This window comes from Protopterus annectens, chromosome 2.part0 (genome assembly GCF_019279795.1).
Source record: "Protopterus annectens isolate FY-2018-M chromosome 2.part0, PAN1.0, whole genome shotgun sequence".
In the NCBI taxonomy this organism is placed as follows: Eukaryota; Metazoa; Chordata; order Ceratodontiformes; family Protopteridae; genus Protopterus; species Protopterus annectens.
The window spans coordinates 1,882,298,302-1,882,370,390 of NC_056728.1; positions in this window are offsets into that span (position 1 = coordinate 1,882,298,302).

Sequence of the window (72,089 nt, forward strand, 5' to 3'; positions counted from 1 at the left end):
CACACTGTGCCCATGGCGACCCCTGTGCATTGTAGAAAAAACTTATCAGTGAACACAAAGGCATTATGTTCTAGAATGATTTCTTGAAGAGTACAGATTAAATAGATCTTGTCATTAATATAATCAGAATTGTGACTCAAAGGGAGTCTAACATAATCAACACCTATTTTGTTAGGGATACATGTAAAAAGTGAAGTCACATCCATCGTCACTAATATAGCATGTTCCACAAACTGCGTGCTGGACCATTCACATAACTTACAAAGAAAATGCTTAGTATCTGTCAATATAGTATCGACCTTACCAAGGACAGGGTGGAGCTATTTCTCATTGTATATGGATAGAGGGTCTGTAGCCCATCCCTTGCCTAATACTATAGGCCACATTGGTGGATCAGTGGAATTTTTATGGATTTTAGGTAATCCATAAATTTGAGGTATAACTGCATTTTCTACCAAAACATAATCATGTAATGATTTGTTCAATACACTTTCCATTAATAAATCTCAATGTATGCATGTATTTTATCAGTCATCTTCAATGTTTCAAACCTGGTCATTTCAGAATATGTATCTTTATCGCTAAGCATGGTATTCATAGCATTAACATAATGCATTGAGTCCATAACAATTATTCCACCCCCTTTGTCAGCTGGACGAAAGCAAATATCTTCATGTTTTACCAATTTTAACAGAGCAGAAAATTCACCACGACTCATATTCTTAAAACTTTTGCCATGCTTATTACTAAAATAATCATAAATATCTTCCTCACACAATTTGAGAAAAGCCTCAACTAGAAGAGAGTTAGCAAAAGTATACGTTAGGTTTCTTCAAAAAGGAACTGACATAATTATCATTCCCATAGAATTATAATTTCCTTGATGTGGATAGCCTGTTTGTACTTACAAGTTGAACTACATTCAAGGGATTTGTCACCACTGTGGACACATGCTGGAGGAAGTTCCAATTACTATCTACCTGAATACCCAGATCCTGCACCACTGGGTCTGCTCATAGGGCTGTGCTGATTACATTGTAATTAGATTGTGTATTTGCTATCAAAAAGGGAATAATTATTATTTTATTTCATTTAGTGTGTCTCCATGGCCCTGGCAACAATTGTTTTTGTGTGTTAATGCTTTCTGTAGTACATCAATAGCATTCTTGAATTCAACGGTTATCCACAATTTGCAGTCAACCACAATGTTGGGCATATAAAGGCTGTCTAAGTTTGTCTTGACTTTTGATAATTAAATACTGAACATAAAAGGGCCTAGTAAAGAACCCTGAGATTCTACCCTGGTCATTGGCCTCTTGCTAGAGGTGAATTCACACACCTCAGTAGTATGTGTCCTGTCTGTGATTCATTTGTCTACCCACATGGTGGCATATGTGTTTCTGCTCACTTGAGACAGTTTCTCTGTAATACCTGAGTGTGGCTTTTTGTCACATGACTTGACCAGGTCAAGATAGGTGGGATGCAGAGCCTTTTCTTCATCCATTCCCTTGGTGACCTTTTTGTAGATGTCAACCAGACTTAGCAGACATGATGTAGCCTTAACAAATCAAATATGGGTTGGCTGCACATAAGGATATTACTTGTCCTTTCTGAGAAGGTCCATGGTGATTCTTAGATCTGTCTCAGAGAAGCAGTGAGTCAGGCTTATGGTTTTACAATTCTTTGCATTAGGGGATGATCCTCCTCAGATGGATAACTGTTGCTGTGCACCCTTCTGCCAGAGTATAGCCTGTCTGTAGGCTGTGTTTAAGTAGGGGTCCAACTGTGTCTGCTAGGTCAGGTTTTCAGTTATTGAAAAGGCAGTCTGGGATGTTGTCAGGGCCCACTGATGCCATGTTTTCAGCCTTAGAGAGACCACATATGAGCTGATCTCCTGAGAAAATAAGCTGAGCAAAGTTTTCATGTATACTTTGGCTGATGGCCACTGGGGATAAAGGGCTATAGTTTGATGCAGACTGTCAGCTAGCAGATTGTTCATTTCCTCCAGCTTTGTACTTGGCTCATGAAAAACAGTTAATAACACAAATGCTGCTAGTCACAAAATACTGCTGGGGACCACCTCAGTAATCCTTGGGAATAACAGCACAAGTGTGCATACACTGAATTCCCAAAGATTGCAATTGAATCACAATGTTTTATATGTTTATATGTTACAGAATTACATGTAGATGAAACAAGACATATGTGCCCATGCAATCAGTGTGATGTTATACCGATGCATGTCACAGAGCAATTAATATTGGTATGTATAAACAAGCACACCCATGCCATACTGCAAGTGTCACAGTGATGGTTGAATGAGAACTGCTTAGAATGGTGTAATACTCCACTAGAAAAGTACATGTCTTATTAAGCCAACAAGCTACATCATATCATCCCATGTCAACAGGTCTCAGGAGGCATATTACTACAGCTGCTATGGAAGGAACATGTAATTCAATGGTAGAAATGTCCATCTCTAGAGTACCTTACATCATAGTTTGTAATATCCTCTTGTAGGACTGCCATACATCTACACCTCAATATAACACATGTGGATGATAGCAACACTGACATATGAACTGTTCATAGGTTCATAGGACATTACTAGGCTAATGGCCAACACCATATAAAATCCTAGCTATTATTATACCATGTAAAACAAAATGTCTATCTATATGCTGTAAGATAGTAAGGGTGTGTGCTTATGTGTGTATGTGTTTGTATTACATACTGCTACTGTCCATATGTGACATGTGCACCACCTCATGACACAATTAGCAGTCACACATCCAGTACATCCAGTTGTCTTGAGATGGCTTGCAAAGGCTCATGGAAGGATTCTGCTTCATGATGTGTGTATGCATCTTTGAGATGATGACATCTTCCAGTCCTCTGCAGGAAGGGTGTTACAGAGTACACAGGGAAAAGGGGGATGTTGGAATCATGAGGCAATGTTAAAGGTTCTCTGGAGTGGTAGTTAAATGAAAAGCAATTCAACATCTCATACAATTATGGTAATGTACCAGCAGCAACATACACATAGCAGTTGACTGACGTCAGATTTGAACATTAAACCTGTGTAGGTGTAGAAGCTTAATTTCATACAATGTAAGACTAGCACCACTACATATGTCTCACTTTAACATTGCCACTGTGCACTTTTTAGAGGATGATAGCATCACTGTATGCTGAAAAGAGGATTTTGGGAAGAGTGTCTGAAATAAGTGTTAAGTTACATCTCTGTGTAAAATTGTCTCAGAAATGTTATTTGAATGAACTTCCACTCAAGTTTACTGCTGTGAGATTAGAAGCCCTAACTATGTAGTTATAGAAGTGGGACAACATAGTACTTGGTATTAGTGTCCCAGCACAAATTTGAATTAAAGAGCATCAGAGTGCTCTTTATAGAGGATGACACCATCGGTGTATGTTAACAAGAAAATGTTTGGAGAACTGTTTGACATAGCTGTGAACTCACATGCCATTCAGAAATTGTCATCAGACTAATTATTAAATGAACACACACAAACACCAGCTGATTGTAGGGAGATTAGAACTCCTACCACCTAATCTATTTTCAAAATACAGCATTTAACACAAGCACCATGGCACAAGTCTGATTGTCATTGTATCAAACAACACTTTAAAGCAGGTTACATCAGCAGTGTGTGTTGAGAAGAAGAAGATGGTAGTAGGAGTGTCTCACATGCTCGTCTAAAATGGTCACCAGAATGTAAACTAACTGAACACAATCTCACACACGCAACAGTTGACCACAGTGAGACTAGAACCCCAACATAGCTATTTACAGAACACAGTACATACTGCAAGTACCGCAACACAAGTCTTGCTTGCACACTGTCAGACAACACTTTATAGCAGATTATATCATCTGTGTATTATTTATTATTTATTTATTTATTTCCAGTTTGATGACCAGGGATGTCCACTGGGCTCAAAGAGATGTTTTCAGTGAAGGCCCGGGAAGAAAAGCTCCAATAATACATAGTACAAGCTCCATAATATGAAGTACAATACATAGTGGAAACAGAAACAAACTAAGCAAATTTTACATACAAAATAGCAAAAACTAAACAAAAGTTAAACAGCAGCTTGGAGAAGGATGTAAAGCATATTTACATGTTTAGTGGTTGAGAACAGTAGTACAAGGTCAAATTAATACAGAGGTTTAAATCATCTGAGAATGATAGAGAAGTAACATTAGCATGGATGAGTTTTTTATGCATGAATATTAGCATGAGTTAAATTAATACAGAGGTTTAAATCCTCTGAGAGTGGTATAGAGGTAGCATTAGCATGAAGGCAGTACATAGGATTAATCAATAGTGTGTAAGGAAGAACAAGCTTTGTGTGTTAGAAAGTATTTATGTATTAAGCAGGTTAGGTAGATGGAGTGCAATTGCATTTCCGTTTTTGGGAGAGGTAAGAATGCAGCTGGGTTTTGAAGTGTTCAGAGTTTTCAGAAATTCTTAGAGATGGAGAGAGAGAATTCCATTTTTTGGTGACAGAAAAGGATAGGATAAGCTGGTTTATAAACAAAGATTAGATTTTGGTGGGTAGATCTTAGAGTTCTGTTTGGGGTGTATAATGTTAAGATGGTTGTTAGTGCTGGGCATATAGCTGGTTTGAAAATAAGCTTGTGAGTGGTGATGAGTTGGAGGTAGTCAAGGTAGTTTTGGAGTTCTAGACATTGCAGCTGATGGAGAGGTTTACAGTGGTGAGTGGAGTATTTGGAAGTGGTGGCGAACTTTGAGATTTTATTGTAACAGGATTCTAGTTTAGAAGAGATGGAGGAAGATAGGTTTGTTAGTAGGGGAGCACCATACATTAGTGAAGGTAGTAAGAAGGTAGTGATGAGGGTCTGTCTTGTTGAGGGGGAGATGAAGTGGGAGTTTCTGTACAGCATGCCAAGTTTCTGATGGGTTTTCTTTATATTTAGCTGAATATGGGTATCGAATTTTAAATGCCCATCAATAGTAACTCCAAGATGTTTAGCAAAAGGAACAACTTCTATAGTGGAGTTGGCAAGGCTTGTAATCTTGAAAGATGTTTTGTCTAGGCAGATAGATTTTGAGGGAGAGAATAGAAGGATCTTTGATTTGTTGGCATTCAAAGAGAGGTGATTTTGGAGCATCTAGTTCTCAGTAGTTGAGAAGGCAGTTTGAGTTTTTGTTTGGAGATCAGGGAGGTTTGATGCAGAGCAAACTAAAGTTGAGTCATCTGCATATTGTACTATCTTAGTGTTAGGAATGACTGCATGGAAATCATTAATGAAGATATTAAAGAGCATAGGGCCAAGAATGGATCCCTGGGGTACCCTGATTGGGGTGGGAAGGAAGGCTGAGGTGCCAGTCTTCCATTTTACTGCCTGAGATCTGTAAGAGAGGTAGCTGCTGAACCAGGTAATGGTGTTTTGTGAGAGGTTAAGATTGGAAAGGTGGTAAAGAAGGTGGGTATAGAAGACTGTGTCGAAAGCCTTGGAGAGGTCAAGGAGGACTGTAGATACAAGATATCCGGAGTCATAGGCATGGTTTACGATGTCTAGAAAAGGGAGAAGAGCTGTTATTGTGCTATGGCTAGGATGGAACCCATGTTGTGCTGAGGTGAGGAGTTGGTTATGTGAAATGAATGGCATGAGCTGGAGTTGGATGCATTTCTCAGGAATTTTTAAAATAGGGGAGAGAATCCCTATGAGTCAGAAGTTGGAGATGTTATTATTTTTGCCTCCTTTATGGAGAGGTAGGACAAAGGCTGCACACCACAGCTTGGGGGTGTATTATTCTTGTATGGATCTGTTGATGAGTATGCTAATGGGGATGGCGATGCTGTCTGCTGCAATTCTTAAAAAGAGTGAGAGGATATTGTCAGGGGCATTGGAGCAAGGCTTAAGCTTAGAGAGAAGTTTTTTATATTTGAGGTGGGGATAGGTTTGAGGTTGAATATGGGAGGTAAGTTTGGGGTGGAAGGTTGGGCAGAGGGTTTGATTTGGGGGGAGGTGTTGTTTTGGAATGTTTTAGTGAGTTCTGCTATAGAGTTAGTAAAGAAGGAGTTGAACAGAGTAGCTATTTCTGGGTCAGATTTACTTTTGTCAGGGCAAGGGTTGTTTTTGGTGCCTGGGTTGAGAAGTGAGTTGATGGATTTCCAGAACTGTTTGGGGTTAGAGGAATGGTTAGACTGGAGTTTGATACAGTATGCTTTTTTTGTCTTGCATGATACGTTTTTTGGCTAAGTTGTGGAGTTGTTTATATTTAAGAAGGGTGTCAGGGTGCATATTACGATGGTAGAGTTTCCAGGTCTTGTCCATTTGTTGCATGAGTGTTTTGGTATCTTTTCTAAGCCAAGGGGTGTAATTGTTTTTTATACGTTTTATTTTTGGAGGGGCTTGGGAGTTAAGAGTGTCTAAGAAGGTTGAGTTGAAGAATTCGACAGCACTGTCCAGAGGTAGAGTTTTTAGAGTGTCCCAATTTATCAGTTTGAGAGAATTGGAAAAAGTTGTAGGGTTAAAGTTGCTGAGATTCCGAGTATGGATATATTGGTGTAGATGAGGAGTGGAGGGGGTTGCTCTGTGGATGAAAGCTGGTAAGTGATCACTGATAGAGTCTGGTAAGGTGCCAGTGTGGGAGATTTTGTTTTGGTGGGAGACAAGGATCCAGTCCAGTATGGAGCCTACGGGGTTATTTTTATTAGGTTTGGTTATAGCATTTGTGAGTTGAGTGAAATTACATAGATTGATTGAAATGGTGTGGTTATTGACAGTAATTTTGTTCGAGTCAATGTTCACATCTCCTAGGATGCATGTCTCAAGTTTGATATTATATGAGGCCCATAGAAGAATTTCCTCAAGTGTGTTAATGTTGTATGTTTAGAAGAAGATGTTTAAAGGCCTATTGAAATGGCTGTGTAGGCATGTACAACTGTAAAGTTTTTTATCTTGATTGGTGGTAGTATTAAACAGATTCATGCCCTTCTGACTATACAAACACACAAATTGGCAGCAGTGAGATTAGAACACCTATCTGACCAGTTATACAAGCTTAACAGCACAGTATTTGACCCAAATGCCACAGCATAAGTTTAACTTTTAAATTGTTGCAGAAAGCTTAATAGCTGATGACATCATCAGTGTAGTTTGAGGAGATGATGTTGAGAGGCTTGAATTAAATGTCTGTGTAGGCATGTATGTCTGCAAAAAATGTATTCTTCATGAGACTTGATTGCTGACAGTTGTATTAAGACACATGCTCTTCTGATTATGCACACACACACACACACACACACACACACACACACACACACACACACACACACACACACACACACACACACACTCACTTACACATGCAGACACACACATACAATGTGGCAGTTGTGGTAATTTAACCCCGATCTAACTATTTTGTTCTCATCTGCAGAACACAATAATTAATATTTGCTCCATCACTGAAGTCCGATTGTTCATTGTCATAGTGGTCTTTATAGATGATGACATCATCATTATATGATTGAAATTACATATTCTGTTATGAGAGCTGTGTGCAAAGTGTGGACTTTATATTTCCTGTTTTGTTTCCAATGTGCAGATGTACTTCAAAAAGCTTCTTAATCTATATGCAATAAGCTGTCAAGAATGCATGTTACAGAAATGAGACATACATGTATCTGTTTCTGAAAATGTGTACATTACACACTTACAGTGTTTTACACAAACAGTCTCACACACACACACACACACACACACACACACACACACACACACACACACACACACACACACACACACACACACACATTTTGTGATCAGCATGGATGCAAGTGTTGATGTATGTGTGTTCAATTGTGACAAACTGATGTCCAGATTAAGACATGTATAAGACACTCTCAATGTCTATTGTCAGTATAAAGCTTTAAATGATGTACCAATGCAGTTGCACTATTTATTTTTGTAGTGTAGTTGACATTTGAACTATTACTTATATATCCATTTTCAAGTGCATGGGTGCAGAGCGTACAGGAGTCTGAGTAAATATGTGTTCAGTCATTAACAAGTCTCTAACCCTTGGTTGTGTTTTTAAATGGATTTTGATGGGATGAAGAATAACTGGGCAAAAAAACATAATAATGCATGCCAATCAGCTCTTTATATTACACCATTGAGCAACTGGTTTGTGCTTATGATAGCAAAGTGTTTCCACATGTGACAGTCAAATTTAGTGAATGCAGCATGAACTTGAGAAGTACTTATGCATATATGCTATGGTAGAAATAGCTGACAGATACTGTGGTGTTCTTATTGTAGTTTATATTGGAAATGCGGTGTCATAACTTTTATGACATGAAGAGCTGTTGTTATTGCTTTCCTTATTTATGCAGAGCTAAGTGATGAGCACATGCAGGTCTCTGCTTAAATGGGAAAATATCAATATTTCTATTTGTTCACCTTTCTTCGTGCAAACACGCTAAGCGATGATACTCAGCCATCAGCACATTGGACAGAACTGAGTATAAGAAACACCTCTGCTGTCTAGTTTCCATTTGGCAGTAGGTGTAAGAGTAATGAGCTCATGTTTAGAGTACAGATGACAGAGAGTTTGAATCCATCCCAAACTACTTTTTTTTCCAGATGGTGTCAGGGTGTCATTACATAAGTAAATGTGACAATTCCTGCAAATGTGAGAAGCAATGACTACAGTAATGTACTGTACAATAATAAACATCCATCAAGTGATTTGTCTACACATATGGATTTGCATTTTTATGCATTCATCAGTTTAAGTAACTGTTAGAGTAAATGTTTCAAAGTACTGCCTTTACTCTGCTTTAACTCTGTGTTCCTTTGGCACAGTGAGTTTAAGCAGCATTGTGCGGAGGTAACCGGACTAATGCAGATGATGCCATAGGATATGAAGAGCCATTCACCATCACTCAGCACTGATGAGCAGTGCCAAAATCTATGTAAATGCAGACGACAAAAAGTGAAGGGCTTTATTGGGGGCATTTCTGCCATGTGTGTGATGTGTGATTCTATTTTTTTAACCAGTTTAAAGGTATGTAAATGGGGTAGATAGGAAAATGGTGAAATGGAGGGAAAACAGGGGGAAGAACACTGGGGAAGAATTGTAGGAATGTGCAGGAAGAATTATGAAAGAACCATAGCTATCCACTTCTTCGAAAGTGTAATATGAACATGGATAGAAAATTGGATGAATTTGGAGTGTTGCCACAAGAAAGATGGGTGACAACAAGGCAATCATGTTGTATAGCCAATTGGACCAAAACAAATATGCCAAGAAGACATGTGAAAAATGGAGAGCGATGTATGGGATAAATATTTTTTGTCAGCAGGTGTCCAGTTTTCTTTATTTTATTTCAAAAAGAGAGGAATATTGGGGAAGAGATGTAGTTGTGTCAGGGTCAGGTAAGTAGTGTAGGTGGGGAAGCAGATGCAGACAAGCAAGAGATAAGGATGGTGAGGGACACTAAAGGTAGGTGGACAGTGGATAGGGAGGTGACATCGAAGGCACATGCCTGTTAAGCATGGGGGAAATGAGAATCTAGTCCTCACCCTTAGAACTGTCATCACTGACCCCATACAAAGCTTCCTGCTGCAATGCTTGACCTTTGGGGTTTATGTGCATTCCTGCAAGCAACTTCCCTAGATGGCTGAGACATACACCAGTGCTACATTCTAAGACCTCATGCATCATGCCCAGCAGTTCCTGGCAGGTGGCAAAATCCCCATCTCCATCAATACTCCAAGAGTGTACTACTGCACCAGCTGCTGGAGTATTGCTACCTCATGCTGAGAACCCAGGTAGTGCTTGGGCCGCAGAGGCAGTACTGTCAAGTTGCATCCCAGATGTGATAAACATTTATGCGGCACCCATTGGAGGAGTTACAGACTGATCCACAGTGGTTGGCCTACCTCCCTGTGCTGGAAATCATTTTGTTCATTGTCAGAAACTTATGGCATCAGAATGGCATGATCACTCATACAAAAATTTAAAAACTAGATAAGAGGTGGGGTAAAAGAAAAAAAAAAGAAAAAAGATCATTACAACCATTATTATGTCACATACAATAAAAATATATTTTTACTTTTATGTTAACTATACTTTGTAAAAATCCAAAATAGGATTGATAATTGTTCTAAATATTTATTGTTATATGCACTCAAACTGTTTAAACCAAAAACAAAACTGGAAAGCAGAACCAAGCTGGATAAAAACGTCACGGACTCTTTTATTCAAGTTAAGCACTTTCAGCTAAGCAAATGCCCAGCCTTCATCAGACAAAAGTCACTCCACACAGCTCTGTTTTTTTATAAAAAAGTAATTCACATTAATTAATCATTAAAAAACCAATCACTATCATGAATCAATTTAAAATGGTTACACCTATAATCATCATATTATAAAAACTTCCTTTCTTAATCTTGTTAGTCAGTGTAAAACAAATGTTTACTCAAGAAACACCTATTCATACAAAAAAAACAAATATAAAGTGTATATAATACAACAAAGTTACAAACTACATTAAAAAACCACACAGTAACATAAAAAACTGAATGCTTAAGGATAGTAAAATAAATAAATACATTATTCAAAGAAAAGCTGTCTCACATTAAAGTTGCTATAAAATGCTATACAAATTGCCAAATAGCATTTACCTAAGAAGAGCTTTAAGGTTAAGCACACACTTTATGGATGCAAAATCATTTAACCCTGGGGGGAGATGAGCACATGTTCTAATTTGCCAAAATAACTCTTGCTCTTCCAGATACAACTGCCATGGTCCTCCTCTTATATCATTTCTAACCTGGTGCAGCACACAAAATGCAAAACAATGATCAGGGAAATCTAAAATGTGCCTAGCAAGTGCATTTGTGAGGTCCTTCCTACCTATGGCATACAGGTGTTCATAAATTCTTTTCTTTATTTTTCTCTCTGTTTTGCCTATTTTCAAAAGGTTTGTCGTTCATTCCAGATAAAAGGAGTGATCTTGTAAAAACACTTATAGATCTTAAACTGTATGTCCGTAAGCTGAATTTGGCTGTATCTTTGGGAAATACACCTGCATTTCTTAATTCTTTTAGAGTGTCAAGTGTATTCAACCCACCTCTGCATTCTGGGTTGAATATTTTTGAAAAATTATGTGACATTGATTTTAGGGCTGGACTTAATAACAACATACAGGATTTGAGAATAAGAAGTAACATATCCAAACATGAATTAGATTTCTTCTCACTTCTTAATGAATGCATTCCTCCTTTTATGTGGGTAAGACCAACTGCCCGCTTAGAGATAGGATGAGAGAACACAATTATTATATTAGGAAAGGCACACTACATAATGCTCTAGCTAAACATGTTGCTACGAATGGTCAGGAATATGAATTTCTCTTTAGAGTTCTAGAAGTCATCACCCCAACTTCCAGGGGAGGTGACGTTAGGACGTTCACTGAGGGCAAAGAGAGTGACTGGATAATAAGATTGAGAGCAGATAGGGGTTCTGGATTAAATGAAAGGGCGTCTATAAAACCGAGGCTGAGGCAGCGTAGGCATGTTAAATGATAGTAGGTTTTAATACTCCCCCATTATATATTTTATATTTTATATATTCCATATGTATGATGGGTTCTAGTTATTATATATTATATATACACCCTTCATGCATTAATGCGTCATTATTTTTTATATTTTTATGTATTAATATATTATATACACTTTTTTATGTATTAATATATTATATACATTTTACGCTGCTATGTGTTTTTGTGTTTTTATCTTTTTAAAGGTTAGGATGTTTACTGATAGGAAAGGCTATGATTTGACAATATTCTTGGTTAAGTATGAATAAGTCATTCATTATATATCGCAGCACTTATAATAAATTTGAATTTTTTCTTTTATTATTTTTCATAAGAGATTTTACCTATTATATGTGGATAGGTTTTTATATGAGATATGTTGTATTTTGCAATTGTTTTGAATATGCTGTGACTTTAAGCAGAAGCTTGAGCTATATTAATTACCATGATTGGTTGATTCTTTATATATATATACTATCTGTTAAGAGGTTTGAACATGGATCTGATGAAGCTGATATAGTGAAAGCGCTTATCCTTTTTATTTTCATTAAACTACATCGAATTATAACTGGATTGTGATTTCTGACAAACTTTTATCTTCACTATCACTTCTGCTCAGTGCCTGGTTGAAAAGAATATATATTCCTCTATGTGATGTTTTTTTCCTCCTTGCCATAGAAGAAGTGTTTGTCAGATATGCTCATGAACTATATACATATATTAAAGAGTGAGCGGTGCTACACTTCAATTAACCATATATGTGTGTGAACTGACAAGGTCCTGGTTTATGCATTCTCAGGTGTGACGCGAGAGTGGCATGTGGCAATATACTGTAAATGCATATACTTGTATTACATTCAGGAAAGATTTCTGAGTTCTAGATCAGATAACACAATGTGTTCTGTTTTTCAGCTACATTTGTATTATGTGAGTTGTGTTGATAACTGTAACATATGAAGTCCATCTCAGGGCAGAAAAAAAAACTTTTAATTACAGAAACATAATTGTCAGGATATCCCCAGTGGCACATATAATTCATATGATATCGACTGCTATACAAAGGTATTATGTCTAATTATCTTTATATTGTTAATTTTTATATGGAATTAAGTGAAACAGCATTAATAAAATTTGGAGTGTGTTGAATTAGAACCCTGGCTTACCTGTATTATGGCCATAAATGTATACATGTTGCCACAGGGAAAAATGGGCAGTGGGTGTATTTTTTATACTCATTACTGTCCAGAGTGCTGCCCACTGAGCGACACTGCTTAGCATGTTTGCAGGTGTTCTGGATCTGCAGGTGATGTGCATAAATGCTGACTGCCGAAAAAAGCTGCTTACCATGTTTGAGCGAAAGAAGTCAAAACAAATAATAATTTATCTTTTTTGCAAGTAACAATGTATTGTTTTTGTTGGCAGCAGTAAGCCATGTTTGTTCACAGGTAAGCAATATGCAAACAAGACAGGCAAAAACTAAAATATGTTATTATTTAAAAATGGCTATTAACTTTTATCACAAAAAAAGTAATGGACTTGAATCATGGTTTACCAGTTCTAAAAGCTATATATGTCTCAATGTGTTTACCATGTGTGCTACACACACTGTTGATTCACAGGTCCAATTTATAATGTCCTTATCATACAAACTGCTGACTTATGATGAGAGATTAATTTTTGTCATCACTGGTTTTAAAGACCTTTTTTCGGTCATACCCCATGGCACAGGCATTAACTAGTTTTACTTGTTTGAGAAGGCTGTTACCTCCCATATGGAAATGGTTTTAAAAATCAACCTTATATGGTTTTAGGGGCTATATATAAGCAGGCCAATGGTATAGCAATGGAGGCTGCATTTGCCCCCATTTTTGCAAACATAATTCTAGATTAGTGGGAACATAACTATGTGTTCAATTCATTATTTGGCAACTGCTGGAGCCTTTATGGGAGTTTTCTCATTGACATAGTCCTTTTTTGGAAAGGCAATAAGGTTAAACTAAACAAATTCTTCATGTTTATCAACAACACTTCTCATATTTTGAGTTTTACTATAACTAAATCATTTAAAGTCATAAACTACTTAGATGTGGAAATTAGAATTGACCACCCCAAACACTTGTTTTACTGCAACATTATACAGAAAACCACATATTCAAACTCCTTGCTTCATTTTGAGAGCTGGTGTCCTTTGCACCAAAAGAAAGCACTCATCAAAAGCCAGCTGGTTCATTTAGCAAGGATGATTTCTGAGACTGACACCTTTTTGAAGGAAGGGGAAATTTTAATTGATGTGTTAACAAATTGTGGGTACCCAGCCCAATTTTTGGATGACTTTTTTCAGTAGGTTAAACAAAAAAGACTAGAGAATAGACCAGTTTTATGTACCCCTATTAGATGTTGGTAGTGTCAAGGTGAATATTAAACCTATGGAGAAAATGTAACCACAGGTGCATCCTTACATACAACAATGAAGCCAGAGATGTTCAGCATATTTTGGGGAACTACTGAAAATTCCTGCAGATTGGTAGCTTGAACATGCAAAAGATAGGGGTTAAACTAATAGTTACTTTTAGAAGGGACTGGAACATGAAAAATTACATAGAAAGGAAACTCTTACACACTATTGGAAGCATGCATACCCATCTAATGTCCAAATGTGGTTGTTGTTCCTATTGTTAATATATTAAGGAAGGAGAAAAAGTAAAGGTGCAAGGATTTGAGACACTTTTATGCCCTAAAAAATGTAACTGCAAAACTGAAAAAGTGGTTTACATAAAACATTGTTCCCAGTGTCTCAGTTTCTATACTGGCAAAACCGAAAGAGTTTTAAAAGACAGAATTTACAAACATTTAAGGGACATTAACAAGCAAAATAACAAGAGCAGTTTGTGGAAACATTTAAATGCACAATGACCAGGATTTCAGTTTTTTTTTTTTTGTGATAGATGCTCTTGATAGAGAAAATAGGGGGGGCCATGGAAAATTAAGTTAAAATGTAAGGATTTTGACTGATGGATTAGAATAAAAATGCCACCAGACCCTACAGTTTAAATGAAGGTATATTTCACTTGCTTGCTTCCTTAAACTCCAAGCCTTCAGTTAGTGACATCTTTGTATTTTAATCAATGTGGTATGAGTGTTCTTCTTTCCCCTCCTACTTTTCTTCTTTTTTCTTTGTGATGGGGAACATGTCCCAGGAAAATTATCACAATTGTTTTGTTATGTTAAAATTGTGCAAGAAAAGTTATGTGGGTGGAATTTTATGCCAAGGCTTTTGAATTTCAATGATTTTTATAGTTTGAACATTTAACTTGCTTTTATTGCTACTGTACCTTTAAGCTTACTTGACCGTTGGTGACCTTGCATTTTTCCTGGGCTTTTACAATTAAATATGACAACTTTATTTAAATCATTACTATGACAAAGTCTCTTTCTTTTTTGGGATGAATGCACTAAAGTTTTATTGTTTTTCACAATAAAGAAAGTTTTTATTATTACTTTGGATTCTGAATTGATTTTGCACTGCCTTTGAGCCTATTGAAGTGAACTGTGGTGCCATTCATCCACTATTTCTCATCACTGGAATGTGGGTTTGTGCAGCCATTTAACTTATTGGTTCATCTGTTACTGTGCATAACATATTTTGAGACAGATGCATGCATGTGGGCAGGCCAATGTAACAGCAGTGTTCTTATCCCATGTAATAACATACTTATCTGCTTTTATATACTGTCATTCATGCACATTGCATTACTATGAGGGACATATACTTGTTTTACAGTATGGGATGTCAATGACAATCACAACTGTAAATCAATGGATTATCAGTCAAGCATTTCTGCCAGTTCATTCCCGGATAATTGCATGGAAATAGTAAACATTTATAGTGTCACTGTCACTTGTCTTGTCTCATGCTTGCTCAATGTGCAATACGAACAGACACTTCCTAAATATGACAGTGCACTTTAGAGTAACAGTGATAGATTGTATTTGAAAAGGTCACCCACCCATGTAAGACTGATGCAAGTGTAGCTGCTGGAGTACAGGCATACATTAACAGACTAACATACTGAGTCATCACTCTGAAATCTAGATACCATATTTTCAAAATTCAGTAAGGACATATAAAATTTGTAGAACTTAAACAAATAATTATGTGCTGTAAATATGTTTTACTCTGTGCCTGAACCACAGCAGTGGCAAACTAACTTGAGTTGCAGATGACAAATTATTAGTGCATGCATAATCATATTTTGATGTGTTGAAGTTTAGAATGGGAATTAACAGTAATGCATGGTGATCTGTGCTGATTTTCATGCTAATAAGCACTATACACATACACCCATGTCTGAATCTAATCATCTGGCAGAAACAAGATAATGCTGGTTCATAATATGTAGGCAACAACTACATATAAAATGGTGTACTAAAGACAGTCACTGACACTTAGCTAATGCTTGGATTCAAACCTTTGAAAGCACGTAAAGTTCTGTCTATAGATCTGTGCATTATCTCACCATGACACAAAGGAAAACCTACTTCACACACTTTAAATCACATAATTGAGGGACAGTGACAATTTAGTGACACAGAAGGGGTGAACAGAGAGAGAGAGAGAGAGAGAAATAGCAGTGGAACTTTTTTTCTGGGACAAGTAGGACCATCTGTATGGCATGTTACTCTTACTTATTTCCTCATTATTAATATGTCATGCTCTGAAAAATAAAGTGTTTACTCTTGCTGAAGGTGTAGGAGATTACAACCAGCATTAAGACATAAGCAGGTTAAGTATGGCTTACTAAGTCTCCCTGTTGGGGTGGAATGCTTTTTTGTGAATGCTTTCTTGCTGCACCATTCAAATGGTATGTTAATGAAATGTTGTAAATGGAGATAAGACAGACATTTGCAGTAACCATATGATGAGAGGGATATAAAATGTCATGAAATAATAATTTGACCTACACCTGTAATGGAACCCATGACACTATGCAAAAACATCAGTCTGCAGACAGGGAATTATCTGAACATGATACATAGGAACTTCTAGCTCATTTCATCCAGCAGCCTAACAGATGTTACTGTTTTATAGTATTGCCATTTCAATGCCTTTATTCTATATTCCTATAACACAGCAGTTTTAAGCACATTTGTTTGAAACAACCAGACTACTGAAAATTAAAATCTTCAGCTTTTACGATAAGAAGTTAAATGGCATTCGCCATCACTCAGCATTGGTGTGGAATGCCAACCACTCTGCAAATGGTGTGGACAAAAAATGAAGTCTTTTTGATTGGCAGTTCCTGGGCATATGTGTTGTGCATGATTCTATTTTTTGTCCACATGAAACATGGCAGAAAGGGGGGTGATTGGACAGTAGTGAAAATTGGGGTAGCAAGCAGACAGTAGGCCAGAAGGGAAAAAAATAGAGGAAATTGAAGGAGGATGGTTGGACAGCACCATAGCTATCCACTTCAGCAGAACATTAATGCAGTATTTTATAAATAATGTCATGACGTTGGAGAGTCAACACACCAGGGGTGGATGACAACAACAGAATAATGCTGTATATCTAAATGTACCAAATCAAGTGTGCCAAGATGGCACATAGGTTAAGTGGAGAGCTATGCATGACTATATATATATATATATATATATATATATATATATATATATATATATATATATATATAGTGTGTGTGTGTTCTGTGTGTGTGTGTGTGTGTGTGTGTGTGTGTGTGTGTGCATGCGTAGACAGATGTCCATTTTCTTTTCTTTTCTGGAGAGAGATGAATGTGCTTAGGAATGAGAGGGTTAGTTTGGTAAAGTAGGTTTGATAACAGGTGCAGAACTACAAGACATACAAGACATATAGGAATGGTGATGGGCACAACAGGTTGTGGGACACCATGATTGATGATAGGTAGTGGACCTCAAATGTGCATCCATGTCCAAATGAGAACACTAACTATTCAGTCCTCAGTGTCATAACTGTTATCACTGTTTCCTGTGTCAGCTACCTGGTCAGTGCTGACCGTGGAATCATTTTGTCAATGCAGCACAGGACCTTTCAACCCTACTGATTCAGGCACCAATACCCCTCTCTATAATGCCCTCCACCAACCCTGTCAACTTCTGTTGGGTGACAAAATCACCACCTCCACTACTAGTGCTCCCAGAGTGTACAACTGCACCAGCAGCTAGGGCAGAGCTACCTGACACAGGTGAAACAGGTAGGGCATGAATTGCAAAGGTAATATTGAAAGGTTGTAACCCAGATGTGCCTGGTGTCCGTGCTGCTGTGGTTATGCTGCTGCAGCCGCCAGTGCAGGTATGGCAGACCAATCCCCAGTGGTTAGTCTACCTCCCTGGGCTGATGGTCATTTTGTTTTCAGCAACAATGTATCAATATATATGTATGTATTTATTTATATCTATCTATATAAAGAGAGATAGGGTGGGAGAGACAGAAAAGATAGTATTAGATCAGTGACATGTCATATTACTTCATTATTTCATTACATAAAACAATATGGGAAATACATAAGTACACCTTGGCCACATACAGACATTATGGGAAGGCATTAATGTGTCATAAAATCAACCACAAATGAGATGATATTATTAACAAAACTATGTATTTCAAAGTGCCATATCAGAAATCGGCTTTCTAAGGTAAAATGTCTGCATTTGCAAATATTCAATAGTTAATGTCATGCAATATTGAAGATAAACTAAAATATGTTAGAAATACTAGCCTGTAAAAAAATCAAATATCTGTTTCTGGGTATCGAATCCCCCCACCCCAACACACACACACACACACACACACACACACACACAATTAATCTGTTGTAACCATTGCCTAATGCAACAATGAAGAGCTGTTGAAGCATTCATGCAGTCATGATATTAAAGTTAAGGTATGTCTGTTCAAGAAGATATACAGTGATGGACTGAGAATACTTCTTTGCTTTACATTCAGCCTTGATACATGTTTACCCTGTGCCTCCCTGAGGTGAGTTAGTCTCTCCTGATGCACATTGCAGTTTTCTGCTATCTCTGCTGCAGCTGTATAGTAGAGAAAAATAGAGATATTGGAAAGCATAAGCAATAACTGAGTTAGCTGGCTAATTAAAACCCAATCATAGACCGGTGATGCCTTAGTATACTTACACAACTGATGGGTATTTTCAGTCATACATTCCTCCCATCAGCTCAGGAGATCCCTCTTGCACATTTTCATGTCACTGTAGTGGTGATGACATTGTTTCCCATTGTGTGGGTTGCAAGTTGCACTGGAGAGAGCCTTGGTCATGGTATTCCAAGCCTCAGCCTTATACTGAGACCTGGTATATTCTACCTACAGTAGAATTCTGCTATAGAACTTCATGAGAAGTGCTGCATAAATCCTGGTCTCCTCAGTGCCCCACCTTTGTGCTCTAAATGGAACACCATCACTACCAACTCCAGTCGTGTCTGCGGCCATCTAGCTAGAAATAGGGGTCTGAATTGGCACCTATTTAAGATCTTGTTTGTAACCACATTTGTGCAAAGATCCACAACCTTGCCAGCTTCATTTGTGCAATTGGAAGCACAGTAAGGGCTTGTCAGACAAACTGGAACTGAGTGCATCAAGAAGCACAGAAGGTGTTGAAAATGGCAGTGAGATTTGGCCATGTGCAATGTTCAAACTATTGACACATATGCCAATGTTAAATATTTAAATGTTTTATGGTGTTTGTTATAATAATGGCTGTTTTTGGGGGGGTGGCATGACTTGTGAAGTACTGGGCTGTTTGGACTTGTTCATTAGTAATATTGAGCAGTACTACATGGAAATTGATCCCATGAGAAAAAAAATGACAAACTGCCATTGCCACAGACAAACTATCTTTTTATCATGGCAATTAGAGGTATACAAAGTTAAGAATGACTGGAGATATACTTCAGAGATGCCTGTATATCTGTGACTTTACTTAGTCAGGGAACTGCATTTCTATGTAAAAGACATTTTTTGTGATTGTAATTACTTCTCAGATGCATGCAGTGGTATGGCTTGAGTAATACACAGTGGGTTAGGTTACACGCATACTTCACAAGACATTGTGCACATCACAACTATGCTTGTGCAGCCTAAATTAAATACCATCATTCTCATGTTTAATATAATTTATACACATTATATTGGGCTTCTATAACAAGCAGTAATGATAAATTTCTTGCAATTGGCATAGTTATAAACTCATGTGTATTTACTGTGACATTCTTAATCAACATGTTGTGACAAATGGCATTCTGACACCTTCTGTAAACCTGTCAACTGGATTTAAACAATGCATCAGCTGTCCTCTTTCTTTAAGCTCACCTCACTAATACCTTGCATGAAAGGGATAGTTAGTTGAGAGGTAGAATTTATTCCTTGGGTACTTTCCAGTGTGCTGACAGCTGCACACTGGATCCAGAATTGTTTGTTCTACAAAAGGCATCCAAAGTTACATTTTTTACTTTATTCCTTAGGAATTGAACCATATTTGGGGAGTGCAATTGCAAAAGGCATTATTAAAAAAATATAAAAAAGTACCAAATTAACACATATAATGGGTATATGTATCAAGGAACAAAGATGTTATAGCATAAGCGTGACACAGTCATCCTTTTCACATCTGCTTGCAACATCACAAGTAACATTTAGGTTACACCTGACCAGAATTTCATGTAATGGCAATTGTTCAGAAAAGGGGCACACAGACAATGACAGGAGGTCATACTTGCCACAGTGCATACAATAACTCATGACATCCAGGTTTATACTATATTGTACAAGTGCCATGATGACAAATTGTGACATATGGATAATTTCCCCAACATATATGAAACATAATCCCCGGGATTCAGGAAACTTCTGTGCAAGAATAACTTATTCTTACACGGAAGGGACCGTTCCCATGCAGCATGGCAAAGCACCATGCATATTCATGAAGGCATGCTGCCATGCTGTAAAATGGACACCATTCTGTGCATGAATGCAGGAAGTATGTTTGAGAGCAGTGGTCTCAGTATACACACACCCCCCCTGCACTCCATAATTGCCATACGGCAATCTAAATATAGCGAGAGTGTTCTCGGACATGATTACTTGTCAATCGGACAAGTAATCTGGGCAAAGCCATGGACAGATGTGAGATATTGCTCTCACAACTGTACAAAGTTGATAGAATGACAGGTTTCACATTAGCATGAAGTACACAAAGGGTATGAAGTGTAAAACTCAAATGTCTATCATTATTTCCTAACGCAGTCCCTAATGCGTTGCCACTAATCTGCCAGAAAGCCACAATTCTATTAAAAATGGACCAAAAATATAAGGCAAATATCTGGGCAGTCTGTGACAATCTGTACAGTTGAGAGGTATGGCGGACACTGTTAGTGTCAGTGGAGTATACCTCTCAAATGTAAAGCCTGTCGTCATCACTGTTGTAAAAGCATAGCTCCCCACAGGTAATGTTGCAGAAATCAATGTGCATACCCCTACAGTACAAAAATAAAACACAACAGTTTAAATCTTTTTTTTTCAGTCCACAATAAAGTTTAAGCGTAGCTGAGCGGATGTGCACATCATGCAGCTCTGCTCAGCCTAGCTTACACATCATAAGGAGCTAAATAGGTATATACTCCAAAGCATAATGGTGTAGAAATAGTGAAGTGGTTAGAGCATTTGCTTTGCAAGTAGTTGTGCCTGGTATGATACCCAGTAAAGCCCATTAGCATTTTACATGTGAAAGCAGTACATAATTTATTTTTTTTAATAATTAGCTAGTAAATAACATATATTTGTTAACCAGGGTAGTGTAGTATGTCCAGATGTGAGGTGCCAGTGTAATAAAGTTTTGAAACCCCCATATAAACATAAGTGCCCCATACAGGATAGTCACACAAGAATAAATGTAATGAAACTGCATTGGAGGAGATCAGGGAAGGTAAACAAAATTATAATATGCCAGGAATGATGACTTAATTCCATACAGTTGATAGTCCATAAAATTAAACATAAGCAATGCAATGCATTCCACAGCTATGCTGACTGGGTGTAAGCATTTTGTAAATATGAATGCTAAGTAATGAGTAGCCCAGCTAAGTGGATTTTCCCATTGGTAAGCAGTGCTAAACTTGCCCCTTTAAGCACTGCCAACCTTAGCTAAGCAGATTTGCCTGTAGCTTTTCTTAGCTCAGCATATTCAAAACCATCCAATCATGGCAAAGGGTGGGAAATTGGCTGTATTTAAACCTTGCAGGTGGGAATATAGCTCATAACTGCTTGTAGCTCTCCACTGTAGGCAGTATAGCAGGTGTTGGTGAGGGAATGTACTTTTGGGTGCATTGCTAGGGCATATAGGAGTCCAAGGTCATGGTAGCACTCCTTGTTAAAAACCATGAAGTGAGACTGCTGCAGGACCAGTACCAGCGCTCCCAATATAAAGTGGAGGCCTGAGAAAGTCTCACCCATGACCTCATCAGTGCCACTGGAATCCCTCAGACTGGCGAGCAAGTCCAGCACCACTATGCCAACTTGAAGATTAGGAAGAGGGAACTCTTGGACCAGTGGGTCCAAGATGCATGGCAGAGGGTTGATGTCACTGGCATGTATAATTATTCAAATCAATAACTATTTATCAAAGTCCAGGCTGTGTATGTGATGGATAGGTATGCATAAATGTTTCTCTATCTTCTTTACAGCTCCAGCTGAGCAGGCTGCGAACCAGGAAACCCATGCCAGCAGGTTGCAAAGGCTGCGTCGTGAGGCTGGTGAGTAACAATCTAGCTTGCAGTATTATACCAAATAAATATAAAGGAGTAGAATGTCACCTGCCAGTATTAAAAATGGGTATAGTTTGTGCTGAATAAAGCAGACAATATTACAGTCATAGTCTCATATAAGTTATATATAAATAAAACAGTAACTGCCAGTCAATAAAATTCAAAACCTTGGACTGGTTGTGTTTACTCTGGTATGGTATGAATTGAAATGTGTACAGGTTATGCATAGCAACTATAGCTCTGAAAACATTAAACAATCAAGTCTCATCTGACAAAGTTAGTGCCTCTGTAAGACATGAGATTAACTGATATTAAAAATGTCATGCACCAAGATCTGATATCTGAAGAGTAATGTTATGTTAACCACTGTTTCCACACTGTCCTATGTCAAAAGGTATCTATAGGAATGTATGTATAAGAATAGTGTAATTACAAGGTCAGACTGCACAACAAAGAGAGAATGAGACAGAAATCATTCAAAGAAGAAACAGCAGTCTCACAGTAGTGCCTTCTGAAGAAACACAAACTTGTTGCATTTTTAGCAGAAACAGCTACGGTTCAAATCCTGGGAGTGTTAGTAAGCTGTATGCATAATTTCAACTAGAATTATGTAAATATGTGTAGAAACAGTCAGGTAGTGTTAACAAATATTCCCTTCACATGTGTTCCAGGTAAGAGAAGGTATAAAGTAGTTATAAGAAGGCTGTAGTTATAGTGTGTCCAACACCCATGGTCCAACCCCAAGGCTGGAAATGACAGCAAGATAAGTACATACACCAAGTGTTCTTCCCCAAGAAATGTTCAAAAGTGTCATGCTGTCACAGCTACGGATCCCTGCTACCAACAACCAGGGTGACCAATAGAAATCAAGGCAGAGTATGTCAGTAGCATATATACACACACACACACACACACACACACACACACACACACACACACACACACACACACACACACACACACACACACACACACACACACACACACCCACACACACCCACACACACCCCCACACACACACACGTAGAAACAGTCAGGTAGTATTAACAAACATTCTCTCCACAGGTCTTCCAGAAAAGAGATGGTATAAAGTAGCTATAAAAAGCCTGTAATTATACACTGTGTACAAACATACCACTGCCCAACTCAAGGCCATAGGTTGTTGTAATAATACTTGTAGAGTAATGATTAGAGCAATGATCATTAAAGCTGTGACAACTGCATGAATCTACATTTGTTAACTGACATCTCTCTCTCTCTCTCCCCACCTTATCTTCCCCAATAATCTAAACACATAAATGAATGGGTATGTTTTCCACCAAACCTACTGTTGGGACATGTGTCCTATTGTTCTACAAATTTTGAAATGTATTCCAATTAATGTTCCCTGTTCAAATACTGTCATTGGTGGCCTGTTGCTATCAATGCAAACTGCAAGTCGGTATAATGCCCACTGTCATTACATATATGCATGTGTTCTGTTTGTTATGCAAATTTTCCAAATCTGTTGTTTGGGTTAATGAGAATACTCATGCATGCTGTTATAACTAATCCTGGAATGTGTTTGCCATTACTAACCAACATATGCTGTAAACTGCAACACCACAGCATGGCTGGGAAAGCCAGTCCCAGTGGATCCACCTCTCCCATCTCATCTAGCCATGGCACTGGACCACAGAACATCTGGGACCCACACTGGGATCTCCTTGTCCGCTGGTCCTGTACCACCTTCAGGTGGAACCGCCTCAGGGGATGGGGCTCACCCCCCCAGGTGCAGGCATGGACAGGATCCTGTCACCCAAAGACAGGTCCAGGGTCTGGTACTTAGCAAGCTCCATAAGGAATTGGGCGATCTTCTATGCCAGCTTGAGGGCCACATGGCACTATTAGATGGTCAGCCTGCCCTCCTGCTCAGCCCCAAGCACAGCCACCTTTGGGGCCGTGAAGGTGCAATGGTGACTGCCCATGGGTGGGGACCTCAGTCCCACTGTATCCATTTGGGGACTCGTGGGCTTCCGATTACAAAACACCCCTCCCTGTCAAAGGTGTTTACCCCCTACATGTGTCATATTCTGCCCCTGTATGCTGTCTTTTCTGGCTTCCTACCCAACCTACCTCCCCAAATATACCTACTATCCTTCCCCAACATCCCACTCTCACCTTAAAAAAAAAGGGCAATCTGTTCCAAAAAATTTCACCCAATACATAGCTGTCAATTTCACACATTTCCACTGGATGCAAGTAATCTGGTCTAATTGGCTTCACAACACATTATTGTTGTCATCACCCCTCTCTCATGGGTATGAGTGTCCAAATATACCTCCAAATACAGTATAAATGCACAGCTGTTGCTGTAGAAGAAATGGACAGCTATGGATCTTCCCTACACCCATCTTGCACAACCTGAGCTATCTTTCATATTGTATTTCCCTCTTCATGCACCCTTTTTTACCACTTTCCTATCACCCGTTTTTTCTTTTCTTTTAAAGAATTTGGGATGGGGGTAAGTGGGAGTAAGCAGTAGTAAGCAGGACTAAGCCTGTTTGCATGGTGCTAAGCAATGCCTACTCAAATTAAGCACCTTTAGGCTGTCTGTCAGCATACTTAACCGAAGTTAGCATTACTTACCTCCGTGCAAACCCACACACCTGCTTACAACTGCTTAAAAGTGCCTTAATCACTCTGTATCCAACAGCCCTTGTTCTGCCCAGCAGCAAACTAATCAGGCCTTGCAAGCCTTGAACCCAGGACCCTATATACCATAGCTATAGTAGTGTACCACTAAGCCGTAGATATGCCTGATGTTTTTTTTCAAACATATCATGCAGCAGAGACATTCAACAGTAGGGAAAAGGTTTGTTAACATTAGTCATGTGTTGTACATAGATATAAATGTATATGTGTATGGAGAGGCATACATATTTATGTATATGGAAACATTAATACATAGTATATTTAGAGATATACATATAAAATATACACATATATGATACATGTGTATAGAAAAGTAAATCTATACATACATATATATAAATATCTCAGTATGTACCAAAACATATTTTATCAGTATCACTATATATATATATATATATATATATATATATATATATATATATATATATCGGTTACATTCATTTTGTCGAAAGCTCATTTGACTGACAAACATTTTAGTTGGACCAAAGGACTGAAACTTTATTTCACTGACACTTCATTTGACTGACATTTCATTTGACTGAAAATTGGTACTGGCATTGTCTAGAGCACTGTAAGGCAAGTAAAAGGAATATTTCCTTTTCCCCACTGTAGTGCAACCCTGGAGTTTGTATATATAGCTGGGGGGGTGTGGGGGTGCAGCCCTCACTTACTTTGATTTTACCAAACAATATAAAACCAAAAGCAGAGAATATAGCATGAAAGTAAGTTTCAGTCATTTGGTCTCAGTCAAATGGGTGTCAGTCAAATAAGCTTTCGATGAAATGAAGGTAACCCGTATATACACATATATATGTATATACATATATATATATATATATATATATATATATATATATATATATATATATATATATATACACACACACATATACACTTGAGTCTAAGAATCCACATCCTTAAGAATATTCACCATAATGTCAAATGTATCATTCTACAAACTTCCTATGCTTGTAACAGAAATATGTAAAGTCTGTACCTATTTATCCCCACATCATTTTTGGCTTTGTCCAGATGTGATGCTGTAAGAGGTTCTGAGGTAGGATCACAGCTCAGGAGCCTGACTCACCCTGGGAAAGGACAGCTCATATATGACAACTGCTCAGGTGTCTGTCAAACAGTTGTGGCTGTGCCACTGCTAGGCCAGTTAATGGGATGTTGTCCATATCTATGCTACCTGTGACTATGAGCATGACACATTTGTCTTGTAAAGCAAAGAGACCTATATAGGGCATGTGCATAGTAATTTACTGTTGCAGACATGTGTGTTGAACTGCATGTGATATATTGAATTAATAACATTCAACTGTACAGTGTTCTACTGGACAATAAGCACATATCTGATTGATATTTGTAGTTACATACACATATACCTGTGTTATGTCAGTCAAACCATTGGCAGGTCTGTGAGCAATGACGTTGTAACATAATAGCCTACTTATGATGGTTGGACATCTTCCAGGTTATCACAGTGATGTCAAAGCCTACTGTGTGATCAGCGTACTAATGTATGGTGCAGCCATATTAATACAGTATAAATTTTGATGTCCCTTTTATCGCCCATTTATGTGTACCATTACAGGTTGAGAAGTATGATTAAGCAGCAAGACTGTAAATACAGTGTGCCATACTAACATAGAACAGAAATGTATACCAGGTATCCCCTGAGCACATGTATTTATGCATATGTTTAGCTGGAAAGCACAAAGCTAATCATATAGGTTTCAAGCAGTCTGGTACATAGGTTCTGCATGTTGCACATGTGTGTGATATCAGTGTCAGTGCATACAACAGACACACATGTGTACAGCTACTGGTTGTTCCATTGCCCTGACACTAATGCGGGTACTAGAGCAGGCATGATTATCAGGTATTAATCTGAGAAGTGTCCAACTGTGTTATGACCCTCTGTCCATGCCTACCACTACCAGCTATATCAACACCTATATATAGTGGATATCACAAGTGTACACACCCCTGTTGGAATGCCAGGTTTGTGGGCTATATGACAATCAGACCACAGAATATCATTTCATAATGTTTCTCATCTTGAATGTAACCCCTAACCTGTACAATTCCATTAAAATACAATCAAACAGGTGTCTAGGAATGTGAGCAACTATTGCCAAGTGAAAATGTGCTATGATGCTAGAGTCCATACCAAGACGAATGAATGTTGTAACCATCTCAAGAGGTGCATACACAACATATCAGTTTAAGGGTATGCACGCTCATTCAACAGGCTTATTGTACTGATTATTTCCATGTTTTCACTGACCAGATTTTTATATTTTCAATTGAATTGTACAGGCTATAGGTCACATTACAGGTGGGAATTGTTTTGAAATGAGTTATTGTGATGTCATGTTCCAATTGCACAAATACCAGGCATTGTAACAGGGGTGTGTAGCCTTTCTCTCCAATGTAGCTATAATGACTCAGCAGTACCTGACCTGTATAACCAACTTCCACCAAGGTAGAGTAATCCCCTTTGGTGGACAGCAGCACTACACAAACCACATAATAGGTTGCTACATTGGCTGTGCAAGGACACATAGGTGCAGGCAACAACTTGGAAGCAAGTCCACCTATATCTGAGCAAGTATGTAAGTTCACAGGTGACTTCCTATAAGGCTGACTATGACTACAAATCAAACATATCCACACCACCAAGGACAATTGCGACTGTGTCTCCACATATGTTGTAAGTCTCAGAGGAAACAACACAATTCACCCTGTACCAAGGGTAAAGAACAACTCATACACACATGCCATGGATATAGGCAACCTGGATCACACAGGTTAGGTGGGAAAATTGCCACCCTGTCCACCCCAGTTGTACAGGGAGATATGCACATCATCCACACTCCTCCCCTCAGCAATGGTGAGCATGTACATATTGCCTACTGATGGCAACAACAGCATATCTCCATGGGGCATAATAACATCACTGTCTGCCTCCTAGATGAACTCAGGCATGTGTTCACAGCTCCATCACACACCACAGTCAAACACAGACCTGCCACCATCCACATGGAAGATGGCCACTGTCAACTCTCTACACAGAAATGAATGGAGAATAGAGGATTATCCAATCAAGTGTCCAACACTGGAGGGACTAAGATAACTCGGGACCAGGAGTGTAATGCAAGCTGCTATAGCCATGATAGCTTTGAGGGTTATGGTGCAGTGTGTATTATTTGCAAGTAATATCCACTGTTGATGTGCACTTTGACAACCATATGAGGTCCTGTGACCTTTTTCCTGTTTTTGTCTTCCAGGTAACATGCAGAGAGCACACTTACCAGCATTCTCTGTTAGGGAAACTGACATCATCACCCAATATGTGATTGGACATTGTGCCCTGTTATATGGACGGACAGCAGATGATGTGTGTGAGAGGACCACCCTGTGGAACAGTGTGGTCCACAGGGTAAATGATGCCAGCCTGCACAGCAGAACTTATGAGCATGTGTAGCATTGGGCCACCGACTTCATCTGCCATGCCCATCAATGGGCTGCTGCTGTAGCGAGGGACTGGCTAGCCACAGGTGAGGCTTAGCAATCCAGCCCCCACTGACACCCACCGAGGAACTCCTCACCAAATTTGGGACACCCACACAGCGCACAAGCCATGAAGCTGAGGGAAGCATTGTGGAGGTGGATTGCACATGCACACTGGACAAGGAGAGTGCAGGTAATGGCCCAGTAGGAATTAGTACACTAATGTATCAGACATACATGTATCTGTATTGTATCTACATCCATGTGTCAGGTCTGATTGAAGTTGTGGATTGTGTTTTCTAATGCACAGAGGTACACATCTATGGTGAGGACAGGATATTGTTTATTATTGGGGTTGTACTGTAAATGTGCAGATGTGCTGCATCCATCCTGTACCAAGGCCACATGTGAGTCTGCTGACAATAACTCCCTATCATAATCACCTATGACCCTCAAGTCTGCATATGGAACAGCAGCCTGGAGCTGTTGAGTATGACATTGTTCTGTTGTGGCCTGGCAATACCCCAGGCATGTGAAGGGCATGCAATTTACCATGGACACAACCATCAGTAATAGCTATATATCTTTTCGTGCATGTTCACTTGTGCTGGGGTTAACTGTACTGCATCACAGTGGTCACCACTGGTGCCTATCTGATGTGAATTCAACATTCCTGTAGCATACCTCACAACTTGTCAGTGCCAAGACGTCTGGACAGAGGCCAGCAAAATGGGCTGGACAAACGGCCTATGGTAGGGACATGCATGACACATTAGTGGTATACAGTGGATATAAATTGTGTACACACCCCTGTTAAGATGCAAGTTGTTCCTGTTACATACTAATTAGGACCACAATATGTCAGTCCACACCTCTTCCAGCCTTTAATGTGACCCATAACAGGAATACTTCACTTGTAAAGCCATGCATCTGGAGTTATGTATTGCACCTACAAGGCTGGCCTCCTGTGAGGGTGACAAATGTCGTATCAGAATGATGTTGCATTCAGGTATGATACCTCATGCAGCTATATGTGTCAGTACACTCAATGTGGCTTATTTGGCTATACTATCACTTAGATATGCATTGTTAAGGCACGCAGACCACTTCTGACCATGTATAGGTTGCAAACATATGGATATGCCCGACACATCTGTAAAGAGGGCAGTACAATGGTTTAACCTGCTGCATGTGAGGCATATGCTGTTACCACACTATATAAAGTAATGGCAGCGGGAGGTGGTCACCAGCCATGTATAGTATACACATCAAAATGGTATAAGCCACACAAGATATGATCCTCACACACAAACATTTGCCAGCATTGGGATTAGAGCTCCTGCCTATCTAGGTATTCCTACTAAAGTGCTATGCAGTTATCAGACATGCCACAGAGCTTATACATTTTCACCTCTTCCAAAGGTACTTCTAAGGTGGATGACAACAACATGACTACTAAACTGGAGTGAGGGGAAGTGTAAAGGGTAGTACACAGGTGAAAAATGGTGTAACCCACACACTACATGATTCTCACACAAACACACACACATATCCAAACAGTTGCCAGTAGGTTGATTAGAACTCTTGCCTATCTAGTTATTGTTACTATAGTGCTAAGAAGTTATCAGACACACTACAGAGCTGATGGATTTCCACCTACTCCAAATGTACTTTTAAGGTGGATGACATCAACAGGACTACTAGATGGTGTGAGGGGAAGTCTGAAGGCTAGTACACAAGTCAAAATGGTATAAGCCAGACAGTATGTGACACACACTTGCCAGTATTGGGATTAGAACTCATGCCTATCTAGTTATGTCTACTATAGTGTTAGGCAGTTACCACACATGCTACAGAGCTTACTGAACTTTCACATGGCCAAAGCTGCTGATAATTGCACAGCTGTGGTAAAGTATTACAGGTGGCTGACAGTCCGCCTTCCTTTCCACCCTTATATCATGCTAGTTTTTTTCTGTCTTGCACTTCAATTAGCATTATGGCTTTGCACTTCACCAGGTTATTGTATTGAGAATTGTGGCACACCTGGGAGCCGTCAGCAGTACTTGTTCATCACAGATGTAGCCCCAGTGCATACTAGTTATGTCCACCCCTCTTGCTATGTTTGAAGGGCAGTTTTTCTGTGCTTTCACACGTTAACCTGGTGCACTTGTCCATTCTGAGGCACTGTTGCAACTTCCACATGTAAACAGACAACCCTCCACTCTAAACTCCAAACACTCAGACCTGTGAGAGTTACCCATATATCACCCAATGTGGACATATGCACTCTCCAGCAAAGACTGGACTAGCAGGTCAAGAGGATAAGATCAGCACCTGCACCACACCATGTGGAACACATAGCTCACCATGACACCCACTTTGACAGCCATGACATACAGTGAAAAGCCATACACCCACCTTTCCAGAGGCACTCAATGGACATTTACCAAAACAGCACAGACCAGCAAGACAGACACCCACACAGACACCATGACATGGCACATGCCTAGGGACACATATTTAACCTACACATTGTGCATCTTAACCTAAGCTCCTAAGGCTAACCACCTTGCACAATACAGCAATCATGGGGAACTCAGTACTGAGGCACACACATATCCCACTCACTAAGTTGAATATGGAACAGGTAACAGCCAAATATCTATCACATGCCAGCATCCAACACATGACACAGCCAGTCATGGCACACCACAACAACTCTGAGTATCACTCTGTATCCATCTGGATGTGAATGACTTGGGACACACCTCCCTGGACTACATGACAAGAGACATTGTTGAAATCTCTGATTATGTGGTCCAGGAAGGTGTGACAGTAGCCCTGAGCAGTGTACTGCTGTCATCCAGAATTATGCTGTGGTACTATCAACAGATGATTGACTCCAACATTGGCTTACATGTTTTGTGTCATTCTCAAGGAATCCAGTACCTCTCTGCTTGGGATGACATGATTGACAGAACCCAATGACTTGCCACAGATGTCCTACATCTGTCAGCACTGGGTTTTCAGGTACTGGCTAAGAGTCTTACCATCCCTATGATGCCTTATTAGGCAGTGTTCTGAATGAAAGTAGCACCATAATAGCTAGACATGTATGCAATCTGAGGGTCATGCTGCTCAACAGTAGACATCTAACTGTCAAGATGCAGTCACTTAAAGCACACGCTGGAGTGGAGGACACATGTCTGCTTTAATGGAGAGGTGGTTCACAGCAGCAGACAGCAGACCTGCAGTATCAGGCTATGACACATTCTACATCTGTAACCTCTCAAACATGGACCACACCACACCTCCACATGGGGTGTTGTCTTCATATTCATTATGGCTAGGAACACTTCCAGACAAGTATCCCAGCATAATGCATTGGAGATACTTCTGGTACAACTGCTTTGGGGAAATACTGCAATCCATACCATAGCCTGCTATGGGTTCACATATATGTCCCTAGACTGTCAATGCACATTCCTCATCACCCTGCCATCTATGATGGTCCAACACAACACAAACATAGTTAGTATGAGTCGTCAACTACTGCTCCATCACCTGGAGAAAGTAGCCAAGTGCAAGTACAGTGGCCCAACACTTCTGGGATTCATCATTTCCAGTGCCCTGGACCAGCTCATACTGACCCCCTTTAGAGGATGCAATAACCTTGACCTGTGTTGACTACTTAAATATGGGGACATATGTCATTCCCTGCATGGTGAGATCCACACAGGCTGTAATCAACATGGAACTCAACATGTCAGCCACACCCCCCACAAAGGTAACCAGCTTGCAAAACCTCTTCAAAGCTGACTTTGCAGCCATGGAAACAGGGATGGATGTCTTATCTGCACCAATGGCAATGGGAAATAGCTGCATGACTGTGGAATCATACACATATGCACTGCACAAACAGGTACATGAATGCATGGTACTAGCCAGAGAAAACAGAATCCAGACACTGTCTTCCAAACACTGGGAGATAATGTGATGGTCCTCTGCCATTACTAAAGATGACATCAGAAGGAGGACACTATTGCAGAGAAAGGTGGTCCCATGACTGTTGAACTCCTTTATTAGCCTCAAACACAACTTTGGATCCCTCATGGGATCACCTACAGGCATCTATGATGGCAAACATGCAGCAGACAGTGATGACAATCACAACAGCCTTTAATAGTTCCATCAACAACCTCCACAGCATTAAACACAAGTGCTATGAGTTACTGCACAATGCTAATACCTATCCTGAGACAATAGATATTAGCCACAAACTTGGCAACACATTTAGTGCCAGCTTTACCCCCCTCTCCCCCTCAAAAGTGAAGTGCTGAGTGAATGTGTTCTCACATGCTGTATCCCATTTATGTTCTTGGTGTCTGTGTGTCACCAGGATGTGGCCCTGCAGCAAGACCATGGGGTATGGCAGTGTAGTAACACATCCACCATGTCATAGGCAGGGTACAGTATGTACATGGAAATCCCCAGTCTGTAATACAGTGATTGCATATGCCTCACAGATTATAGGGCTGAGGGTTGTACATAGGTATATGTTGATTTACAACATCTGTTGTAGAATGGAGAATGGTATGTGTAGTGGCTTGGACACACCGCCGATTGCTAATAACCACAGCCACAGGGGATATTCATCAACCAAACAAACTGAGATTACTATTCACACACACACACACACACACACACACACACACACACACACACACACACACACACACACACACACACACACACACACACACACACACACACATTTGCCAGTACTGAGATCCATAGGTTCATTGCTTCATAGGTGTGTAGTAGGTGAATGAGCCGAAAGGGTCTACAACACTAGCCCAAAGAAATACCCTGGCATCAGGCCACATGAAAATATTCCCCAGTGTGGCTCAGGAGTATAGTCACTGGAGTGGTCCTCAGGGGTGGGTATTGTATTCCTCATCCACTCATCCAGATTTCTATTGTGGGTGGCCAGTGATGTGCACTGCTTCACATGTATGTGATTTATATTCCATAACATGGACAGTGTCTGGGTTGTGCAAATGTCCCACATGCATGTTCTTTTAAGTGTAGAAGTGTGCTTGAGGTCTCTGTTGCATGTTGTGTGGACAGATTGGTATCTTCAGAAGTAACATTCCTGACCTCATTTGGTGAAACATGGCTATGTGACTGAGGTAATGATTGCACCTACATAGACAGTATGATACAGGGGATTTACTGGAGTCTGTCAATACAGGGCATGTGCATAAGGCATGGCATTCCCTTTGTGGGGTACATTTGCAGACTATACAGTTGTTGCAGGTGTCTAGTGGGGAACATGGCAAAAGGGCCACTGTACACATTGATCGGGCTACTGAGGGGATGGAACAGGGTGTCATGTACTTTTACTTGCTGGATACACACTCAGGAGATGTAACACATCAAAGTACTTTCTGATGTCAGTGGCACTGTTGTGGTCAACTGGCAGCTGACTGTCAACCTGTGTTCCCTGTTCTGTTGTAACAACATCAGTGTTCAGTGGACTACCACCAGTATATTACTTCACATGAGCCATAGTGTTCCCAAAGGTAATGGCAGCACATCTCTTGCCATTGAAGTAATGTCCAGGGTTTTGACAACAGTCATATGTGTCAAGTGGCCTTTGCACGTGATGTCAACATCAAATAGATTGGGAATGCTACCACCCAACTTACTGTTGTATGCAAACATTATCAGCCAGGGTGCCTTTGTGTTCTCCTGCACCTCAGAAGGGCAATTCCAAACATGAGAGGACATGGGTCCATACCCTGTGTGACACCAGTCATGTCTGGTCATTGGTTTGACATAGAGTCCACTGCAATCACACCATGGGTACTATCTGTGAGGCAATTTGCAGGAGAACTAATTCAGTGGTTGCTGCCTAGTCAAGTGTGTTTGTGTATGATTTGTGGCTGGAGAGTGGTCTCTGAGTATTAAAAGGGTTGCCTATATTGTTAGCTAATCCATACTGTCATGTAGTCATTGCACATGGCACTACACATTTAGGGCTGGCGATTGTCTATATCAACCTCTACAGTGTTTGACAACTGTTGGCCTTGTAATGTGGACATTGGGACACACACACACACACACACACACACACACACACACACACACACACACACACACACACACACACACACACTTGCCAGTACTGAGTTTTGAACCCCTACCTAGTTATGCATTGACACTACAGTGTTACGCATTTATCACATGCTCCACAGAGCTTATAGGATGGGTGTTGTCCCAAGGTACTTCTAAGGTGAGGAACATCACCAGCCCTTGTAAATACTGGCATTTGCTGATGTAGTGGGTGAAAAATTTCACAAAATATTTTACCCTACACACACATTTAACAGGAGTGAGGTTCAAACCTCTATCTGACTATGTTTTCAGACCATTATGTTACACATTTACCACATGCACCACTGACCTTACATGGTTTAGGGTTGCCAACAGGTACTTCTAAGGTGAATGATATCTACAGGACTGCTAAAGTCAGGCACTGAGAAGTGTACTGGGTGTAAATGGGGCCAAAATGTTTAAGGTACGGACACAAAGATGTAGATATATATACGCACACAAACACTTGCAGGAATGAGATTCAAACCCCTACCTATGTAGTTATTGCTACTACATTGTTCTGCATTTTTCACATGTGTGACAGAGCTTATAGGTTGAACAGTGTCCAAATATACCTCTTAGATGAGTGATATCAGCAGTGCAAAAGGAGGGGTAAGGGAAGGGTTGTGAGTGTGAATGGCCACAGAATCAGATCTCTATATAGACACACACACTCTCTCTCACATAAACACACACATTTTCACAGTTGCCAGGACTGGGATTAGAACTCCTAACTAACTAATTTGCTACACTATAGTATTACGCAGTTATCGCAAGTGCCATGGAGCTTATATGTTGGACAGCTGTCCAAAGGTATCTTTGAAGGTGAGTGACATCAGCAGCAGTGGTAGAGGAGGGGTAAGGGAAGTGTAGTGAGTGTGAATGGCCTCAACCACATTTATCTAGAAACACACACACACACACACACACACACACACACACACACACACACACACGCTCACACACAACTTTACTTTTGACAAGACTGGGATTACAACTGCTGCATGGATACTTATTTGTACTGTAGTGCTACACAGTTATCATGAGCACCACTGTGAACCAAAGGAATTTCTGCAGTGAATGACATCAGCACATCATGTGATATAGGCTAATGGGATGTGTACTGGGTGGGAAAGGCCTCATAATGAGATTCTCTCTGTCACTGTCTCTCTCTTTCCCATGTCTGAGTGTGTGTATGTTTGACATATTATATTGTGTTGGCCTTAGATATGTGTATGTATTCCTATCCAATGTGTATGTATGTGTGTGTGTGTGTGTGTGTGTGTGTGTGTGTGTGTGTGTGTGTGTGTGTGTGTGTGTGTGTCTGTGTGAAGTATCAGTGGTATACAATTTGGTGTGTGTGCACAGACATCTGCGAATAACCAATATCTGTAGTCCACTGTGTTGTCAGACATGGGCTTCATTTCTCTAAGTGTAGGAGCATGCCCAGTATGACCTTCTTTATTTAATGTGTGCATCCATTCCAGGGAGGGTTGGACTCCAGTTCAGGGTTCTGTGTGCTACAGCCACACCTAGCAAACTGTTTCTGCAGAATATCTGTAGGTAGGTTGCAAATATGGAGACTCAATGAGCATGACATATGGGGATACTGTAACTATTGCTGTCTGTGCTGCTTGTGTAACAGGGTTGGTTGTGACATAGATTTTCTGACATACGTACTGTTTTACACTGTGATGTATCATGCCATCAACTACCGACAGTTATCATTCTTTGCTCACTGTTATTTACCAGGCAAATACAAGATGGATGAAGCTGAGACCAAAATTCTGAGTCATATAGACTACACATTCTCACACACTTGTGGAGGGGTAGCTACAGACAATAGAGTGCTGGTTCTGTGTAAATGGTCCAGCACCTTGTTAGTATGCTGGCTGGGGATCCCCTTTTTGTGCTATTCTCAACTTAAAGGAATGGCCATATCTTGCTGGGGCCATACCTCTCAGCTGTACAGATACACCCAGGTTATCCAGAGGCCGGGCTTATATATCTGGTCAGTTTATCTTTGCATTGTGGTTTACAAGCAGTTTTGTGGCTATTCATTCATGGGTTTGCAGTCAGGGGGTAGTATGGGTGGACATTAGAGTTTCAGACTTCACAAACTCCGTGACATCCATGCTTCTACATCCCCCTCTGTTATTCTCTCCTCTTCCTAACATTATTTAAGCAATATCTCAGAGATATTCCTATAGTTGGGCCTTTATCCCAGTAGTATTTATGGCCTGGTCCACTGTCCTTGCAGTAGGACATGGAGAGACATGCTACTGGCATTTATCAACATGGCCTTGCATTTGATTTCCGTTTACTGTGTTAGGTTGTTGGTTAGGACCCCTGACATGCCGTACCTTGGCACTATGGGTGAGGCATGGGCCTTTGCCAGAGGACTGTAGGCCATTTGAGAGTGCTGCAGGCCATCTGTAACAGGCCGGTGCATTCTGTCAGTCATACATTCCCAGGCTGCAAGCCAGCGGATTACCCTGGGGTGACAGTGATGAGTGGTTGAGGTGTTCCTGTCAATCCTTCCTGTTCATACTGATTCACTGGTCTGGATGTGGTCGGGATGATGCTTACAGCTAGGGACACACCTGCATTGGACACATATTCAGCATGCTGCATCATGTATGTATTCCCATACAGAGATCAGGTCATGCTGTACTTATTCCCTACAGCAAGGATATGACCTGTGATAAACCTGCAACTGATGGTGGGGTGAGCTGGGTGCATTTGTGATATGGAAGCTACTTGCAACTGACTCACAAATATATTTGAGACATTCCCCTTCTGCTGGCTTGTGTGTGGAGATGGGCAGCCAATCATCACTTTATAACTGTGCCTTTTGTGGTCTGCCAGTGATTGATCAGACTACCAGTATTCCATACTAGAGGGACAACTAATGTGATGCTAACCTCTATGTATAGTTCCAAAGTTGTGTGCAGTTGACAGTTATTTTATATGCACTCTGTGTAGGTTACTTCCACCTGTGTACTGTTTCTATGTATAGGCCCCCATTCATTATGTGTCCAGCTTTCCAATGGTGACAGATATTGACATCTGGACACTGAGTATGTACAACTGCTGACATGGGTGTAGCTGAGAAGCAGTGTGGTTGGCACTGCAGTTGTTGGAACATGGCCCTGTCATCCACTGTACTATACCTAGGCCACTGAGACACAACCATCCAGGCCCACATGCTGACCACTTCTAAAAATACAGCAAACTTACCAGACTGATCCCTGCATATTGTAATAATGTAGATTGGGACAGCTCTGGCAATTTGTACTCTAGTGATATTACTCCTCAAACGTTCATGTTAATGCATTTCTTCATGGGATTTTGTGCGTGTGTGTGGGGGGGGGCTGCATACCTGAAGACTTTAAACATTTGCAATGACTGTACTGGTATTTTGGTTAATCTTTTGGCTTCCATGTCATATTGTATTGTGACCTATCATGCAGAAAGGAGGCATATCAGTAGAGTACGCATGTTAGATCTTACTGGCATAAATTTCAGTTTCAGACTTCTTAACCTTCAGAACTAAAACGCAACTGCCAGACATGTTGTAGTATGTCTGTGTAGGTCTGGTGGGGAGCTATTCACCATTGCCATAATTTGGGGCCTTAGCCCGGCCTTTCTTTATGGTCATCTACACCTGTCCTGCTGGGTGAGGCTGGTGGTGGGTATGTGACCCTCATTAACATCCATGTGTGTGACCTATTGACACCCACAGTTATTTGGGCTATCACATGTACTGTGGTGGGAGTTGTCACCTTGTGTAGTGCTGTCTAGTATGTTGACACCAGTATTTGTTATGAATTTCCTGGCGTCTCATATAGCTGTCAGCTGTTTGATGCTATCCCATTCAGCCACCCAATTCCCTTGCATGCTTACATCCATATCATACATACAAGTATGGGAACATACTACTCCATTCAATAATTGATAGGAAGTGTGACTTGCCTTGTTGCTGTGCCAGTATTGAGGACAGTGCTGGAGGGCTGACTATGTCAGATGCACTTAGTACACTCCCTATATGTGGTAAAGCACAGGTAGTGTCATGTTTGGCATCCCTTTTACTGTATGTGCAAGTTGGAGAGAGGTATCAGTCCCTGGGTCCCTACAGTGTCAGTGTGTGTGCTATGCATTACCTCTTTACCAAGGCATGGGTATACTGGGCATGCCTCCTTCTGCCTACAGGCGCAGGCTCAGGATGTTCCTCCAAGTCCATCTGTGCCTGTGCTGGCCTTAGCAATGGTGGGGGGGATGGCTGTGTGGCCCTGCCCCATGCTGTTCCTGCTCCAGCTGTTTTCACGGGATCATATTGTGTAGCATGGCACATACTATGAACATTTGTGTACATGTAGCTGGAGAGTACTGCAAGGCTCCACCGGATATATCAAGGCAGCTGAACCATGACTTGAGCATCCCAAACACATGCTCTACTATGATCCTGGTTTGTGTGTGTGCCTCATTATGGTGCTCTTGTTCAGGTGTGTGTGCATTTCTGATGGGTGTCATCAGCCATGGCTCAAGTGCATAGCCAGCATCACCCACTAGAAGGCCATATGGGATGGCCCCCCCTGGCAAACACCTGATACAGCTGTGATCAATGCCAGATGTGGGAGTCGTGATAGCTTCCAGTGCTGCCAGCAGACATATTCATGATAATGCACTTTACCAGTTGCCTTTTATTTTGTGATCCATTGAAGGCGGAAGGCCGATTGTTTAAATAAAAGGCAACTGGTAAAGTGCGTGGATTCTGTGTTTGGATTTATTTTTTCTGTGCTGGTGTTTTTGGATATATTCATGATAATGCCCTGGGCATCGCACACAACCTGGCAGTTGATGGAGGGGAAGCCCTTGCGGTTTATGTAGACCCTATCCCGCTCACCAGGTGGTGCTTTGATGTGGATATGCATGCAGTCTATAGCAAAAACTACCTCAGGGTATTCTTTTATACGGTGGAAGAGACGCATACTTCTGGTCAACACCTTACGGGTGGTGGAAAAATATATGTGCTCATTGGCATGTGGTGTTTTGGCATCCAGGAACTGGTGGAGCACCCTGAATGCTGATGCCTGTAAGCCCCCCATGGTATCCCCAGTTGGTCTTTGGAAGGTACCTATGGCTAGTATTCTTAAGCCTACACATACCTTGGTATCCACTGTGATGGGTTCATCTCTATTAGTTCTGTGTGTGAGGCGTGCCATGCACAGCTCAACAATTTGCTGTAGAATGTCCCTGTCCACCCTATAGCGCTCCACTATCTCCAGCTCATGTAGCACCTGGTAGGTTACCCTGGGTCTGTACACTGTTCTCCTCCTCACTGTGGGTCAGTTGTCTGCATTCTCCTCCTCACCACCCTCAGTCTCTGGCACATATTGATGGAGTAAAGCAGCTGCAGCCTCTAACATTTTTAGTTAGTTTTGCCAGTTAAAAAATCCCCATCTGTATACACCAGTGGTGTAGAGTTTGCGGGAAAAAACAGTCTGCAGGGTGTTTGCATAGTTTATAGTAGTGTGCTGGGCTGCTGCATGCCTAATTGGTTGATTCTGATACATTCCACCTGCCAGCTATGTTAGTTCTCCTTGATTGCCTTTCTACTGCTGTTTCCTCTTTCCAGTTCCTCCCTATTTCAGCCCCGAGATGCGCTGTGCATACCCATTGCTCAAATGTAAACAGTGCTACCATTTCCTATTTTTTTTTTTGTTTAAAACCCTCTGTGCAGCGCACACTTGTTTAGGCTATATACACACTGCTCAGACACATCTGACACACCCCCTTCATTAGCTGTTTTTAGCTAAGGGCAAACATGGGCCACTGAGCTCCAATGAGCTTGCAGCAAGCATGACACACCTCCTTATGAAGTCATTCAGCTCTTAGACTTGCAGTGTTGTATTGCTGCACCTACACGGTTTGGTACAAGCTGACACTTTGAAGAAATCTGTGATTCAGTATACCTCCCCACATTTGCATACCCAGTGTGTAGGCCGTTAGTTACTGCACTAACACTGACCCTTTCCCCTTGATAACCAGTGCTCCCTGGTATTGTTTACATTCTGCATGCCATTGACAATAATTGCAAAATGCAGAATTAAATTAAAATTGACTTTTCTCATTTTTTTCTTATTTTCAGCATGATCCCGTTTGAGCGCCACTGCCGTATGCTTAAACGGTCGAGATCGGCCAAAAAAAAAAAGTTTAATTTTCATAATGATTAGTCACTTTTTAATGCCAATGGTCTTATATTTGGCCATTGGCATGTCTAATGTACATAATACATGCTTTTCCATGAGCTGTCATGCCTCTGTTTTGTCAGTTGCAGAAATGTACTCAGTTATTTTCTGAATACATTTCTGCACTGACACTGTTCTAGCACAGAGACCTGGCAGCTTGGTGGATTGCAAAATCACCTCATTTGCATGGTTTTCACCAGAAAATGAGGTGATTTGCATATTTGCTGGTTTTTCATACTAGAACAGTGTAGGGCCGCTCGTGCATGTGAAAACAACACTATCCTGAATCACTCAGAGGCCATTTTCCATGCAGGAGCTCCTACACTGTTCCTCCACAGAAAATATGGCTTGCTGAATCCCAGGGAATGTCTACACTATTCATGTCGCTACTTTTGTGTGAGCACACAGTAAAAAAAAATCATATCTTACAATATTCATAGAACATACTATTATTAGTAATCAAAAGAGGTGAGTTTACAACAAAGATACCTATGTACCATAAATTCACATAGACAACTAGTAAGATTTTTAGCATGTCAAATAAAAGGTGTAGTGTTACAACCCAAACTAAAACCAGTAACACAGTAACAGTAGGAGTCAGGGTCCAAAGAAAACTCCACAAAAATAAAAACAAACCATTTCCACTTGAGCAGTTCCATCCTTACACAAGCAGGACTTCATCAGAATGCCACAAACCACCAATCAATCCTTTATATAGGCTCACTCATCACTTGATTGATTAATTAGACCAATGTGTTTAAAGATATAACACTCATAAAATACACACTACCAGTTATAGTACATAAGATTATGTTCTTAAAAATTATATAAAGTAATGTGATATAATATTTTTAAAGGTGAGATTAATAAAGAATAATAAATAATAAATACAATTCATGGAAAATCAGATGAACAAAAATGGTATAAGTTTGAATAAAGTAACCTACAATTTAAATGATCTCAACATTAATACCGGCTGAACAGAAACCATGCTCATTAATACCCAGAAAACTGGTTGCTTGCAATCTAAGTTGCCACCTCAACCCTTTGTTTTCCAAAGATAGCGTCATAACCCCCCCCGGATTAGGTTAATTTTTTTCAAGAATGGAAAACTTGAATTTATTATAACATTGGAAAGATATAGAATGTTTAAACAAAGCAGTGTTATCATTTATCTTAATATTATCATAATTGTGGGCATATATTAGCTTGTGAAGACTCCGCTCAGTTTTCCCTGCATAAAATGCAGGCCATCCTGAGCTTTTAGTTAAATAAACTATACATTTTGAAAGGCAATTCCCTTTACTAAACATTGCCTTGGTGCTGGCACTGTTTTCTAAAATTAAAGTTTTGTCTTCCAAAATATATGAGCACTTATGACACTTCCCACATTTAACTGTGCCATTTTTGATTTTGTCCTGAAAACTAGTGTGATTATTTCCAATTTCACAAAGGTTTTTCATGTTGTGCCCTGTTTTGTCGATAAAGAATGGTTCAACCCCCAGGAGGTTTATAATAGTGGGACTGGCCCTTAAGATATTCCAATTCTTTTTAATAAGGCTCTTAATTTCCTCTGACTGGGGGTTGTACTGGACCACTAATGCTTTTTCAAATTTAGCTCGTGGTGGGGACTGACACTCAGTTGATAGTCCTGTTCTCAATAGTGATCTATACTTAGCCCCCGACTCAGACTGGATGTATTGTCTAATTTCATTTACTATGAAAGGAGGATAACCTCTAGCAATAAATATGCTGACAACTTTATCCATTTCCTAAACAAAATCCTCTGGGTGCGATGTTCTTCTAGCAAAACGGATACATTGTCCCTTCACTAAGCTTTTCTTTTGAGAAAGGGAGTGATGACTCATGAAATGCAAGTATGAATTATTAAATGTGGACTTCCTGTACACCTTAAACTTAAATCCATTTTCAGTATGCAGAGTTAACATATCCAAATAATTAATCTTGTCATTAGCAAAATTATAATTGAATCATAAATAGAGGTTTGGTTCAAATAATCAAAAAGGTGGGTATACTATGCTCTGGACCACTCTAAAGAATAAAAATGCTGTCCAAAATCTTATATATAACCTCACATTATGACAAAATACAGAATTGAAGACACATCTTCTCTCCCAGTTCAGTAAATCTAGGTTGGGGTAAACAGAGGTGCAAGAAGCACCCATGACAATGTTCTTAGTTCATTTTAATAGCTCTCCTTCAAACAAATATAAATGCTATCCAAAACCATTGCCATCAATTTTACCATTAAATTAATGTTACCATTTGAAAATGAGGTGTACTGGACAATACTGTGGTGAAAGGATTCCAGCGCTTTGTCTTTAGGAATAACAGTGAATAGGTCTACTACATCCATAGTAAGGAAAATTAAATCTTAGCTCCATAAATCACTTTTCAACCTCCCTAAAAAAATTCCAAGACTAAATAATTAAACGTGGGACCACACTGTAAATAGGTTTCAACCATTGGTCAACACAAACTGTCAGAGGATAAGTTTTAGACCCCTGGGCAGCTAGTATGGGTGTAAAGGGACGATCGGATATGTTCTTATGAATTGTAGGGATGCCAAACGTATTTGAAGCAATTGGTTTTCCACTTTTAAGGTATTATAAGTCTCCAGGGTGAATCTTTGATTGAGCAAAAATTCTTCTAGGTAGTAATAAATCCTCTGATAAGTAATATTAATCTCATTCCTTGATACTGACGAATAAGTATCAATATCATTAAGCATAGTAGACATCACATTCGAATATTTTAACAAATCAAAGAGGACAGTGTACCACCCATATCAGGTTTCATTATGTGGATAAACTTACCATGCCGCAATGAGTCAAATAAATTCTTTTTGTTTTTATTTAAATTGGGATGATGTGTGTAATTCTTTCTGCTGGCCTGTAAATTGTAAATATCCTCAGTTACTGCTTCCTCAAGAAATGTTAATTATATGATGCAGTGGTGAATTAAAAGTGTTTTTTTTCTTAATTGTGTCCACCCTTATATTAGTGTAAGGTTACCTACTACTTTTGGCATAAAAAAATCACTAAATTTAATTTTCTAGTAAAAAGTATGACCTCAACCAAGGAGTCCACCACATTAAAGTTCTTTAAGGGTACAAACTTTAGTCCTTTTTAAAACAGGGACTATGACCTTTAGTGATGGGTTTGTCCATATAATTATGTATGTCATAACCATTGTATGAAAATACTGCACCATTGTCCTCTATGATTATCCCATCATCACCCCCCTTTATTTGCAATACCTTGGATAATCCTATCATGGACTCCCAGGTCCAATTGTCTTTTGTAATGTTTGGTAACTGTTCTGACCTGCATGGAACACAAAAAATCTTGGGAACCTTCATTGTCCACCAGTTTATTATGTGTCTCAAGGTCAACTGTGTTTGTCCCCCATATATGCGAACTAACATTAATGTCATCTGCCTTATTAAACCTGTCACTATTATTAAAATAACCTCTATTTCTGTTTTTTTATGGTTCTTAATAGGATAAGTTGTATTATTTATGTATTGTGTGGTATCCTTAACAAGTTTCATTTGCTTATGTTTAAAAAAAAAATGTCATATTTCTTCTCAATATCAGAAAACACTTTAGTATAAAAACCTTTCCATTGATCAAAAATTAAATCATGCTGTATATATAAATTCTATTTCTCAACTTAAGTAAAGAATTAATATTTGATTCATTAAACTTAATTAGTAACTCCATGAGTTTGAAGTTTGACGGTCAAACATTGTAATAAATTCCTGATACATTTCATCAGCAAATTACAACCCAAAAGGAAATTTAAAAACCCTCAGTCTCTGAAATAGAATTTGTAAATACAAGCAACGTCTCAAATATTTATTGTTAATTTGTAAGGTCATGACTTTTAAAAGTATTGTTTTCCATTAGTAGACTCATATAGCCACGGTGGTGCAGCTGTTAGTGTTGTCGCCTCACAGCAAGAGGTTCTCCCATTCGATTCTCGGCTGGAGCACATTCTGTATGTAGTCTGCATGTCCTTCCCGTGGTCGAGTGACATTAAAGACATGCAAGTAGGTGCAAGCATGAATGGGCGTGCTTTCGTTGAAGTTTGAGCTGGCAACTCAGCACCGTCAAACTCCACTGCCAATCATGAGCGGACCAGATTTCCACTGTGGCGACCCCTAACCAGAAAAAGCCGAAAGTATTTTTAGACTCATATCTTTAAGGGAGTGAGCAGTAAAATGGTTTGAGACCCCACATGACTGCTTTCTATGAAGTTCATTGAAAAATGAAAAGTTAAATGTTTTGTCTAAAACATGTTGAAAATTTGATTTCTGTTCTGTCCTTAGAGGAACATCAACCCTTTCTTCAAAATTGCTGTCCGGACTTGAAAAAGGAAGCCGGGACTTCCAACTTTGTAGTGGAGACAAAGAAACTGCCACCTTATAAGTTTTTTTTGTTTGTTTTTACAGTCCCCTAGATTCAGCAAGCCCTGCATGGAGTACAGGAATAGTGCAGGAGCTCCTGGAGGCAATAAGGCTGTTGTGCGATCCAGGAATAAGCTCCAGGGACGTTCACAAGCGCTCCTGCACTATCACTGCAAGGACACAGCTCCTGTATGCAAATTACCCCATTTGCAGGTGAAAACCATGCGAATGAGGTGAATATGCGATCCAGGAAGCTGTCAGCTGGCCATGCAGGACTAGGGTAGTGTGCAGAAATGTACTCAGTTATTAACCGAGCACATGTCTGCAAACTACAAAATGGAGCCATGACAGCTCCAAAGAAAGGGTGTATAGTATGTGTATAGCATGCCAATGGACAAATATATGGCCACTGGCATGGAAAACAGTTGACAAAAATAAAAAAAATAACTTTTATTGTTTTTAGCCGATTTCAGCTGTTTAAGCGTAGGTCAGCTGGAATAAATGGAATCCGGCTGAAAATATGAAAAATAACCTGCAATAAGCATTCTAACCAGAATCACTATTTTGCTGTTATACTCAATGGCAGGCAGAACACAACATGGCCAGTGAATAGTGGTTGCTAAGGGAGAAGGCTCAGTGTGGGACCTGTAACTATGCATTACCAGGCAATCCTATGCAAATGAGGAGAATTATACTGAATCCCAGATTTCCCCTCAATGCTAGCCAGCACCCAACAGTGTAAGTGCAGGAATAGCATGGTTCAAGCCTAAGAGTTAGCTGACATCATAAGGGGGGTGTCAGGCATACTGTAAGCTTATTGGAGCCCTGTGGCTTGGGTTTGCCCTTAGCTCAGCAGAGCTAAGCAAGGGTGTGTGTCTGAGCCTGCCTAGCACTCTTTACATTGCATAAGAGGGTGTGTGTGCTGCGCACCATGTTTTAAAGGGAAAAAAAAGTAAACCAGGAAATAGCAGCTCTGTGCACATTTGAGCGCTGTGCTTGCACAGTGCGCCCCTGGGCTTAAACAGGAAGGCAATGGCAAGGGAAAACAGCAATAGGAAGGTAATCAAGGAGAAGTAGCATAGCTGGCAGGTGAAATATATTAGAATCAGCCAATTACACAGGCAGCAGCCCAGCCCAACCCAGAACACTACTATAAACTATGCAAACACCTTCCCCTCTGGTTTTTCCTACATACTCTACACAACCAGTGTATACAAATGGGGGCATTTTAACAAACAAAAGCAACAAAATGATAGGGGCTGCAGCAACTATCATACATCAACATGTAGAAGAGGCTGAGGGTGGTGAGGATGAGAATGCTGTCGACCAACCCACAGTGAAGAGATGGAGAAGAGTGTACAGACCCAGGGTAACTTAACAGAGGCTACATGAGCTGGAGATAGTGGAGTGCTATAGGGTGGACAGGGACCTTCTACAGCAAATTTTTGAGCTGTGCCAGCCATGCCTGACACACAGAACTAACAGAGGGGAACCCATCCCAGTGGATACCAAGGTATGTGTAGGCCTAAGAATACTAGCCACAGGTACCTTCCAAAGGCCAACTGAGGGTATCATGGGTATCTCACAGGCATCAGCATCCAGGGTACTCCACCAGTTCCTGGATGCCATGTCAGCCCATGTAGGTGAGCACGTATATATTCCCAACACCCATGAGGCATTGGCCAGCAATATGCATCTCTTCCACCAAGTAGCAGAATACCCTGAGGTAGTGGTTGCTAGGCACATGTGCATAAAAGCACCACCTGGTGAGCAGGGTAGGGTCTACATCAACCGCAAGGGCTTCCCCTCCATCAACTGCCAAGTCGTGTGATGACCAGGGCATTATAATGAAAGTGTGTGCTGGCAGCCCTGGAAGCTATCATGGCTCCAACATCTGGCATCTGATGCAGCTGTACCAGAGATTTGCCAATGGGAACATGCCTTATGGTCACCTAGTGTGGGATGCTGGTTACACACTGGAGCCATGGCTGATGACACCCATCAGAAATGCACACACACCCGAACAAGAACTCCATAATGAGGCACAGACCAGAATCATAATAGAGCATGTGTTTGGGATGCTCAAGTCACAGTTCTGGTGCCTCGACACATCTGGTGCCTCGACACATCTTGCAGTACTCATCAGCTACATGTACCCATATTGTCATTGTATGGGCCATGCTACTCAATATGATCCTGTGGAAAAAGCCGCAGCAGGAACAGCACAGGGCAGGGCCACACAGCCCCCCACCATTGCCAAGGCCTGCACAGAGTGACTCAGAGGAGGAACAACCTGAGCTTACCCCAGTAGGAAGAAAGAGGCATGTCCAGTATACCCTGGCATTGGCAAAGAGGCAGTGCATAGCACATACACTGACACAGTAGGGACCCAGAGAATGACATTTCTCTCTGACTTGCACATACAGTAAAAGGGATGCCAAACATAACACTAACTGTGCCTAACCATGGGAGTGTACAATTTGCATCCAAAATAGGCAGCCATCCAGCACCAACCTCAATACTGGCACAGCCACAAGGTAAGTCACTCTTCCTACCAATTGCCGAATAGAGTAGTATGTGTTGTTACCTGCATCTATGGTATGGATGTGAGTATGCAAGGGAATCGGGTGGCTGTATGGGATGCCAGCAAATAGTAGACACCTATTGTGGCAGCATGAGATATGTAACAAATACTGGTGTCACCATAGTAGCCAGTATTAGACAAGGTGACAAAACCCACTGCAGAAAATGTGCTGGGCCACATGTGTGTCCATATGACACACACATGCCAGTTAGGGAGGCTCACATACCCAACAACAGTCTCAGCCATCAGAACAGGTGTAAACAAACACAAGCAAAGGTTGTGCTAAGGCCTGTGATTGATGGCTTTGGGTAACCACCCCCTCAGGCCTACACAGACAGACTACAATAGGTCAGACAGTGGGATGTTAGTTCTGAAGGATAAGACATCAGAAACTGAAATGTAGGTCAATCAAACCTAAGACCTGTAGTACACAGATATGCCTCTAGTCAGCATGATAGGTTAGAATACAGAATGAAATGGAGTACTTGACATACCAGTACAGTCATAACAAATGTGTACAAGTGTCAGGTGTGCCCCCAATCCTATGTAGAAATGTAGTAACAGTCTGGTGTGCCCCCCAATCTGAGGTAGAAATGTAGTAACAGTCAGATATGCCCCCCCAATCCTATGTAGACACATAGTAACAGTCAGTTGTGCTCCCCCCAGTCCTATGTAGAAATATAATAACAGTCAGGTGTGCCCCCCGAATCCTATGTAAACACATACTAACAGCAGGTGTGCCCCCCACTCCTATGTAGAAATGTAGTAACAGTAAGGTGTACTCCCACAATCCTATGTAGAATTGTAGTAACAGTCAGGTGTGCCCCCCCAATCCTATGTAGACACATAGTAACACACAGGTGTGCCCCCCAATCCTATGTATAAATGTAGTAACATGTATGTGTATGTATAATAACAGTGGAGCACAGATTACATGAGCTGGCCAAGGTAGCAAGATAGATTGTACCATGTGTACAATATGCAGGTCTGCGTGTGTTAGGTTGGTGTGTGTTGTATATTGTGTGAGAGTGTTCAGTATGTATGCATGGCGTGGTTTGTCCTGGTGGCCATTCCCCAGTACTGCCGATGACAGGGCCAAGTTCTCACAACTGCAGTACCAAACACAATGGTTCCCATAATGACACATTCCAACAGTAATCCATAGAAAATATTTGGAAGTAATATGTGTCACCATCTGAAAGATGGACATGCCATGACTGTCGGCCCAGATATACAAGCAGTACACAGGGGGAAGTACCTCAGACAGACAGTGTATAATATGTAACTGTCAAATGGACACACCCTTGGAATTGTACATACAGGTTTGCAGCACATTATCTGGGCTTGTAGTAGAGAATACCAGTGTCATCTGGCCAAACACTGGCAGACCACAAAGGTCATAAGAATGATGTATTGCGAAACAGCTGATGTCCCTGCAAAAGCCAGCAAAAGTGGAGTGCCCCATGCATATCTGTGAGTCAGATGCAAGTAGTGGCCATAGCACACATGCACCCAGCTCACCCCACCACCACCCACAGGTACCTCTACAGCCTTAACCCTGCTGTTGGGAATGAGTGCAATATGACCCTCACCTGTGTATGGCAATAGCGAAAGAATGCAGCATGCAGAGCAAGTGTCCCATGCAGGTGTGTCCCTAGCTGTAAGTAGCACCCTGCCAGCATCCACACCACTACCAATACTGACAGAAAATATTGGCATGAACACCTTGCACACCTACCCGTCACCCCAGGGGAATATAGTGTATTGCAGTCTGGGAGTGTAAGACTGACAGAATGCAATGGCCTGCTACAGCTGGCTGGCATCACTACCAGATGGTCTACAGTCCACTGCCAAAGACCTGTGTCTCACCCATACTGCCAATGTATTTTATGTCATGGACTCCCAAATAACAACATAACATAGTCCACAGAACCCAAATGCAAGGCCATGTGGACAAATCACAGTAACATCCACCATGTCCCACTGCATGAACTGTGGACGAACACCAAATTACTGCTGTGATGAGGGGATAACTATAGGGAAAATATCAGAGAATCTCCGCACGATGTATGGAAGAGGATAGAATAATGGGGGGGGGGCATTGGTGGCATGCAGTGTGTGAAGTCTGAAACTCAGCAGTGTGCACATACTATCCCTGGCTGCAAACACAAGAATGGGTGGCTACAAACATGCTCATAAACCACAATGTGTAGGGGTAATGTCCAGAATTATGACCCCTGCCTCTGGGTAACTTGTGTAAATCTGTACAGCTGTGAGGTATTGCCACAGCAAGCTATGGCCATACTGTCAAGTCGATGGATGTACAAGCATGGGATCCTCTGCCACCACTGTACCAAGGTGGTGAACCATTTACACTGACCCAGCAGCAAGTGTCTTCATCTTCCCCTCCAGAAGGGAATGAGTGTGCAAGAATATGTAGGCTGCTGACCACAATAATGGACACAGCTGCAGTCACCCTGTGTTACCCAGGACATCACTGCAAGCAAATATGTCTACCTGACAGTACTTGATGACATAAAACATCACAGTTTATAACAGTACATATGTCTGAATATATCTGCTAACACCAGGACCATGTAACAGAAACAGAACAGACATAATTACCTACAGTAACCCACTATCCTTTGCCCATTTTGACCCCATATTGTCAACTGATCTACAGATTTCCTGCAGAAAAAGTTTGCTACCTGTAAATGTAGAACACAAATGTCTGCACTGGAGTACAATCTACCTGGAATGGATTCACACATTCAATACAGAAGGTCATACTGGGCATGCTCCCACACTTAAAGAAATGAAGGCCATGTCAGACAACAAACTACTGAAAGGTCATACTGGGCATGCTCACACACCTAAAGAAATCAAGCCCATGTCTGGCAACAACAGTGGACCATACATATCTGGCAGTCACAGATGTTAGTGCACACACTCCTCAGTACACACCAGTCATGCTTTGCACACACATTGGATAGGAATACACACATATATCCAAGGACAACACACTATAATAGGCCAAAAGTACACATACAAAGATGTGTGGAAGAGAGTGCCAGTGACAAAGAGCCTTCCATCATGAGGCCTGTCCCACCCAGCACACATCCAATTGACTAAAACCACATGATGTGCAAATGTCAATCACTGTAGACATATGCCTCTGGAATCCCTCAGCATTATAGTGTCTGTGGTGCTAGTGCTAACTTTATAACATGACTGTAGAAGTCAGTAATCATCTAGCAATTGTATACATGTACCTGTGGAATATAAACTTGTGTGTGCCTGAGTGTGGTGTGTCTGCCTCTAGATGAATGTGTTATGGCCCATGCACACACTGCACTCCCCATTGCCTTACTATGCAAGCCTGCTGATGTCTTCATCTTGAAATACACCTTTGGGGATAGAGTAACCCGGTAATCTCTGTGGTGTGTCCTATAACTGTGTAATGCTGCTGTAATATGATACACTAGTTAGGTTGGAGTTCTTTTCCCAGATATGATAAGTGTATATGTCTGTATAGGGAGCAATACGTTTGATGCCATTCACAGTCACTGCAACCTCCAGGGCCCTTCTTTGGCAAGTCTGCTGATGTCAATCACTTTGAAATACACCTTTGGGAAAGGAGTAGTCCAGTAATCTCTGTGGTATGTCTTATAACTGTGTAATGGTGTAGTGTGATATACTAATTAAGTAGGAGTTATATTCCCTGACATGGCAAGTGTGGGTGTGTGTGTTTTTGTATGTCTGTGCAGGGAGCAATGCTTCTGAGGCCATTCACAATCACTACAACCTCCAGTGCCCTTCTTTGGCAAGCCTGCTGATGTCATTCACTTTGAAATACACCTTTGGGGAAGGAGAAACCTAATAATCTCCATGGTGCATCCTATAACTGTGTCATGCTGTAGTATGATAAGCTAGTTAAGTAACAGCTCTAGTCCCAGACATGGTAAGTGTGGATGTATGTCTGTGTAGGGAGCAATGCTTTTGTGCCCATTCACAGTCACTACAACCTCCAGTGCCCTACTTTGGCAAGCCTGCTGATGTCATTCACTTTGAAATACACCTTTGGGGAAAAATTAGCTTAGTAATCTCTGTGGAATATCCTCTAACTGTGTAATGCTGTAGTGTGAAAAACTAGTTAGGCAGGAGTTCTATTCCCAGACATGGCAAGTGTGGATGTTTTTGTGTTTGTTTGTCTGTGTAGGGAGCAATGCTTTTGACGCCATTCACAGTCACTACAACCTTATGTACCTTCTTTGGCAAGTTTACTGATGTCATTCACTTTGAAATACACCTTTGGGGAATGAGTAACCCAGTGATTTCTGTGGTGCATCGTATAACTGTGTAATGCTCTCATGTGATAAATTAGTTAAATAGGAGTTCTGTTCCCAGACATGGCAAGTGTGACACTCTGTGTGTGTATAGGGAGCATTTTGTTTTGGCCATTCACAGTCACTACGCACACCTACAAATGGAGAACATTGATAACTGTGCAGTAACAGAGACCTGATCCAAGCCTCTAGACAGCACCTCTGCAAAACCAGGTACAGCTCTCTCCACACCTGTTGGCCACCAAACCAAGGCCAAAACAATAAAGGGGGAGGAGTGCCAATATTCACCAAGGATATTCACACCACCAGGCTACTTGTCCAATAGAATGTGTCTGACATACCCCTGGTGCAACTAACAGTGGGTTAGACTGCATTCAAAATTCTATAGCTTGCTACAGATCCCCCACCATGCCCCATGATACCCACTACAGCCTTTAAAACATACTATGAAATATCATGATACAAGCAAACACCCTACTACTGGGTGAGTTATACTACCCTGCCATTAACTGGGAAAACTACATGTGTACCAACATGTGTGACCAATGGTTCTTGGAAGTCTAATTCCCAATGCCCTGGATCATGTAACCCATAGTCCCACCAAGGGCTCAAATATCCTAGACCTGGTCATTATCAACATGGGACATTAATGCTCCACACCTATGGTCACCCCATTGGTGGTCATGTATGCCCATGAGCTAATCACCCTTAACATCAACATCGCTCCCCTACACCCCAGTAAGGACACCTCTGTAACACACATCTCCAAAGCCAATGTCATGCTACACATGTTGAATGTGACTAACATCATGAGACCGATGCGGAAGGGAACTGAAAGGACAACTGCTGAATCATACATGAAAGCACTGTATAAGCACATCCACTCATGCATGAATTGTGCCATCCAGTAGTGGACCAAGACACTTCCCATCCAATAAAAGGATGCCAATGTTGTGGCCCCCTGCCATAAACATACTGTACAACAAAAGGAGGAAACTCTTGCAGAAATGGGGGACTTTCCATGATGCAAAATACTCTTTTACCAGCTACAGTAGAAGGCAGAGACCCCTCATAACATCCACCAAGGCTAGTTACGAACATAATATAGCCACAGATGCCAAAGACAATTGCAAGCTGTTCCATAGCTAAGTGAGGAATCTAAATGGCAATTCTCAGAACTGCTGTTGGCTACAATAGGATGGTACTAAATCTACTCCTCCCAGGGATATTGCCAATATCCTGGCAGACTGATTCAGTGCCAACTGCACCCCTCCCTCCCAACCCGTACAGGGTCCATCTCAACACAGATATATTGCCATATGCCAGTAATAATAGCCACATATGTAAAAAAACACACTCTACAGAGCTATGATAACAGTAGCAATGGGCCCAGTCAACATTCTGGGCTGTGTACTACATGAGCTACAAACTGCACTTGCACCTCACCTACGTGCCATTTCTAATCATAGCCATACCTCAGGCTTTGGGCCCACTGTGTGGTGCACAGCTATAGTTATCCCAGTCCACAAGGGGGCTACATCTTGGATTCTGGGAAGTACATCCCCAGCAGTATGATGTGCCTGCTCTGCAAGGCCATGGAATGTACTATCATGGAAAGTAAAACAAAGGCATTGGCAACCTGCAAACACTGTCACTTCAACCTGAATGATAACTGTGAATCCATCTCCAGAGCTGTGGATGAGGGTAAGGTGGTTCACACAGCCTATCTGGACATCACCAAGCTCTTTGAAACCATCCCCCAGTCTGGAATCATAGATAAATGTATCATGCTGGCCATTAATCACAATGTCACCTGATGGGCTGCCAACTGCTGTACTGACACAACCCACACTGTAAATGTAGGTGACACCAACCTGAGACAGAGAAGTGACAATTGGAGTACCTTAGGGTTTAGTCCTGGCACCAGCCTTGTTTGGCATCTAGTGCTCTGAAGTACAATCCAACATTAAGGGACACCAGCAAACAAAAGACACAGATGACTGCACACTGGGAGCAAATATTGAATCCCCACATGATGTGGATATCCTACACAAGGGCCTTACAGAAAGACATGCTTGGTGTCCGAGCCATGGCCTCAAGATCAATGCCAAGAAATATATAGCTATCCCCATTGGGAAGGGACATGTACCTGTGAAGTACCACATAGGTGGCAGTACACTAAACACCTAAAGTGTGATAACAGACTTAGGGACACAGGTAGACAGTGGTCTCACCTTTGATAATCACATTGGTACAAAAGTCAGGAAACCCACCTATGTGGCACACCTCCCACTAAGGGCTTTATATCCAGAAAAAGGAGCCCATTGTCCCACTGTAGGCATCTCTCAGTAAACCCAGTACAGACTACAATGGTTAGTTACGTATGTATCTCACAAGACATCAGCAACAAGTAGAGAGGCTGCAGACATACCTCACAAAATGACCACAGGCCTAAACCAGATGCCCTATGCTGACCATCTGAAAATCAGCCAGCAATACTCTGTCACGTATTGTGTTTTCAGAGGTAATTTCTGCTTAACATAACATGCCATGTCAAACCCACAGTTGTTGGACATGCTACACTTAGAAAATTCCAAACCCTCACAGCCATATGCTCCAGGGATCCAAATCCTGTCATCACAATAAACAATAAATGCAGAAGGGATGTGTTCATGACCCAGAGACTCCCCAGACTCTGGAATAAACTGGCCACACATGTCAAGCAGAGTGCCCCTTTGGCCCTCTTCAAAAGGAACCTGAACGATTGAATGGGAGATAGGGCATTCACCCTGGGGATCATGTCAGCTGCCCTGCTAGACAAGGGTGCAGGGAAGTATATATTGTGGGAAGTCATAGCCAGAGAAATGTCATGTATAGGCATGCATAGGGCCTAGGACCTATAGCCTCGTATCAATGTATGACCCTGTGAACCAATGAACTACACCTTCCATCGCCCAATCTTGGCAAGGTTGCTGATGTCATTCACTTTGAAATACACCTTTGGGGAACGAGTAGCCCAGTAATCTCAGTGGTGTGTCCTATAACAGCGTAATGCTGTAGTGTGATATGCAAGTTTGGTAGAGGTTCTATTCCCAGACATGGCAAGTGTGGATGTTTGCGTGTGTGTTTATTTGTCTGTGTAAGGAGCAATGCTTTCAAGGCCATTCACAGTCACTACAACCTCCATTGCTCTTTTTTGGCAAGCCTGCTGATGTCATTCACCTTGAAATACACCTTTGGAGAAGTCACCCAGTAATCTCCATGGCACGTGCTATAGCTGTGTAATGTTGTAGTGTAATGTACCTAGTTAGGAAGGAGTTCCATTCCCAGACATGGCAACTTTGAGACTCGGTGTGTCTGTTTCTCATTCATATTCTGTGGGGAGGTGGGTGTGTAACAACTGGACTCATTGTGGAGTGGGTTTTGCAAATTTCTTATATGGTGGGCTGATTATATGTCACAATGTCCACCTTACAAGGATAAAAGATGTCAAACAGCAGAGAGGCTGGGGTTGACAATCCATACCACTACATGTGATATCAAGGCCTGGCGAACAAATTAGGCAACTCTTGTATTACCCAAAGAACACTCTCAACCCATGTCTCATACACAAACATACTCAGCTAGGCAACAACCCCTTTGTTGGTAGTTCCCTGAATATTACCCACAGATAGTAACCATGGTCTGATTGCAGCAGACTACAGAGTCATGGCACCCTGTCCCATCAATACAATAGGCACATAATTGCAGACAGTGCACCTTCACTATGTTCCCCACTGGACACCTGCAACAACTGTAGTGCCATCAAATGTGACCCACAAATGATATTTCATGCCTTAAACACATGCCCTGTACGGACAGATGCCACTGACACCAGGGGATACCTGTATCATGCTGTCAATGTAGGTGCAGGGTCAACCTGGTGTTCATTGTCAGTTCCCACTACATGAGGCCAGGAATGGCACATCTGATGATAACAATCTGTGCACACAACATGGGCCAGACACCCCAGGCACAGTTCCACATGTCACAGAACATGCATGTGGGACATGTGCACATCCCAGACACCGTCCATGTCATGGACTATAGAACACATACATGGCAAGCATTGCACAGCACTGGCCACCCATAATAGTAACCCAGATGACTAGATCGTGAATACAATACCCACCTGTGTGGGTCAATCCAGACACTACACCCCTGAGCCACACTGCAGACCATTGTCAAGTGGCCTGATGTCAAGGTATACCCTTCACCTAGCCTTGTACAACCTTCTGGCACAGTCAACCACTACACACCTGTGAAGCAATGCACCCATGCATGTCAGTACTGGCACCCTGTGTCTGTGTGTGTAGAGTATAAAGATTTTGACCCCATTCACACTCACTACACCTCCCATTGGCCACCTTCACATACCCTTTTCCCATATATCATCCAAATAACCCCTGTGGTGAATGTGATATCTGCATATTACTGTATTGTGGCAAACTAGCTAGTTAGGAAGTCTTTTCCTGACCCTGCCAACTGAGTTAATGTGTGTGAGTCCCTGAGAGAGTGTGGCTGTATCGACATTGACATCTGTTTATGTATACAGGTACGTGTACTACACCTACCTTATCACTCTTATATCACTGTTGCAGATGTTACTCACCACCAGATATACCTTTGGACAGCTCCCTAACATGTAAGCTCTGTGGTGCATGCATTAACTGCATATACATGTAATAGCAACACATAGTCAGTCTGGAATTTGAAACCCTGTACTGGTAAGTGTGTGATGCAAGCATGTTTAGGTTTTACTCTCCCACCCTCTCCCTGTTTTACTTTGTCTCTGTCTGTCTCTCTCACTCCCTGTCTAGTGGATGTGGAGAAGTACACCTGCTTTGCTTAGGCAGCAGCTTGTGTTTTGTAAGTGATGCTCATAATCAGCTGATGGCCTCTGAATGAACTGTAGTCCCCCTATAGCTAATTGCTTGTGGAACAGCTGTGGTAACATTCCCATAGCCAATTGCATGGAAACATACTCCAATATCTAGGAACATCATGTGGGTGTTGGACCTTTTCATTCACTTTGAGCAGGACCTCATGTTGGTGTTTTGCAAACAGCATCACAGATGGTATTGGGATTTACTTTTAACAGCATACACTGGGAGACAGGCCAACATACAGGAGGGGGATGTGCCAGACATAACTACAGAATGTAAGTGTTGCTCTTCTGCATTTGCAGTATTGTTGGTTTAACAGTGTGTGTGTGTGTGTGTGTGTGTGTGTGTGTGTGTGTGTGTGTGTGTGTGTGTGTGTGTGTGTGTGTGTGTGTGTGTGTGTGGATATGGCTGGTCTACATGATTCAATACCTGTCATGACAGTGTTATGTGTTTGAGGAAACTCTAACTGTAGGGTTATCTGCAGACTGGGCAGTGTTTGGAGCCTTATGTTTCTTATGTTACTCACAGATCATCTATCTTAGAACTGAAGAAGCATAGTCAGAGGTTTGCAGTCAGTACATGGTGACAGTCATGATAGTTACTGACTTAATTTCCCTCATAGGACATATTTCACAACAAACCCTGTTACAACAGTAAATGTATGAAGGTATCACAGCAACATGCCAATATTGGCCCAGTGCTTGTGGCTCCAGCCACAAGTCTGTCAACCTTTGTACATATGTCATGCAGTAAGAGGTGCATATGTTCTGTGCACTATTATATATTGACATCATCCCTGATAACAAGCCAGTCAGATATCAGACTGCTAGACATGTTATGTATAGTATATGTTATTTCTGAGGACATAACCTTGGAATTCTGCAGTTGTGTGTACCGTACTGGGCTTTGTGCACTTATGGTGATTGTCAACAGTCTGTGCATTGTGAATATCTACCTTGGCCTGTGCACAGACTGTGGTAGATGCCATTGTTCTTAGTCTTGTTCTATCTGATGTTACATGGTGCTCCAGTGTTGGTACCCTATCGGCTCACATGTTTGTAGGGCCAAACACACACGTTTCGCATAACACAGACAGGCATTGGACCACAATGTGTTGTGACCCAGTTTATGTAGGGTTAGTGGGTGAGTGGCACATATGAGGATTGTGTTTATCAGACAGTCCATATAGTGTCATATTAAGTTGCGTACCATATGTTGCTGTTGCTGTGTTCACATTGGTTGTGGGTATGCACTTTCTCACAGGTGTCTGTTACTCTGTGCTGTGACATGCCTGTAGAGCCTGCTATATTTGCAGGTACATGTGTATTCCCCCATACAAAATATAGCACACTGTTGTGGCAGTCTGTCTGTAGTTTGCACAGTGCTTTGTTGCATGCCTAGCAGCTTAGTGTAATTACCCAGTGTGCTGTTATGTCCAGATATTTGCAAGGCATAAGGCTGCCAGGCCACCATAACTGTTGTGTATTTCTGACAAAGCAGTGGGATTCTGTACAGATGTATGTCACTAACTATTGGGTGTATGTGGCCATGTGACCTCTGCACCATCAGTTATTATGTGTCAGGACAGACAGGCGTGTGTGAATGCATAAACTGTGTGGGCCTATGTAGTCCAGTATTTACGTGATATACCCATGTACATGGCTGTTAATATCCACATTGTCAGGCTTGATCCAAATGTCTCGCATGAAGGGGATCTGTGTACACCTCTGGACTGACCAGAGAATGCCAGACTGTGGACATGTATTGGTCATATCTCTGCTGTAGTCCACAGGATCATTACTGTGCTATCAGTGGTACTGTACTATGATGTCCTTAGGATGTCAGTCAGTAACTGATGATGTACATGTCAAAAGCAGATGTGACCTCTCACACACAACATGTCTGTTAAGACAACCCCTGTTACAGTAGCAACAGTCTACATATATACTTGCAATACATACATGACATCCTCTTGCATTAAGACGGTGAGACTATTGGTGCTGAGGTAGGACTCCACTCTATGTTCTAGACATATGTAAACATATATGTATATAGATATAAATATATATATATATTTATATATATAAATATATATATATATATATATATATATATATATATATATATATATATATATATATATATATATATATATATATATATATATATATATACATATAGATATATAGACATATACATACCTACATACATATGCTGGGTAGCATAGTGTCTTTTGCTGCAGGATACAATAACCATATTATACTAGGTTTGTGTTTATAAATATTGTTTTATAAATAAGTTAATGAATGTAGGACAGGTGTGTTTGTAGAAGTCTTTGCACTTCAATGTTAAGAGAGAAAGAACTCTGTAGCTTTGCTCCTTTCTTCATTTGACGTGTGCGTGGAAGACAACTGATTGTTTATAATACTGAATGCATTCGGTCATGTGGCAAGAGCCTTGGGGACGTGATAGAGGAACATCTTGAGGTTTGTACTTGTTGTTATCTGATGTGGTTGATTCCAATTATTAGGAGTTTGAATGGGACGAACCAGTGAGGTGACTTGCCATGTTCTTGTTTGTTGATCTGTAATTGTCTGACGGGGCTTCTCGGAGCCGCTAATGGGCCAGGACTTAATGGCTTTATGGGAAACATATATGGGCTGCTGATGTAACTGTCTGTTGTTCACATAAAGGGTGGGCCGCTGTATTTATACTAGAGTAGCAGCCTCCAAAATAAAAGTGTATGTTCTGTGGCTGTCGGTAACCTTGGGGGTCATGAGACAAATTGGTTTGGGGGCGTGCAGAGCATGATGTGAGGCTATAGCCTGAATATTCGGGCTGTTTTGTGCTCGTTTCATAAATATGGGGCTGTGAGGAGTGTAATTTGATTTTTCTTTGCAGTGTATTTCACACATGTGATAATGTACACACAGCGATGGAATGATGCATAGTGATGAATTTACCTAGTTCGGAAATGCTTTAGTGGACTTGCGGATAAAGACACACAGTTGTGTCTATTGTGCACTGACACACATTAGGTTTTCATGTTTATTTATTTTATTTTTAACGAAAGCTAGCTATCATATCGGTGTTTTATTTTAGAACGTCTTGGATGAAATTTAAAGTAACAGTGCATTTCTTATGTTCATTTGGAAGGAAACAGATGGTCAGAGTAGAACTTTCATGACAAACCAAGGCAGGTGGAGGGTGTGACATCTTAGTTGTAGCCAAATTTGCTATAAGCACTTAACCTGCTCTTTGGAGAAATAGCCCTTTATTGCAGCTTATAGGTGGGTTGCAGTACAAAATGTAGTATTGCAGGCTTGTGCAATGGAATGGAAAGTCTGTGAGAGAGGGAGCTTTGAACAGCCTATCTGTCCCTGGATGAGTGGCTTCAGCCCAGAAACTAGTAGTTTATTGGCCATTTTGGGCTAATTTCTATCTCTTTCATTTCCCTGCTATAAAACCCGCAATTGCATGGTTTTGTGCGCCGGGCAGTGCCGGTAAGCTAGGGTATAACTATTCCCAGCTTCACAAAGTCTACTCTTCAATTTTTCCCTTGGAACTAGACAAACTTTCAACTTAAGCACTCAGACCATTCACTTCTCATACCGGCACTTGCTCAAAACTCATAGCAAGCACTAAAAAACCTTAGCACCAGATCCCCCTATACTGTAGAGAAGGACAAGGCTCTCTATTCGACCTTATCAGCCAGTCAGTAAAACAGTTCACTGTACCTATCCAGGCATGTCCAAAGGGCAGTTTCAGGTGTACTCTCCGGTCCAACTGGTGAATCTGGGCATTTTGAGGCAATGTTACAATTGCCTCATGTAAACAGACAACCTCCTTTCACCAAACACTAATATATGACAGAAATGCAATTATATAGCCAAACTGGAGGCTCTCCCAACCCAAGACTGGACCAGGCAGTCAAGAGGAGAAGGTAATGACTTGCATCACACCACCAGTCTCACATAGACCTATGAAACCAGCACCGGCAAAAACACACATAAATTCACAAAAGCATACTCGGAGGCTCTAAATAAAAATCTGCAGAAGCAACTGAGACCTACAAAGCAGACATCCAAGCAACCTCCACCCCACAACACAAACCATGAAACACATACTCCACAAAACCAGTGTGCCACACAATCACAGCCCTTAAGGCAAAATAACATACTTAACACACTAGTAATAGGTGACGCTATAGTCAGGCACACTGACATCCCACTCACTAGGCTGAACAAGGAGAAGGTTACTGTTAGCTGCCTGTCAGCTGTCATGATCCACCACATAACATAAGCACTCAGGTCACTCCAGTACAAGTACAAATATGACTCTGTCATTGTCCATGTTGGTGTGAATGACCTGAGCCATAACTCCCTGGACTACATGAAAAGAGATATGGAGGAGCCCAGGCCGGTATGACCCTGACCCTAAGTAGCATCCTGCACTCACCAAGAATGATACCACGGTATAGAGAAAAAATGATCAATTTTAACAATTGGGTAAACTTCTGGTGTCATTCAAAGGGGATCGAGTGTCTGTCAGCCTGTGATGACATCCTTGACAAGCCACGCTGCTTCACTAGATATGGCTTGCATCTGTCACCCTTAGGCTTTAGAATACTGGCCAAGGCTTTTGCCACCCCCATAGTGCCTTTTTTAGGCAAGGCTCAAAAGACAAACCCACCGCCGTAAATAGCTCAAGTAGTAAAAAACTGAGAGTAGTGCTACTCAGTGCCAGAAGTCTAAACCTCAAAATGCACGCACTCGAGGCACTCCTCAGTATGGAGAAAATTTATATATGTGCAGTAACAGAAACATGGTTTAAGGCTCCAGAGAACACCCCAGCACTACCAGTCTACAACTCATACTATACATTTCGGCCACAAAACCCGGACCAAAATACAAAAGGTGGGGGAGTATCCATATTCATCAAGGATACCCCCACCTCCAGGTTAGTGGCATAGCACGATGCTTCAGGAATCATCCATGTGCAAATAACAATGGGCAAAACTGCTATTCAAATTATAGCTTGCTACAGATCAACCACCATGTCCCAGGAGCCCCACTCCACATTCCTGGAAACACTGGGAAACATAAAGGTCCTACCAAACATCCTGATATTGGGTCATTTCAATTATCCAAACATCAACTGAGAGAACTACTCAAGTAAAAACTCCCTTGCCCAACATTTCCTAGAATTTATAAACTCAAAAGCCCTGGATCAACTGGTCAACACCTCCAAGAGGTGACAACATATTGGACCTGGTCATCACCAACATGGGTAACAGGTGTTCCACACCGGAGGTCAACCCCTCGCTTGTTAGATCTGACCATAAACTAATCACTCTAGATAGCCACATTCTGCCACCACCCCCGATCAAATAAACCACGGTGAAAAACTTTTCAAAAGCAAACTTCACGTTACTTAAGACTGAGGTGGGAAGTTTCTAAGCCCCCATGCTAAAGGATAATGCTGTCCAAGCTGCAAAATCCTTTACTAATGCACTCTATGGGCACCTACAAGAATGCATGGATTGTGCTATCCCATACAAAACCAAGACTCACTCCTCCAAGAAAAGGAAACCAGTCTGGTGGACCCCTGTCATAAACAAGCTATACAACAGAAGGAGGAAACTAGTACAGAAAAAAGTAAAATCCCTAGAAGGGAAGACATCCTTGATCAGTATCAGCAAGAAACTACATTCCCTCATAAAATCATCCAAGGCTAGCTTCAAAAGAAAAATTGCAATGGACTCCAAAGATAACCACAAGGCATTCTTTAGCTGTGCTAAGAATCTAAGTGGCAATTCTCAGAACTGCTCGGAGTTAGTGCAGAATGGCACAAAATACACTGAACCAATGAATATAGCTAACATCCTGGCAGACAGGTTCAGTACAAACTTCACCCCCCTCTCAGCCCCAAAAGGGCCCATAACTATTCCAGAAAAATGTAGTGCCCCTGAAATCAAAGACACTCAGGTTAAAACAGCCCTCTCCAACGCCAAAAACACAGCATCAATGGGACCGGACAGTGTCCCAGGCTGCGTCCTACATGAGCTCAAAGATGAACAAACACCTCATCTAAACACACTGTTTAAACTCAGCCTCTCCACAGGCTATGTGCCCACAGAGTGGCGCACCACAACGGTTACAGGGTCCTGGGTTCAAGACTTGCAAGGAATGTTTATTTTGTTGCTGGCAGAACAAAGGCTTCTGGATATAGAGTGGTTAAGACACTTTTGAGTAGCTTTAAGCATGTTTGCTCAGATTTGTGTGAAGCTAAGTGGTGCCAAAGTATGGTTAAACATACGGGCACTTAAATCATGTAGGCTTCACTTACCAGTGCACAAATGTGCTTAGCTGTTATATTTCAGCAATGCTGACACCTGCTAAGCATGGTCTGCCCTGGTAACCAGTGCTCATATTCCAGTATGATAACATAGCAGGGTAATGACATCTGTAATAAGTGTATGTAATATCATGTACAAAACATGCGTCTATGTGCTGTCATTACAGTAGCAAGGGGAGTGAGTTTCATGTCTGGGACACTCGAGTATATAAGACCTGTACATCATTCTTATCCATGTGAATATGTTACATACAAGGGTAGCAACCCAGGTTATGTGCCATCACACTGGCATGTAATGTATCATGCCGTTGCTACTGTTGACAGTGCTTTCTCAGGCAAGAATACATAGCTAAATGTAATACTGGCAACAAGCACCCCTGCATACATAGCTGGACTCTGAGGCCTCACTGTCGTGTTCTTGGTTTGCGAGCTGTTTCACAGTATATATCTCCTACTGGGTAATGATCTGACATGTGGAAAGTAACTGTAGACTACTGTCTGTGCAGCACATGTCAGTGAGGGCTTCCAACATGTAGTAATGACAGACATATTGGTGTCAGACATCTATCTGTCAACACATTCATCCTACTGCATAGCTAGTTGGCAAGATGATGTCTGTCAGTCCCTGTACAGATGTGGAGATGGCAGTTATCCAGCTTGGATATGTATAGGCAAACTTATGCTTGACTGACACTGACATGTCTGCCCAGCTGTGTTATAACTGGCGCAGATATGACACAACACCCTGTATGGACCACATGCCACGGGTACCTCCATTACATTACCACAGTCAACAGAACATGCTTAGGTACAGGTCTCCATCACAGACCCTAACCATGTGTTGTAATACATGTTGCATACATGTCAACTAGATCACCTTAGTGGTCATTTGCAGGAGGCATCCAGAGGATTGGCTGATGCATGCCACTTTCACTCTATCACCACAGTGGTGTCTGTCAATAGATTGCCTGCTGGCACATGTCAGGTGGCATGATACCACTGTACACACATCACCTACACTTCCCATCTCTCCATGGACAATAGCCAGGTACACACCTATGACCACCTGCAGCGATGTACCCCAGTAATGACAAATGTGTATGTGTGCATTACTGAGGATATCAGTGTCTGTGTGTTAGCACACCTGTAGTTGGGAATACCATGAGGGCCTTCACACCTACCACAACACCCATTGCCATAGTTAGCTGTGGCTGCTGCTCTACCAGACATTACATGTACCCTGTTATTCTCCTCTCCATAATGGCTACCTGAGCCTTGCAGTACCAGTACAACAGTGTTGTACAAATGGGTTGATAGGCATGGGATACCCACTGAGTTCTGGCAAGTGTGTGTATGTATGCATGTGTGTATATCTGTATGGTACAGCATTCCAAGGCCACATACTCCTATTACAATACACATTGCCATACATTATTATGGATAGTGATGTTGCTGCCCATAGGTGCGGCAAGACAATGCATCACCCTACTATGCCTGTGGCATGTGCATTAGATGCATATCTCTGTAGTACCACTGTTGGGATGGACAATGGGTTGTATTGCAGTCATGGGCAATGTGTGATGGTGGGTATGTCAGAGTGTCATCATGAGTTCCAGTGTGTACAATATCTACAGTGGGTTGTACACTGTCATTACACCATGGTACTCTCGGTACATGTCCCATGTACCACTGTATGGTGACCACTGTCATCATCAACTATACAGGTAATTGATAACACAATCAAGCCCAGTTATGCATGTGCTGTGTGCAGCTTACCTGTAACACATTGTACATACTGACAAGTTAGTTAGCACCAATAGGCCCAGGTCTCTCAAATGCATGTCTGCCTGTTATGTGTCTATTAATGTGTATATGTTGGTATGTCACACTATGTATAGCCCATATACAACCATTACATTCCCCCATTACCATACTGTACATGGCTGGAGATGTTTGGCATGTAACATATAACCTGGAACACACCTCATCCTAAACGCTGTGTGTTGTGTGCAATGAATGCCACTCACATCAGTAGCACTACATACCTAGGTAGGGGTATAGTCCCAGTGTTGCCAAGTAGTAGTGTGTGTGCATGTGGATGAATCTACATTAAGTTGCTGACTATATACATCTCAGGGGGTCACCTGTCCATGTGGCACAGGCAGTAACTGTTATACAGACCTGTGACATGTGTTCAACTGTACCCAGGATTGGTCACAGCCATGGTGTCACCTCAATGCCACACTCCTTGTGGAATATGACTGCAGATCATCCTCCTGCTGACACATGTACACCTACAACACAAATGGATAACATTATGGAGACCACAATCACTCAGTGTTACTAACAGCTATAATGCATCACAGCTGGGCAGCTACACTACCTGACATGTAAGCATTACACATTACTGCTGACAACATGTTACACAGCAGTACATTTGTACACTGTAGTACATTCACCATGTGCATCAGAACCATATTAGTCTGTCCCTGCATCAATGTTATGGATGACAGGTTTGTGGCACAGGTATCATCATATGCACAGGGTGTATTGTTGGTTTGTCAGAGACCAAGCGTGGGCCATATGTTTGACACTATGTGCATGGGTGAGGGGTGTAATTAGCTGATATGGGCATGGTGATGTGGTGTGTGTAGGTATGGGGTTGCCCTAGGTGTGTTTGTATAGTGTGTTGGTATGCATGCACACGATTTTGCCATGTGGCTGCCCTATACAGGTGTTTCTTGGACAGTTGCAGACCATACTTGGCAGGGTGTGCAATTCACCACCTCTGGCCATGGACACAGACTGTGCCTGCCAGGGGTTCCATGGGCACATCTAGGTACAGGCCTCGATGTGCTACTCTCCCCTGATGATGACAGATGTCCGCTGGAACCAGGTCCCTCCTGGGACTGCCCATGGCCACATGCATGTGGCCTGTTGTGGTGTGGTGTGGACAGCGCCCCCCCCCTGCAGTGCTGGGGCTGGTAATTCCACTTTGGGAGAGTCTTGGTGTCCTTGCATGTCCATGTCGACTGCCAGCTGTTGGTGTTGCTGACCTATGTCCATGTGTCCATCACCCCACTCCCACCACATGATCAAACACGGACAATCCACAGTTGATGAGGCCCACCATCTCACCCAACCGTCTCTCCATGCCTCAGTATAATCATGAAGGGCACCTGCAAGTTCATGGAAGTTTTCGCTTACAGATGAGAGAGCAGCCCTCTGCAGCCTCAGACCCTTTCTGGTGTACAGTTCCATATGTGCCTGCACCCCAAGGCAGTCTGAAATATGTGCCTGGTGGTACCAGTTATGGCACTTCTGCCAGGGGCATGATGAGCAGTGGCCCTCCCACGAGCAACCCGGTACATCTGCCTATGTGGTGCCCTGCCGGATATCAGCAATGCCTGCTGTGTCCAGACACAGCAGACATAGATACCACACTCTCCTGTGCACTGCCACCAACCGCCAACTGTCCCTCTGCTTTGGACACTGGTGATGGGGTATCTATAGGCACTGTGACTGTGCAGGGTTGGGGTGGCTAACAGGGGGATGTCAAATGATGGTGTAATTTCGGCCTCTGACAACCCTGCCTGTGCTTCAACAGTCCTATCATCATCTTCGGTGTCTGTATGGACACCAACATCAGATAGCACGCAGGAGGGACCCTGACCCACCTCACGACTTCTGGGTGAAAACAAGAAATGCATTTTAAGACCTGTTCGGCATTGCATACCAGCATTGCATAACAGTACACACACACACGCACACACATACACACACACACACACACACACACACACACACACACATACACACACAGACACCCTTAAATTCCACCATGATACCTACCTGTCCCTGAGTTTACAGACAGTCCCACATTTATTCACATAAGTTCCCCATCCTGCATCACACTTGGTAACATACACTCATTAATACCACTCATTAATGTATCATTCCTCTAAATGCATAGACAAGTGGTCACAACACAAGACCTGTTACTCCATTACCTTCTTGACTTGAGTGAAGTAGGTTTTACAAGGCCTCACTGCTGTCATCCAGTGTTCACCGTGGGTATGTACGGACATCGTGAGCATGGCCCCCATATGTTAGGGGCTACTACATTCACTCCATAATGTCATGCACTGAAGTGTCATACGTAACTATTGCTTAGTACATGCCAGATTTGCTACTCAATCAACTTAACATGTGGGCAACAGTAATATATGGATACACTCCCTGGTGTTGTCTAGTAATTCCCCAATGCATCTGTAGTGCTGCATACATTGGTAGCCATTCACCGTTCTTCTGATTGCAATTTTAAGGGTATAGCTGAAGTCTAGTTTCCCTCCCAATGCATGTTCTATGCTACAGACCTTATTATACTATCAGCTGTCCTGTGATTACATATCAGACAAGAATTCCTAGTGTCTCATGTGTCAGTCCACGTCCATGTACTGCATGATTTGAAAGGGAAGTACTGACGTATGTACAACCCCACAGTCACGCATGTGCATACATGGACACACACACAAACACACACACATGCACACACACGTATCCTACATGCATCAACCCCCCCCCTTCATTCCACCAGATTGAACTTACAGACAAAATAACACCCCCCCACACACACACACACACACACACACACACACACACACACACACACACACACACACCTACCTACAGGTGAGGTTGCACAAAGACAGTACACACAGACCTCCCATTACCCATCTATCAACATGCATAACATATGGTACTCAACAGCATGCAGTGCAGATATAGTCAATCCATGCTAGCAACAATATATATGTGTGTGATGCATGGGCTGTGTTAGTAGGTGATGCCCCTTCCCCTGGAAAACACTGCACCCATATGCACAGTATTGTTGCACACCTGTTCTGCACCCTGCCATTTACTGTGCACCATACCTCACAGGTGTGCAAACCGTTGCTGAATTTGTATTACTGTGTCAATTATGTCTGCTTCAATGCTCACAGCCCCTATGCGTTTATCCGACACATACCTGGGATAATATGTGGACAGATGTCATTTGTGAATGCCTGGTGTCTGATTTACAGATCTCAGCATCAGTGGCGTATGTATAACCAATACGATACTATCCCCCTGACAACCGTCAAACCTTATCATGGCTATAGGGAGTGTACACACCCTTATTGATATGATGCACTCTTCCTTGATATGTCATGGGACCACATCACCACATATGTTGACATTACATGAGCCTGATATGTGACATATGTCCTGTACATTCACATGCAGTGTCTAACAAATGTGTTAGGTGTGCAGATGCTGACCACAATGCATACACTTTGTGGGTTCATATGTGTGCACGCCCTTATCATGACAGTTTGTTGCACCTATTGTTATGCGTACTACAAAAGTCACTCTTCCTGGCAGGGGTATATTAGCATGGGCCATCTACATTTGCCAGTATATGGTCAGTATGCCCTACACATGTCAAGGTCAATTCATGTGCACCTCCCTTGGAGTTCACACACTAGGATCAGTATTACTGTGGAGTCAGGGTTATGTCTGCCACAGTTCCTGAACCTAACTGTGTGCAGATACAGACAAGCGTAGCATCCTTAGAATCCCTGCTACAGTGCACTGTTGTGTCATGATGACACCCCTCCCCACCCTCAGATTTTTTGCAGATGCTTGACAACTATGGCCTACACATGTGTGTCAGTTTGCAGTGTCCCAAACACTGAACACCACGTGTAGCAGCCTAGTCCCAGTTAATGACTGGCAAACATACAGATGTACACTGGCACTAGCACAGTAAAGATGGGGATGGTGGGCCTGATGTGGAGTGAGGCGTTGGTTGGGAACCTCTTCTGTTATGCATACACTACCTGTAGAGAGGCCTGGCTGATGTTTCCTGTGGTACAGCTGTCACATCTGATTACCTTATCCCATAAGCCAAACACTTGCAGAGTCCAGGCAATTTCTGACATGGGTACCACACTGCCAGTACTTGCTGGACATTCCTGCTACCCCTCAGTGTTGTGGCATGTTACTGGGCAGCCAGCATGACCAGTTTGCTACATGTGACATAATTTGTCTTAGATGGCCATCTGTTTATTTCCTACATCATTCCTGTCCCATACATCCTTGCCACATACATGAATGTCTGCACTATTTGCCATGGCATATGCAATGGTGAGGTATGGCTACATGTCCAGCTCATGGGTGCTACCTGTTGGGTATGGGGCCCACGCAATGTCCTGTAAGATGTGTGCAAGCCATGCCTGCCTCTGTTGTAGGTAAGTGTGCATATTTGATGGCCAAATGACTTGGACAGCAGACCAATATGTGGTGTGACATTGGGGACGTGTACTTGCTGAAAGGTGCATTTCTATGACAAATGCCTGCAGTCAGTACCTCAAAAGCTGCCTCCACTATATTATATCTGGAGTGTGTGCACACATATGCTTCCAGTGTTTGTGAAGGAATGCATTCCCCATATTTGCTGCCCTAACCTACAATTCCGTATTACACACTCATTGCTCATGTTGGGAGCACATTGCAGGTGTTAAGGGTTGTGGACCACAGTATTATGATATGCAGTAGTGTAGATCTGTAACAGTTGCCATTGTAATACTGGTATATACACTGTTGTAGCACTGTATAAGGGTGATGTTTCACACATGTCCCTACTGTAGGGCATGTGCCCACCATTATGTTCATCCCTGTGGACACATTTCACAATGACAGGATGTTAGTTATATTCCAGGTGTCTGACATACCCTTCTGATACACCATCATGGTTACCACTGTGATGCAGTGCAGTTAACAGCAACAATATGTGAGCATGTACTGCATGCATTATGGGTAGGTGTGTTAGATGTGTGCATGGAATATACCATAGCCATTACATGACAGGTGTACTGGCAAGCATGAACATAAACCATACTCACCAGCTACAGGCTGCTGCCTTGGTGATATACCAGAGGGACCTACATAAGTATGCGAGAGATGTGATGTCAGTAGCCACAGCTGTACATTGCTACAGGGTGGGTGCAGCATTACAGTGCATCAACAGTACAAGTCCACAATACTACAGCGTATGCACATCTGTTTATTACTAGTACACAGCAACAGGCTATAGATATGACATCTCACATATGCATGATCTACCTGTACAGATGTGGATGCATACGCAACAGTGGTCTACTGATGTGCCCATTGGCCTTAGCTGCATGCTCTTCAGACAGTGTGTGGGTAGCATCCACCTCCTCTATGGTCTCTGCCAGTTATGCGTGTAGAGGTGGGCAGGTGCCACAAGGTTGGCGAGGAGCTCCTCAACAAGTGTCGGGGGATGGATGGCATGACCCCCTCCATTGTGAGGTGATCCGTCAGGACTACAGCAGCACACCAACGAGCATTGCGAAGTAGGCCGCTGCAATGATGCTGGACCTGCTCATAACTGCAGTTATGCAAGCTGACATCATTGACCCTGTGGACTAGATCGTTCAACAGGGCGGTCTGCTCCTGCTGCTCATGGACTGTCCTGCCAAAGATCACCTGGTAGTGCTGTACCAGGTGGTTCACAATGACCTCATTTTCATCCGCTGAATACACCAGTAACCAGCCATGTGACATCTTGCCTGAAAGACATAAACAGGGAAACAGGTCTGAGCAACTCATACATCAAGGTTACCATAGTTCTTAATACACATCTTTGTCCCCCCTCCATATCTGTGACAACAAACTGTTCACACAACTCAATAGGTATGGCTACAGCTTACCTACCATTGGGACATATATCATATTGTACCACGCTTTGTGCTATGTGTTTGTAGCCATGTTCCCTGTGGGGACACTAACATTGCTGGCCTGTTAGGGACAATGTCATCTGCATACCATTATAAGGGCCACTATGGTTCCATATATGCATGTGGTCTGTTTGCTATGTGGTTGCTGCACATCTGTCATTATGTGTTATTGGGGATATCTATGCATGCTGATGGAAATGGATTGTGTGGACTATTACTACCCACATATGTTCTATAACAGTGACACAATAGCATGTTTAGGGAACAGTTGCCAGCAGAACCACCTCTCCCACCTCATCTGGCCATGTTATCAGGCCACATCACATGAGGGACCCATCCTGGGGCCTCATCATCTACTGGACCAGCACTACCTTCAGGTGTAACCACCTCAGGGGATGGTGTTTCCCCCACTGAAGGCACACACAGACATAATCCTGTCACCCAAGGTCAGGTCCAGGGTCTGTTGCATAGGGAGCTCCACAGAAACTTGTGGGATGTGCTACAGCACCATGAGGCCCTCAGTACACAGTCACAGGGTCCACATCCTCCTCCTGCTCAGCCTCCAGGCCAGGCACCTTCAGGGTTGTGA